Below are 58,451 nucleotides of genomic sequence, written 5' to 3'. Positions count from 1 at the left end.
CTTAACCAGCACAACTGACCACACAAGCGAGTTCATCGCAGCAGCACCCAGAAACGTAAAAGCACGGAATCTCCGCCCACCGCGCACGCGATTACACAGGCCTGACTTTACCACCTCATAAACATCAGGGAAAAGCGCGAACGCAGTCCCCCACCATCACAAATTTTGCCTGCTGAAGCCCGAGCACCTTTTGGGAACTGTAACGGCCTTCAATGCGCAGAATAGAGAACATTTAGGAGTCCAGGGGAAAGCGGTTCCTTTCAAATCCAGTTGTCTTTGTGATGTACTATTGTGTGTACGTCTAGTAAAACGCATTAACCATTATGAATGGCCGTGAACTCTATTCCATTCTTGAAAGTTCAATTTCGTTCATCGGAAATTTCATTCATTTTATTCCCCGTCTTCAGGTGTTGTTTTGACTCTGTCCTTGAACAGATTTTAACAGCTATCTGCTACCCTCTGACTTCGGAGTCAAATACCTTCTTTAATACATGTTCATTTGTTAATTATTTTAGATCTCAGTAAAAAGAGAGTCTTTCATTTTGAAATGTCACTTTTCCATATATTATTGTTTTTCATGTGTGCAGAGAGCATGGCCTAGGGGTCATTAACTTACTGAGCTCACTGGGCAGGATGTGGCTCTCATGCCAGGATTATTTTATTGTTCTGGGGCATATCTCATGCTCTGTTGCATGGTTTTGTTGCTAAGCAGGCCTGCTTGGTTTTGTGGTTGAGCAAACCCGCTTTCTTGAGTGATCATTAACTTTCGGGGGTCTCCCATAGTTTTTTCTTTACCTACAAACCCCTGGTGGGATTAACTATTTAATTACCTACTTTGTCCCTTTACTCTGTCCCTATCACTGTCATATAAATTAGTTTCAAGTTACCAAAATTTGGAGAGACTATTTAATAGCCTTTCTTTTTTAAAAAATTTTTATTTATTTTCCGCTGCGTTGGGTCTTTGTTGTTGTATGCGGTCTTTCTCTAGCTGTGGACAGCGTGGGCTACTCTTCATTGCAGTGCGCGGACTTCTGATTATGGTGGCAAGGGCTCTCGGTTTGCGGGCTTCAGTAGTTGCAGCACTGGGCTCCGTAGTTGTGGCGCATGGGCTCTGTAATTGTGGTGCGCGGGCTCCAGAACGTGTGGGCTCTGTAGTTTGTGGCACATGAGCTCTTTCACTGAGGCGCACGAGCTCGGTAGTTGTCGTGTGCACACTTAGTTGCCCCATGGCACGTGGGATCCCCTACCAGGCATCAAACCCACATGCCCTGCATTGGAAGGAGGATTATTTACCACTGGACCACCAGGAAAGTCCCAGATCTGTATTTATTTTTGAAATCTTTTTTTTTAACCTTAGGTCAAGGAATAATTGTATCATAGCAACCTACGATTGATTCTATCTGACCAGGTGTTTTAAAACTTTTTGAGATTTTTGACAGACTTCCCAAGTATCAAATTCTAACTAAAGTTCTTTTGACCTCCAGCTAACTTTGGGGTGCTTCAAAGGGCACCTGGAACATCCCAAAGAGAGATCCTAAACATACTGGGTTCATTTGATATGTTAAATTACATGGGAAACATTGTCCAAACTTGCTGTTGCCTGTGTCAGCTGGAATCATCAGGCTCTCCCCAATCTTATTGCAGCCGCCAAACAGATAGGAGAAAGGGTTTTGGGTTCTTTTGCTGTCTAGTCTCTCACCTTACTGTATGTCCAAAAAATCCCCTGTGGGAATACTCCCACCTCTAGGCCTTCGGGTCCTGACCCCTCCGTGACATTTTCCATTGCACCCAACTCCAATTCCTGTAGGAGTTCCTTTTTGTACCTCTAGGATCCTCTTCACTCCAGGCCTTGGCAGCCCATACCTTTACAGACTACCTATTGGGCTCGCCACTTCCAAGCAGCCCACATCCTAGGCTTTATAAATGCTCAATCTCAAGGAATACACCCCAACATAGGGAAACTTGTTATAGGACATAAGCTTTATAGCCAACAGATCCTCCTCAAGGAGAGTCCTGGCAATGCACTGGCACTGGTTCAAACGTCCCCTATCGGGGACCCCTCGCGCAAGGGACTGGGTCGACCTGAGACTTCTGGTTAGGAATTGATGGGAGAGTAGACGACGCTCAAAACCCCATTAGGTAAGAAGTGTATTCAGAGGACACTCCGACCCGCTTTCAACAGAAGCCTCCTGGTAAAATGTCTCTGGGACGCCAGACTTCATTTCTAGGAGTGCTCTCAGTTGCAGGTTTCTCAGCATGGGAGGGTCCTCTTCTAAGCCAGAAGAAATACCTCTGGAATGTATCCTTAGAAACTGGAAAATTTTTTAAATAGATGGGCTGAAAAGGAAAAAACTTAAACTCTACCGTAACATGGCCTGGACTTTATATAAGTTGGGGGTAGGGGTGGGGATGGAGTTAAATGGCCTGAAAATTGGTCTCTAAATTACAATACCATCTTGCAATTGGATCTTTACTGTCACAAGATGGGAAAATGGACTGAGATTCCATATATCCAAGCCTTCATGGTCCTTTACCAAAAGCCTGCTCTATGTGGCTCCTGTAATCAAAAGCCTGGGGAATCAGAAAGCACTCCTGACATTTTAGATGATCCCCTTCTAAGCTTCCCCAGCTCTCTGGGGTGGGGGTGGGGCGCAGGGAGCCAAGTTTCCCCTGCTTCTCCGGAGGCACCTACTTCTCCAGATCCTCTGACCAATCCCAAACTCCACCTTCCTATGTCCCTTTATACCCACTGTTACCCCAGGAGGGAGAGACTAGTCACTCCGGAGTAACTCATAGTGGAACTTCCTATCACCCAGGATCGGGAAAAGGATGCCCTCTTAGGGAAGTGGCAAATGGCAAAGGGACAATCGGAGTACATGTGCCCTTCTCTTTAACCGATTTAGCCCAATGCAAACAGAGAACGGGCCGATTTTCTGAACACCCTAGTAAGTTTGTTGAAGGGTTTCAGGCCCTAACTGTGGCCTTCGATTTAACTTGGAAGGATGTCCAAACAGTCCTATCAACTTTCTGTGTCCGTGAGGAAAAACAGAATTGGGCAGCAGCACAGGGGCACACTGACCAGCTTGCCAGGGACCAGCCTGAACATTTTGTTATGGGTGGAGACACAGTCCCAAATCAGAAGCCTTGTTGGAGTTATAATTCCCGGGAGGGAACAGAAGCCAGGAAACCCATGATACAGTGTGTATTAGAAGGGATGAGAAAGTGTATCAAAAAGCCAGTTAAGGGCTTCCCTGGTAGCGCAGTTGTTGAGAGTCCACCTGCCGATGCAGGGGACACAGGTTCGTGCCCCAGTCCGGGAAGATCCCACATGCCGCGGAGCGCCTGGGCCCGTGAGCCGTGGCCGCTGAGCCTGCGCATCCGGAGCTTGTGCTCCGCAACGGGAGAGGCCATAACAGTGAGAGGCCCGCATACCGCAAAAAAAGAGAAAAAAAAGCCAGTTAACTATGAAAAGGTTAAAGGAACGACCCAAGAAGAAAAAAGAAAATCCAGCGTTCTTTCAGGGATGGCTTGTGGAGGCTTTTAGAAAGTTTACTAACGCTAATCCATCCACTCCTGAGGGTCAACCCCTGCTGGGACAACATCTTATCAGCCAGTCTGCCCCAGACATTAGGTGGAAACTCCAAAAATTACAATTAGGCCCACAAATCCCGATTCCCCAACTCCTAGGGGTGGCCTTTGGGGTCTTTAATAGTCGAGATCAAGCTGAGGAAGAAGAGAGAACCTGATGTGAAAACAGGCAGGCCAGGGCTCAAGCTAAACTGATGGCCATAGCTGTGAGCCATGCCTCGCAACCTCAGGACAACCCAAGGGGGCCAAGGAAGTTTAACCATCCACCTGGAGGTAAAACTAGCAAGGGGGAATGCTTCAAATGTAAGTCAACTGGCCCCTGGGCCCAAAACTGTCAAAAAGAACCCACCGGTCCGTGCCCAGTCTGCAAACAAACAGGTCATTGGAAGTGGGACTGTCCCCAGTTCCAAAGGGGAAGTGGGGCTCCTGCTCCTGAGATGGCCATGCCAGACGACTGAGGTGGCCCAGGGATTCTGGCGGCTCCCCCCAGCAAGATGTCTATCTCCATTGAGGAGCCCCAGGTGGTCCTTGACATGGCAGGTAAGAAAATCAGTTTTTTTAATTGATACAGGAACCACTTACTCTGTCCTGATCTCTCACACTGAGCCTCTTTCCTCCAAAAGCTGTACCATGACTGGTGTTGACAGAAAGCCTTGCACCCATTTCTTCACTGGGTCTCACTTGCCAGTTTGAACAGCATTTGATCTCTCATGGCTTTTTAGTTGTGCCTGAGTGTCCTACCCCACTACTGGGGAGAGACCTTCTGGGCTCCCTTGGAGCCATATTACGGTTAGGAGGCCCCTAGCAGCCCCTTTTCTTGTCTCTGACTAAGACAAATCAGCTGGAAGAACAACGGCCTATTCCCAGCTATATTCGACACGCAGTAAACCCTGCAGTTTGGGACAAGGGAATCCCTGGGAAGGCTATAAACATCCAACCTGTAAAAATTAGCCTTAAGCCAGAAGTTGCTTATCCTAACAAGAGACAGTAAGTACCCCATAAAGTTGGAAGCAAAAAAAGGTTTGCAACCCCTCATAGATAAATTCTTAAAACATGACCTCTTACTGCCCTGTCAGTCTCCATGCAATACCCCTATTCTGCCAATTATTAAGCCAAATGGGGAATATCGAATGGTACAAGACCTTAGAGCAGTAAATGATGCAATGGTCCCTCTACACCCCTTTGTGGCCAATCCTTATTAGTCCAGGTTCCTGGAGATGCCAAATGGTTTACTGTGCTTGAGCTCAGGATGCCTTCTTTTCATCCCAGTTCATCTCTCATCTCAGTATCTTTTTGCCTTCAAGTGGACTAACCCCCACTCGGGCCAAATGCAGCAATATACCTGCACAGTATTGCTTCAGGGGTTTTGGGACAGCCCACACTTGTTCACCCAGGCCCTAGGAAAAGAACTAAGGGAAATACATCTAAAAGAAGGGGCCACTCTACAGTATGTAGATGACATATTTATATGTAGTCCCACCATGGAAGCCTCAGATCAGAATACTAATGAAGTCCTTAATATCCTTGGGTCCCGGGGCTACAGGATCTCCCAGAAAAAAGCACGAATCTCAAAGCAACAAATTAAATATCTGGGATATATTATAAACCCTGGAAGTAGACAGTTATCTCCAGATAGAAAACAAGCTATATTAGGCTTAATTGCCCCCAAGACATAAAAACATCTTCGTACTTTCTTGGGCATGGCAAGATTTTGCAGAATTTGGATTTCAGGATTCAGACTAATGGCTAAGCCTCTATATGAAGTCACTAAAGGCCCAGGTACAGAACCATTACTTTGGACTGGGGAAAAAGAAAAGGCTTTTAATAATATCAAACAGGCCCTCACCAGAGCTCCTGCTCTGGGTCTCCCCAATTTTAAAAAAAACCATTTGTCTTGTACGTAGCTGAAAAACAGGGGGCAGCTCTGGGGGTCCTTGTGCAAAAGCTAGGAGAAGTTCCTCAGCCTACAGGCTATTTTCCAAACAACTAGATTCCGTGGCCCAAGGTTGGCCTGGCTGCCTCTGGGTGGTAGCTGCCACTGCTTTATTAGTGGAAGAAGCTAACAAGCTTACCTTTGGACAGCCACTGGAAGTCCAGACCCCCATCAAGTACAAGGGATTCTGGAGATTAAAGGCCATCACTGGCTAACTGGAGGCTGCCTTTCTAAGTAGGCAGCCTCCTTAACTCCTCAGAGCTAACCCTCAAAACTTGCCATACCCTCAACCCGGCTACACTGGTGCCTGCTGAAAGCCCAGAACTAACACATTCCTGCCTTGAAACCATTGACCAGGTTTATGCCTGTAGCACTGATCTAACAGACCAGGCCGTAGACAACCCTGAGGAAGAATGGTTTACTGATGGCAGTAGTTTTGTTAAACATGGAGTCAGTAGGACAGGGTATGCTATTGTGAGCACTCATAGTGTTATAGAAACAAAACCTTTGCCACCTAACATGTCAGTCCAGAGTGCTGAGCTAATAGCCCGAACTTGAGCCTTAACCTTAGGGGAAGGAAAAATTATAAATACATGCACAGACTCAAAATATGCCTTCCTTGCTTTACCTGCCCATGCAGCTATCTGGAAAGAAAGAGGACTTTTAAATGCAAAAAATTCCCCTGTAAGGTATGGGGCTGAGATTTTACATCTTATAGCAACAGTCCAAAACCCAAAACAAGTCTAGGTTCCCTGGCCAAGATGGTATTTGCCAACCGATTGACCCTTGATTATCTATTGGCAGAACAAGGAGAGGTATGTGCAATTGCCAATACTTCTTGTTGCACATATGTCAACACCCCTTTCCAGGTAGAAACAAACATTGAGAAAATTCGACAACAGTTTCAGCAGGCGATTAACCATTATTCCTCGCTATTCAAGATGGGTGGGGAGGGACTTCCCTGGTGGCACAGTGGTTGGGAATCCACCTGCAGGGGACACAGGTTCAAGCCCTGGCCCCGGAAGAGCCCACATGCTGTGGAGCAACTGGGCCCGTGTGCCACAACTACCGAAACCCGCACACCCTAGGGCCCGCGTGCCACAACTACTGAGCCCGGGTTCTGCAACTACTGAAGCCTGCGAGCCTAGACCCTGTGATCCGTAACAACAGAAGCCACCACAATGAGAACCCCGTGCACCACAACGAAGAGTAGCCCCCACTCACCGCAACAAAGACCCAATGCAGCCAAAAATAAATAAAATTAATTAAAAAAAAATTCTTAAAAGGTGCACTCCCTGCATCTGGTGGTAGAAGGACAGACACTCTTATTATCAGAGATAGGGAATTCAAGCTGAGAAGCTTATATAAACAAACGATGCTACTTCTTTAATTTACTATCCCAAGCCCAAACTCCACTTAGATTGTTTACTAGTTGAGTGCCCAAAACCTAAGTTCCTTTGTCCCGTCAATTACTCACAAACTTAGAGTTTCTCTGTCTAAAAAATACAAAAGCTACCTGCTTTGGCAACTTCTTAGGTTCCATTTCTATGAAATTGATCTCGTGTGGCCTTCGCTGGCAGTGGCTTCAAGCAGGATCTCAGTGTCCGGACCAGAGGTTGAAGCCAGGCTTTGACAGTGAGAGCACTGAATCCTAAGCACTAGACTACGAGGGCCAGTGGCTAGTGACAAGGCTCTAGCTTGTCTGCTTTGTAGAAATGAATTTCAACAAAGATACAGAAAGTACAGAAACAAGTGAAGTGTTTTATTAGGAGGAAAAAAAAGTACATGTGAATAGACACACAGGAGCGGGCTCAGAAAGAGAGAAGCACCTTCGTGGTAGTTGAAATCATTTATATGGGGCATTTCTTCCAGGTTTCCTCTGGCCAATCATCCTGCTTTGCTTGGCTCTGAGTCCGTATTTGGTATAACTCGGGGTCCTCCCCTGTGTGCGCGCACATCCCTTAGCCAAGATGGATTCCAGCGCAGAGGCCTCCGGGAAGGTTGACACCACTTATTATGGGGTGGCGCCCCGCCTCCCTTTTTGGTCCCCCGAGGAGCCTTTCTGCACATGTGTAGTCGGGAAGGTCTCCTTGACCTCAAGAATGAGAAATACGTGTGTCTTTATCTTTTACCTGGCAGGACTCAGCTCCGCTCTGCCCCTGCCTTTGTCTGTATTTTGGAACATCTGTCCACAGCGGACAGACTCCTGCTGCTCAGCTGCTGAAGCAAGTTTGTGTACCCGACACAAACTGAAACATCGGAGTTTGGAGCAGAGAAAGGTTTATTGCAAGGTCATGCAAGGAGATGAGGTGGCTCATGCCCTAAAAAGCCCTGAGCGCCCCAAAGGGTTTCAGCAAAGCAGTTTTAAAAGCCAGGTGAAGGAGGGGGTGTTGCAGGTTGTGTGATCAGCTTGTGCACAGTTCTCTGATTGGCTGATGGTGAGGTAGCAGGGCGGTGTCACAGGGGTTAACATTATCAGTCCTTAGGCTCCTGGAGGCCTGGGGCTATGTGCTCATGGTTGTCAAGTAGTTAACATCTTCCATTTGTTGGAGAGGTGGGGTTTTCCACATATGCAAAACAACTCAGGAAATGTGCATCAAACACTATTATTTAGGTATTTCAGAGAGGAGCTAAAAGCAGAGAATATGGGGAAAGGCCTGTCCTCCCCTCACAAAGGCCCCAAGGGGTCCTGCTCGGTTACACAGCCAGGGGACCATTTATCTCCTGCCTCAAGATCTCCCAGTACATGAATTAAAATTTGTTTATTTTTCTCCTGTTAACCTGCCTTGTGTCAATTTTATTATTAATCTAGCCTAAAGAACTCAAGAGGGATAGAAGGGGAAAATCCCCCTCTTTAACCCCCCCTCCCAGCACTATCCCATCCTGAGAACCCCACCCTCGTGATCTATCTCCAATACTGTCACATTGAGGGTTAGGGCCTCAATATATGAATTTAGGGGGATACAGTTCAGTCCATAGCAATAGGAAGACAAAGGAGTAGTTATGAGACCCAGTGTAATGTTGGGGAGGATCACTGCACAGGACTGTCGTCTTTGTAGTGACTCCAAACTGAGGCTTGGCAGGGAAGTTGATGGAGACTTTAAAAATACTCTGACTTCTGTCAACTGAAAAAAAAAAAAAGAAAAGCACAATCTAAAAGTTGAGAGTTATGTTTTATTCAGCGGACTTTCTGAGTACTCCAAGCCTTGGAGGCAGCCTCTCAGACAGCTCTGAGGGACTGCTCCAAAGAGGTGAGGGACGAGCAGGATATATAGGAGTTTTGCAACAATAACCAGGTTGTGGGAACATCAAAAGATTACTATTAATTAAAGAAAACCAGACATCTCAAGTTAATGAATTTAGTACTTTTCTACGTTTGGGAAGATGCAAAGGAAATCAGTCCTTTGCTATGCACCACAGCTGCCTGGGTCCAGTATCCGGTTCTTTCCCATCCTGAGCCCCCTCAGGGTGCACCGTTGGGGGTGGCTGCATTGGCTGACGGCTTGACAGCGGGCAGCCGGTCTGTCTCCTTCCTGAGTTCCCTCAGGACTCACTGTCAGGGGGTAGTGGCTGAGGCTTGATGGCCCAGCATCCTTTGTTTGCTGATCAGGCAGGCAAACTTTTTCTTTCACATCTCTCTCCTCTCCTTTCTGATCTCCTTCCTTTGGCTGTACCCACCTGGATCCCGAAGGCAGGAAAGAGCAGGAAATGCTGGTTGTGGGGGTCAGCCTCAGGCACACAGATCAGGGGAGAAAGGTATAGAGGGAATGTGGAAGGGCAGAGAATTTTCAGCACAAATGTAATGTGAAAGAGAAAACTTCCAAAAATGTGCAACTCATAACGCACGGAACATATGCAAGGAGAAGTGTTAAAAAATAATTTACAGGGCTTCGGCTCAGTGGTTGGGAGTCCGCCTGCCGATGCAGGGGATACGGGCTCGTGCCCCGGTCAGGGAAGATCCCACATGCCGCGGAGCGGCTGGGCCCGTGAGCCATGGCCGCTGAGCCTGCGCGTCCGGAGCCTGTGCTCCGCAACGGGAGAGGCCACAACAGTGAGAGGCCCGCGTACCGCAAAAAAAAAAAATAATAATAATTAATAAAAATAATTTACAGAGAAAGGTAAAATCATGACTCGCGTAGTGATAACAAATGAACATGTGTCAAAGAAGGTATTTGACTCCGAAGTCAGAGGGTAGCAGATAGGTGTTAAAATCTGTTCAAGGACAGAGTCAAAACAACACCTGAAGACGGGGAATAAAATGAATGAAATTTCCGATGAACGAAATTGAACTTTCAAGAATGGAATAGAGTTCACGGCCATTCATAATGGTTAATGCGTTTTACTAGACGTACACACAATAGTACATCACAAAGACAACTGGATTTGAAAGGAACCGCTTTCCCCTGGACTCCTAAATGTTCTCTATTCTGCGCATTGAAGGCCGTTACAGTTCCCAAAAGGTGCTCGGGCTTCAGCAGGCCGCCAGACAGGTGCTCGGCAGGACAGAGATTAAGCAGCCAGCCACGCGCGCACGGCCCCAACGGGTGGGGGCGGGTGGGGGCGGGTGGGAGGAAAAGAGCGAGCGGTCGACGTCACTTCCCCCAGAGGACGCCCGCCCTCTGGTAGGCTTGGCTGGACGGCGTGGGAGGAGGGAGGCGCGGAGTAGGGCGGGGCGTGGGCTGGATGGGAGCGGTAATTCCCGTTGGCTTGACGGATGGGGCGTGTCGTATGTAGATATCTCAGCGCAGCGCCTGCTGGTTCGTGATCTGGTGGTGAAAGACGACATAATCTCCCGTAGTGTGGAAGTGAATCGAGGGCTGTTGGTTGCAAGTGCATGGATCAGCTGTCTGGAAGAGGCAGGAAGGCTCGGGGCTGCGGGGAGGAAAGTGACCGTGTGTGTACAGTATAAGGCGTCTGAGGGTGTGTCAGGGCCGAGGAGGCATAGCTCATACTTACCTGGCAGAGAAGTTACCATGATCACGAAGGTGGTTTTTTCCAGGGTGAGGCTTATCTATTGCACTTCGGATTTGCTGACCCCTGCGATTTCTCCAAATGTGGGAAACTCGACTGCAAATATTTGTGATAGTGGGGGACTGCGTTCGCGCTTTTCCCTGATGTTTATGAGGTGGTAAAGTCAGGCCTGTGTAATAGCGTGCGAGGTGGGCGGAGATTCCGTGCCTTTACGTTTCTGGGTGCTTCTGCGATGAACTCGCTTGTGTGGTCAGTTGTGCTGGTTAAGTACTGAAAACGTGAGTTTCACCCGGCTGGAGACAGCATTGCTTAACTGTGTTAGCAGTCCATTATACTATACAAGGTGCTAGCAGCTGAGTTACGGAAGACGCGTTTTGCCCGCGTAGGGGTTTCGGCTGTTATCGCCGGAATGCGTTCCCAGCGTTGGTGTGCTAGAAATGGCGGCGCCCGCGCAACTCCCCCGAATGTGAAGTACTGAGCGTTCACATCGCTGAGGAGCAGGGATTCGGGCCGTTGTAAGAAACCACGGCTGCGCTGCGCACTGTTATGCTTCGCGGTACGCGGAACGGTTTCCGTGTGTAAACGACGTAAAACGTAACTGTGGTTAAACTGTAGGGTCTCACTGGGACGTCAGCGTTCGCTACGCCACCGGACCCGAAGTAAATAACCGGATACCGCGTAACTGGTTTTTTTTTTTACTGGTTTGTGTGGTGAAAAGCCGTAGAGCAGGTAGATGCGTTTACTTACCGGTTATTCGGAACTAATATTCTGAAGTGGTCAGCTGCTTCGTTTGTAATCATGGCGGGGGTTTTCGGTAGGTAACCCGCAAACTCATCCCTTTCTTCCATCTCAGGCAGTCTCTTCGTCTTTCTCGGTCCTGTTCCTTTTCCTGCCTTCAGCCTTTCTTTTTCAGCCCTTCTATTACTACTTACTTGCATAGACAAAAAATAGTTCTCTTTCAGTCTCCAGTTTGCACGAGACCTGCTTCAGTGGCCTGGCAAGTTAAGAAATTATCTTCACATCCGTTTTCGATAAGTAGCCGCAGGAGTTGTACGTAACATGTTTTCATTTAGTAAGGAGTAGTTTTAGTTTTTTTCCTATTGAACTACAGTTTAGGAGAAAACGCCAGGCCCAGCGTTGGCAGTTGTGGGCTTTTCACAAACTCCTTTCCCAGGCTGTGGTATTCCCCTGCTTCACCGTCACTGCTGATCCACGAAGTCCTGGCAAACAAACTGCTGGGCCGAACAGTCAAGGTAGGACCATGGACGAAAAGACTGTCGCCCCCTCGTGGCTACCTCGGGGACGGCACTCCTAGATCCGCTCAGCTCCGGAAGCCTCTGCGACCCGTGGGGGTGCTGGCAGGGAGAGGGGGAGTGAAGATGGGCGAGTGGAGATGGAGATGGAGATGGGGAAGGAGTGATACATAAGGGTAGGTCTAAAGAAAACTAGGTCCAAAGAAAACTAAAACGCACAGGACCCAGGTCGAGTATGTAGATCATTGGAAGTGAAAGTAAAAAACAAAAGTGCTCTTCTCCCCAGCAGCGGGCGTTTTCCCTGCTCAAATATAAAATAGCTGAACCAAGACGAAAGTTAACTTTCAATGCCCTACTGATGAGAGAACGGGTTTTTAGAGTTTTTAACAGATTTCCTTAGTCTCAAGGTTGTCCGCGGTATTATGCTCTGGATCCCTGATCGAGGAGTTTCTGACCAAAAGAAGCCGAGCAATAAATACCGTGACTAGGAACTGCTTGGATATTGGTTTCCAGGCCTATCAGACATGGCGAGGTTATTACGAAGACATTGGGTTGCCTCTGGGGTTAGGAGCCCAACCTCGCGGGGGCGGGGGTGGGGGTGGGGGCTCCGGGGGAGGGCTCCTTTTCAGTCCTGGTGCCTTCTGTTTGAGCTTGGGCCAACTCCGATTTGCTAGGCCGATTTTGCAAGCGTCATATGAAAATAATATTACGTACTTCGTGAACTTGTGTAGATTAAATGAGATAATCTAATAACACACCTAGCATAGTGTGTGGCTTATATTAAGTATGTCCTGATAGGAAACAATCAAAGATAAGCTTGTACTTCAGGTTTTTGTAACATTTGAATACATTTTGTATTTGCGAATGTAACATCCACTCACAAAATAAATTCGTATTAAAGAAGAAAAGATTTTATATGGAATTTATGAAACATATGCCCACAAACGGGACTTGTTTATAGCAGCTTTGTTCATCAATGCAAATGTCCAGCACGAGGTGAACGGATATAATTGTGATATATTCATTCAAAGGAATACTAACTACTCTTTTTTTTTTTTTTACTAACTACTCTTTGATAAAATGAAACAAATTCCTGATACAGGGCCCCAATATGCATTACTCCCGAAAACATCATGCTGAGTGATGAAAAGAGTACATAGTCTGTGGTTCCATTTATGTGAATTTCTAGAACAGGCAAAACTAATCCATAGTGACAGGAACTAGATCACTGATTTCCTGGGACAGGAAGTGGTAGGGGGATCGACGGCAGAGGACATTTTGGAGTACTGGAAATGTTCTTCCTTCTTGAACAGGGTAGTGGTTACGTGGGTACATTCATCTGTCGAAAGTCATCAAACTTGAAATGGATGCATTGTATTATTTTCAAATTACAACTCAAGAAATTTGATTTTAAAAAGTAATAAGAAGAATCATTCCAAATTTTAATGTCTTAATTATTATCATTATTATTATTATTATTAGCCTTAGAGGGTTCTTTTAGAAAAGTCTCTCTCTTGTGGTAAACAATTTGATTGAAATTTCAGCAATTTCCTCATTTTTGTATCTTTTTCTTCCATTAACTTTATGCACTATTAAATTGCATACTTTAAAATAAACCTAGAATCTATAAGAGCTCAATTTTATAAAAACAAATATATATATAGATATACCAAAATGACTCCATCAATATTTACCTACCTTAACAGAAGTTATTTTTGAATTTCAGATGTTTCAAATTTTTACATATTTGCATTTTCTGCATCATTTGAATTTTACATAATAAGCATATATAATTTTTGCAAAAATTAGAGTAACTTAAAAATAGAATCGAAGAAAAATACGTAAAGATGTTACCAGTAGTTAATTCCAGGAGGTGGGACTATGGATGGCTGCTTATTTACTTCTTTATATATATATTTAACATTTTTAAATTTAAAGAAAATGAATGACCTGGAAGTGAAGGAACAGAATAGCTATGGAAGAAGTATGGCGTAGGTGAGAGGAAAAGATAAAGGGAAGGAAAAACCTAGTTCTGGCAGGAATTGTGTTTAAGTTGGAGATGTGCGGGGAGCAGCTGTTGGGATAAGAAGGATGTTTGGGAGGCAGGTGGGTCATGAGGATATTTAGGACAGTTTTATGCCCGTTACGTGACTCCTCCTTGGTGTTTTTTTCAAAAGAAATATACAGACTTAAATTTCTTGTCAAGCATCTTTACCATTTTTGTTCCTCTTTGATTGGGAGCATATCTTGTGGAGCCAGGCGGGCTTCCGTTCAAATTCCTGCTTTCAAATCCCGCTCACTGACTGAGCGATGAGACAAGTTACTTAACCTTTTCACGCCTCAGTTTTCTCATGTGGGAAGTGAGGACGAAGATATGATATAGGCCTGTTGAAAGGATTAAATGAGTAAACCCATGTAAAACTTGTAGACTATGCCTGGGCACACGGCACTAACATGTAATCATTGAGTGTAAGCTCTTGTGTTTTGGGCACAGCACTGCATAAAGACTCGGTGGGATTTTATTTAAGTTACTGATACTTTTGAGTGGCTGTGGACCCTCCTAGAGAGAGTAAAGCAATCCTCTCTGACCAGCAGTAACCTCCTGGGCTGGGAGGATCTGCAAGTATATTAGCTCATGTGATCAGCTCATCAAAAGGGGAATGATGGTCCAATTCCTTGCTTCAAGAATGCCCCAATGTAAAAAAAATAAAAATCATGATTTTACAGTAGAAAACATTTCTACACATGACACAAGACCCAGAATTTTAAAAGAGTGATACATATGACTACGTAAAATTTTATATTCAAAATACAAGCAATGAACTTTAAAAATATCATACATGTGGTACAAAGTTACATATGCCCCAAAACTTGTTATGGGAAGCAGTAGTCCCCTGATCCCATCCCACATTTCTTTTTTTCCAGGGGTAACCACTTTCAACTCACATAACCTACTGTTTGGCTATTTATCTCCTTATCTCTAAAGAAATATTGAGACTCTGATTTTCCAGTTTCCCACCCCAGGCCCTGCAGACCGGCCTGCAAAGGGAAGAGTGGAGTTTGTGTGTTTCCCTACCCGCCAGTCGTCTCCAAGGCAGCCGCCAGGACTTCCACCGGCTTGCAAACCAACACAGCCCACCTCACCCCTCCAAACCCAACGGCAAAGGAAACTTTGCAAGAACAAATGCCAGGCAAGCAGCTTGGCGATTTGGGGTGGAAGCGGGTTCTCGGGCAGGTCGGTAAAGGGTGGGAGCGCTCCAGAATGAGGAGCTGTGGTCGCCCAAACCCAGCGACTGCCCCCGCTGCAGTGCCCGCCCAGCTCCTCTCCCTTCCAGCCCCTTTCTCCCTTCTGTGTCATTCTCTCCTCTTTCCTGCTCTTTCCCTTCCTCGGATATTTTCGCCGGCCTCACGCCTTTCTCGTCAAGTCCTCCAAAGACAGCTGTGTCGTTCGGTCCTTCGTAACCTCTGAAAGTTCCAGAATCTCAAACTCAGAGAGATGCTCCTTAGCACCTGGAAGAGAACATTTTAATTAGCTATTCAAGTCCATCACAAGCCTCATCCATACGTTTCTACCGAGCAGTAGAGGACAAAAGTGTTTCCATCCGGTCACGTCCTGGGGCGTCTTCTCGGTGGAGCAGAGTCGCGGCAGGACGAAGGGGCGCCCGCCGGTCCCGGACTCGGAGCGGCCCCGGCTCGTCTCACCTTCGGCCCCGGAGGAGCCGGGCCGGGCGGCCGTGGGTCAGGGACTTGGGGTCTCCTCAGACGCCGGAATCCGCGGCCGGGGCTCCCCTTTCTGGCTGAGCTTGGAAAGAAAGGAAGAGGTTTCCTGGAGTGAAGGTTCAAATCTTAGCCTAACAGCGGCTTTTCGTGTCCAACGGAGACTTAGGAGCGAGCAGTTCTGAATAAAATGGGTGTAAACTGGGATAGGATCCATTAATATTCGGAATAATAAATAGGGCACCTGAATACATTACAGTACTTCCCATCCAGGCCTGGAACCCTCGACCCGAAAGCTAAGACGCTGTCACCCTGGCTGCTCAGCGACGTCACAGCCCCGCACCGCGACCCTTTACTCACAGGGACAAGCGCGCAGTTAGTTACAAGACGTGCGGTGCGAACCCCCCTTGCGGGGCAGGAGTCAGTGGGCGCAGCCTCTGCCTTTTGCCCCCGAGACCCAGGGTGACCCGACGAGGGGGTGCCACCGGCTCGGTCGCTGCGCCCCTGGGCGGCGGGGCCGGGGCCTCCGGTGGCCAACGACGGGCAGAGTCGCCAGGGTCCAGCGGGGACGCCGCGGGCTCGTCCCCTCACCTGCCCTCCACGTCCGCGTGGACCGCGCGGACCGCGCCTCTCCGGGACGCGGGAGCGGGAAAGCACGTCCCATCTGAGGAGTAAAAAATCCTTCTTTCTAACTAAACAGAAAGGTCCCACCGAGATTTGAACTCGGATCGCTGGATTCAGAGTCCAGAGTGCTCACCATTACACCATGGAACCGGCTTGAAACGTGCTCGCTCTATGCCGCCAGAGATGGGGAAGTAAGTACTTATTTAGCCTCCACGCGTCCCAGCGATAATCCCAGGGCATTTCTTCTACGGTCCCGACAAGACTTGAATACGGTTGACCCGCGTGGGTGGTCCTCCGTCTTGCTTTCTCTCTGCTCCTCTCCTTTGATTGACTTCTCTCAGTTCACTTGCACCTCAGAAAATGAGGTAAAATCCGCTTTGGGCTTCGGGCCAGGGAAGAGCCCCTGAAAGTCTCCATCATAAACCACATATTCTGCCTCAGTTTGCCAGAGTGTCCCATCCTGAGGTAAAATTTCTGCAGATAATAGTGTTACTTTTCTTCGCCTTCACACTTTTCCCATTGCCCAGAGAGGGCAGACGATTGTCAGGGCAGGACTTGGGACTTCCTGGGTCCCTTGGCTACACAGCACCGATGACACTCCAAAGCTGCCACCACCTCCTACGTGTAATATATAAAGTGTGTCAGCAGTGGGATGGGCATGGGAGGCAGGAGACCTCTCCTTTTCTTCTTCATACACTTCTGATGAAGGGGGGCTAAGTTTTTCTTACAACCACTGTAGATTTGTTAGATTTACCGTGCAAGTAACAATTAACGTTTACACCAAACACTGAGACAAACCAGGCCATACTCACCTGGGGTGACTCAAAATCAACGACGTGCTGTGGAGGCCACAAGGCAGCGCTATGACACTTCGGCAGTCACAGACTCTTTCCTCACAGCTTGGGCAAGTCAGTTTCATTCCAATTTCTTAATATATCATGACCCAGAAGTTGGCTTAAAAGAAGTGTACACATACCCAGGTACCCAAGAGCACTCATTGCTGGGTCATAGAGCATGTGCATCCGAGTTGTCTGACAGTGTATACAGTATTTATGTACACAAAATACCACCACACTAAATATTTACATGTGTAATAGGTATAAATCCACACTATGTCTCAAAATAATAATCTGCGTTATTTCATTTCCCCTTTACTTCTTCATTTTCTCCCAAAGCCATTTCTCCCCTTATCCAATACACAGAACAGAAAAATTCGCATTAAAAGAAAAGAGCTGTCGGCCAAAAAACAGAGTCAGTAAGATGCCCAGTGTTGCTGGGAGACGTCCCAGGGACTGGACAAGAGTTGACTCAAGGAGGAAGGAGGCCCTTGTTACCAGGAGGAAGTTCACAGCACCGGGCTGAGGAGAAGATGAAACTTCCTTCTGGAAAATCAAGAAGCTGAGCGGCAACAAACAACACGAAGCGCTCCTCCAGGAGAACTTCAAGGTCAGTCAAGGTTTATGAGTGCAAGGACCACAAGGGGTCTCTGGCTGATACAGGAAGAAAAGAAATCCGTGGAAAGGACGTTGAGGGATCACAGAATGGCCGGGAAACCCGGAGCGTCCTGCTGAGTGCCAGACCCTGTTCTGGGCGTGGGGACGCAGGGGCGACCATCACGGCGACTGCTGCCGTTGTGGAAATCGCGTGACGGACACAGGAAACCAAAACACCACACCGGCCCCCGGAGGCCTCTCGGAAGGGTGGGCAAAGTCTCATTCATTGGGTGTCGGCGAGGAAACAGGAAGAGCCGTCATGGATGCCCACCGGGAGTTCAGCTATCCTTGGACCCCATTCGGTTCAGGCCCGGAGGGTCCCGGCCCGGGCTCCGGGTGTCTCCGGGGGCGCTGGCATCTGAGACGAGTGAGGGGCAAGGCGGGGTCAGGCCATTCTGCTGCCCTTTTAGTTTCGGATAAGGCACCTAAGGCACCAGTTTCAAACAGGATAAAGAACATCATTCATCGCTCTAAACTTTCCGTTTCTCCGAGGCTTTCGAACTGGCACCGTTCTCCTGCGGGACAGGCGGCACATGCTGAGAATTAGTAAGTGTCTACTGCAAAGAGAGTCCAGAAAAGGCACGTGCTGTAGTCTCTGTGGCGCAATCGGTTAGCGCGTTCGGCTGTTAACCGAAAGGTTGGTGGTTCGAGCCCACCCAGGGACGGTGGGAGAGTTTTCTCTTCTTTTTTTTTTTCCCCCAGAACCCATCCAGGGTTTTCGGTGCTGAATACCATTCCAGGCGTTCCATGCTGATTATTACCTGTACATCTGCTCCCACAAAGTTTACCGAACTGTGTTCGGGGTCCTGTCCACCTCACCTGGTTTTCGGTGCTGAATACCATTCCAGGCGTTCCATGCTGATTATTACCTGTACATCTGCTCCCACAAAGTTTAGCGAACTGTGTTCGGGGTCCTGTCCACCTCACCACTATTCTTGTCTTTCCACTATTTGGGAAAAACCGCGTGGGTCAAGGCAATCCTTGTCAATAACGGCAAAAGTGTAGTAGGTACAATAAGGATGATCTTAACATGCAATGGTTCCCTCATAAGGAGCTTCACAGGAATAAGGGGATTAATACAGGAAGAATATTGAATTTTTAGCATGGAATACGCAGATTTCTTTTCATTGGTATACTCAAGTTTCTAAATAACTGAAAAAATTCAAACAAATGTCCTTTAGGGATTGCTTACATCAGACTACAGGAAGCAGAGGAAAGACATTTATATCATTACAAACAAGCAACCAAGTCAGCAACATGAGCACTTGTGGCAACCCTACAAGTCAAGATTTAAACCTTCCAGAACTGTAAGCCAGTTCAGTCCTTAATACAGATGGATGAGGAGCAATGACGTCATGCACAGATACATACCCTGGAAACTCAAAAGCATATCACAGAAGTACTCCGATTTTCATGAATGAGCTTCCTTCAATGACCTAATTTGGCTCACTTATTTCATTTTGTTTCCCTCACTGTTAGTTGCTGTTAATACACATCGTTGCCTCTGCTTTCACCTTAAATAATGCGCACTAGTTTGATGAATTTTTTTCCCTTTAAATATATTTTCTCAGAAACAAAACAATATACTTTCTCTTCCTTGGGATAGAATAGACAAATTTGGCCTCTAAAACTTTAAATTAATTAAAAATTAATTTCCCAATTAATTTCAGAAAAGTAATAATCACTTATGTAAATATAAAATAAGAAAATTAAGAATTTCTGGGAAAAACGCATTACTACTTATGCTTTCAATGTGGTATTTATATGAGGAAAAATTTTGTTGAATTGGTGACAAGGAACTATAACAGATTTAGCTGTAGATTAAATTAATGGTCTTGATTACTTGGAAGAACAGTGAGAAATGAAATGAAATTGATTACAAAGACAACCGTTAATACTTTTAAGCAATTTAAATAATTTATATGTTTTATTTATAATGACATTTAAAATGTTTATGTCATGTGGTGTGTTTTTATCGAGGTTACTCAGAAAACTTAGATTGGTTTAATAATTTTGGTCTACAAATGACTATATATATTTTTTCAGATTATCTTAAAATGTAGAAAATAATGGTGGTATAATATTCTGGTGTGTAAGTCTTGGCTTTATTTTGGCTTCAACATCTGAGTTAAGTTGGACTTCTTAAATTTCTTATACTGGTTGTACCAGTTAAATAAGGAAACATATTCAGGAAGATTTCAATGTCATTAAAAAAATCATTTAAATTTATGTGTTGAAGTATATTAAATATACTAGTCAAGTACATTAAATATACTAATATCTTTAAAGAGGAACGACTACTTGTAATTCTAGAAACCAGACGACTCAATTATGCCACTTACAATTTCTGGTAAATATTTTTAGGTGTCATCTAATATGTGATTCCATATATACGAATATATGATTCCAACATTCTCACGTTCCATCATGTGTCAGCTTAAATTACAAATTCAACATCTAGAGTTAAATTTAAATCTTTGACTAACTAACTTGATTTGATTAATGAATCATCTTTGGTTGCCTGAAAATTCTCTCTGTCTTTGTCCTTCCCGTTTGCCCTGATTTCCTGATAGGTTGGCTGACAACAGCGCTTTCGTTGGGGAATGCTGTTGTTTTCTGGGTTCACATATATTTCTATATTTTGTAGGTTTGCGGCTGGTGCTGTGGCTATTCTTATGTGTTCCCTTGACAAAAGTTCAGTAGAGTGGCTTGTGTTTTCACTGCTCTGACACGGCAGAATCATAACCTTAATGCACACTGCACAGCTTCTGAAACCTTCTCAAAGCGCCTCCTTGCTTCTCGTTACACATTCATTTTTTGCATGGCCCTTGCTTTTTATCACAGCAAGCACCAAAATCCAGCTTTGCACAGAAATGATATCATTGAAAAGCATGTAGACTAATCTAATGTTGGCAGATTTTACTATGTAAATTACACCTCAATAAAGCTTACTTTTAACATAAAAGGACAAACAAAACCAAATGTTGACAGGATGGAGAGCACTGGAAATTCTTATTCATTTCTGGAAAGGGTATAAAAAAGTTCAACAGGTTGGAAAAAAATTTGGCAGCATCAACTGAGGGTCATACATACACAGTTATATGCTGTGTCCCAGAAATCGTACTGGTAGCTGTGCTACACCTTTGACCTGTGCTCTCCAATATGATAGGTACAGGCCACATAGGGCTATTGAACACTTGAAAGTTGCTAGGGCCACAGGTTGTAGTGATAATAGTTTGATGTAGTAAGTCTCCTAAAGCATTAAAATAGATTAAACTAGAAAATTCAAAATTCCTTGTGACAGGTTTGAAAACTAATAAAGGGAAACGTCACTAAAATGAAGTCGGGAGACCAGAAGTGGGAGCTCTCACGGGGTACCACTCAAGTTCAAAGACAGAAAGTATCGTCAGTATTGAGCCCTGGGCTTCTAGGAAATCTCCGTTCCTGCTCTCCGGGTCTCTGAAGTGTACTCTTTACTTTTACAATTTTCATTTGGAGATTCTAAGTCAGAGGTCCTCAGTGGTTCCCTGGTGGTCTAGTGGCTAGGATTCGGCGCTTTCACCGCTGCGGCCCGGGTTCGATTCCCGGTCAGGGAAGCTTCCCCACCCTTTTTTTTCCCCCTTCAGCATCTCCACTGGGAGGAATCTTCCTCTTCCTGCCCCGACCAGAGATGTGTTTTACTTCAAGGTTCAGATGCAGAAGAGCTTCTGCACTGAGTCCCCAAATGCCGGTGAGTCCTCTGTCCTTCGTCCTATAAAAAGGGGAATAAGTGTTTCTATGTTATTCCTTGTCAGTTTTTTGGCTGTGACTGTAAAAGTTAGCCCACCTAAGACACATCGTGGGAGCCAACAGAATCCTGCCCCCCTACAGGTTCCTGTTTCAGTCCTGGACCCTTAGAGTTATTAGCTCACGTTTGCTCTGTTCTGTTAAATCTCATGTGCAGAAATTGAGTATTTTGGCTTCTTCATACTGTGTGCTTTCTGGACAAGGATTTTCTCTCTCTCTCTCTCATTTGTGCATCACTAATTTCTCCTCTCAGTGCGGGATTCTGGTTTTAATTTTAGGAAGTGAACTTCTGGGGATAATCCCTGTTGGGTGGTGGTTGACAGGGATCTATTCCCTGTTAGGTAGAAGATGACAGCTAATCTGGACCATGAGTCTTTCTTATCTGATACTTGTCCTGAGGATTCTGGTATTTCCTGGTATGTGACACCGCAGCAGTGAGAAGCTGTCCACCTCTTGTCTTTCCTCTATTTGGTAAAAACCGCATGGGCCAAGGCAATCCTTGTCAATAACTGCAAAAGTGTAGGAGCTACAATAAGGATGATCTTAATATGCAATGGTTCCCTCATATGGAGCTCCACATTAATAAAGGGGAGTAATACAGGAAGAATATTGAATTTTTAGCATGGAATACGCAGCTTTCTTTCATTGGTATACTCAAGTCTCTGAATAACTGAAAAAATTCAAACAAATGTCCTTTAGGGATTACTGAAATCAGACTACAGGAAGCAGAGGAAAGACATTTATATCATTACAAACAAGCAACAAAGTCAGCAACACGAGCACGTGTGACAACCCTGCAAGTCAAGATTTAAACCTTCCAGAACTGTAAGCCAGTTCAGTCCTTAGTACAGATGGATGTCGAGCAATGACGTCATGCACGGATACATACCCTGGAGACTCAAAAGCATATCACAGAAGTACTCCGATTTTCATTAATGAGCTTCCTTCAGGGACCTAATGTGGCTGAATTATTTCATTTTGTTTCCCTCACTGTCAGTTGCTGTTAATACATATCGTTGCCTCTGCTTTCACGTTGAATAATGCCCACTAGTTTGATGAAATTTTTTCCCTTTAAATATATTTTCTCAGAAATAAAACAATATACTTTCTCTTCCTTGGGAGAGAATAGACAAATCAGTTGTCCAAAAGTTTAAATTAATTAAAAGTTAATTCCCCAATTAATTTCAGAATAGTAACAATCACTTACATAAATATAAATTAAGAAAATTAAGAATTACAGGGGAAAATACATTAGTACTTATGCTTTCAATGTGGTATTTATAAAAGGAAAAATTTTGTTGTTGAATTGGTGACAAGGAACAATAACAGATTTAGCTGTAGATTAAATTAGTGGTCTTGATTACTTGGAAGAACAGTGAGAAATGAAGTGAAATTGATTACAAAGGTGACCCTTAATACTTTTTAGCAATTTAAATAATTTATACATTTTATATATAATGGCATTTAAAATGTTTATGTCATGTGGTGTGTTTTTATCGAGGTTATTCACAAAACTTAGATTGGTTTAATAATTTTGCTCTAAAAACAACTATATATATTTTTTCAGATTATCTTATAATGTAGAAAATAATGGTGGTATAACATTCTGGTATGTAAGTCTTGGCTTTATTTTGTCTTGAACATCTAAGCTAAGTTGGACTTCCTCAATTTCTTATACTGGTTGTACCGGTTAAATAAGCAAACATATTCACTAAGATTTCAACGTCTAATCATTTAAATTTATCTGTTGAAGTATATTAAATATACTAGTCAAGTACATTAAATATACTAATATCTTTAAAGAGGAATGACTACTTGTAATTCTAGAAACCAGACGACTCAATTATTCCGCTTACAATTTCTGGTAAATATTTTTAGGTGTCATCTAATATGTGATTCCATATATACAAACATATGATTCCAACATTCTCATGTTCCAACATGTGTCAGCTTAAATTACAAGTTCAAGAGTTAACTTTAATCCCTTGACTAACATTAAATTTATTTAATTAACGAATCATCTTTGTTTGCCTGGAAATTCTCTCTGTCTTTGTCTTCCCTTTTGCCCTAATTTCCTGATAGGTTGGCTGACAACAGCGCTTTCGTTGGGGAATGCTGTTGTTTTCTGGGTTCACATATATTTCTATATTTTGTAGGTTTGCGGCTGGTGCTGTGGCTATTCTTATGTGTTCCCTTGACAAAAGTTCAGTAGAGTGGCTTCTGTTTTCACTGCTCTGACACGGCAGAATCATAACCTTAATGCTGCACACTGCACAGCTTCTGAAACCTTCTCAAAGCGCCTCCTTGCTTCTCGTTACACATTCACTTTTTGCATGGCCCTTGCTTTTTATCACAGCAAGCACCAAAATCCAGCTTTGCAAAGAAATGATATCATTTAATAGAATGGAGAATACTCTAATGTTGGCAGATTTTACTATGGAAATTACACCTCAATAAAGCTTACTTTTAACAAAAGAGGACAAACAAAACCAAACGTTGACAGGATGGAGAGCGCTGGAAATTCTTATTCATTTCTGGAAAGGGTATAAAAAAGTTCAACAGGTTGGAAAAAAGTTTGGCAGCATCAACTGAGGGTCATACATACACAGTTATATGCTGTGTCCCAGAAATCGTACATTTAGCTGTGCTACACCTTTGACCTGTGCTCTCCAATATGATAGGTACCAGCCACATGTAGCTACTGAACACTTGAAAGTTGCTAGGGACGCAGTTTGTAATGATAATAGTTTGATGCAGTAAGTCTCCTAAAGTATTAAAATAGATTAAACTTGAAAATTCAAAATTCCTTGTGACAGGTTTGAAAACTAATAAAGGGAAACGTCACTCAAATGAAGTCAGGAGACCAGAAGTGGGAGCTCTCATGGGGTACCACTCAAGTCCAAAGACAGGAAGTATCGTCAATTACAGACCCAAACAGAAGGAACATCAATAGGAAAGAATCATCGATTACAGTCCCCAACAGATAAACTTGTACGAAGCATCTCCTGCAAGAAATCAGCAGCTTGGCAATGAAAAACCTTCATCACCCTGAACTTTCACTTTTCTCCAATGGGCTTGGGTTCACAACAACCTCCCTCAGCTTCGTCCTCTTTCTCTGTAAAGTAAGGTTCCTTCCTGTCCTTTGTTTGTGGGACTTGCCTATGGCTTTTGCTATAGCTTGCTTGTCCTGAATTGCAATTCTTCCGCTATTCCTGAATAAACACTTTTTGCTGGAAAAAAAACCCCCAACTTTTATATATTTATAAAATTTTTACATTTATTTTGCTTCTTTGTTTTTGGCTGCGTTGGGTCTCCGTTACTGGGCGAGGGCTTTCTCTAGTTGCAGTGATTGGGGCCTACTCTTCGTCATGGTGTCTTCTCTTGTTGTGGAGCCTGTGCTCTCGGCACGCAGGTGTCAGTAGTTGTGGCATGAGGGCTCAGTAGTTGTGGCTCACGGGCTCTAGAGCGTAGGCCCAGTATCTGGGCTGCACGGGCTTAGCTGCTTCTCAACACGTGGGATCTTCCCGGACCAGGGCTCGACCCAGTGTCCCCTGCCTTCGCAGGCGGACTCTTAACCAATGCGCAACCAGGGAAGCCCCCAAAAGTACTATTTTTAAAGTCAACACTGGCATTATTCTGCTGGAATGAGGTGCCCTAGAAAAATGTGTATGTTCACCAAAAGTCAAAAAAAAATGTTCATACCTTTTCAGAATATCCTCAACTGGAAACAACTGAAATGTCCAACAGTAGAAATCTATGGAGAGTTATATTCTTACAAGGAATACACACAGAGACAAAGAACTACGTGAAAAATAGGGTTAAATTTCATAGACATAATGTGGAGTGAAAGAAGTCAGACCCATGCCTCTCCAGGCCCCCAAACCCAGTGCATGCCCTGTGATCCAATTTATGTGAAAGTAACAGGCAGAGAGGTTGGGAGGGGTATGTGCATGATTACTCTGAGCTCTTGCATGGGAAGAGTCATGAGGAAGCCTTTGTGCTCTGGTAATTTTCCACACCTTAGTTATTCAGGTTGCTCCATCAGTTATTCACGTTGGTGTACACTGGTAATGGTGTGGGAACTGTACACTCTTTGTACTTTATGCATATTATGCCTCAGTTTTTAAAAGTTTAATGCCACTTGGTTATTGTTAAAGTGACGTTGATACTTTTTCTTCGGCTTTGTCCTGCTCTAAGAGGAAACGTAAGTTCAAAGTACTTACTGGGATATTTTTGTTGTCCTCAGATTTTTGGCTTCCCTTCAGTATCGGATGTCTGAGTACTTACTTATATGTTGCTCACAGCCATGACCCTACGCTGACATTCCACTGTTCATACTGCGGCAAAGAGAGAAGCAAGTGTTCATGATCAAATCTTGCTCTGTTAAGAATCAATATGTCAAGGAAGGGGGAGGGTATATGAAATTGAGAAATTCTGATGAGGAAAGTAGTTCAATTAGGCTGAAGTAACTCACAGGTGCCAAAGGTAGGACACTGTCAGATCGTACACAAAGAAAAGCCGCCACATTCACGTCACCACTAAACGCTGAAGAATATTTGGAGCATCCACACATACCCAAAAGCGTTTACCTGATTAGTTCGGAACGTCACTAGATTAACCCGTCCAGACTAGGTGTTTGATGACTTTCCGCTATCTGTTCCTCAAGGAAAGGGAAAACTCCCCTTTCTCAGGCTTTGTGTGTGTGTGTGTGTGTGTGTGAGTGTGCATCTGTGTGTGTGTGTGTGTGTTTGTGTGTTCCCTCTCTTTTCACTTCTGGCTCTTTTATAAATCCTGTCTTTTTTAATGACAACATCCTAATAATTGTCTCCCATTTTTATTAGGAACCATGTGAGCTAACTCATTCAAAGTCTCTTTACTGCTTGAAGTAAGCCAGAAAGAGGAAAAGAAATATCGTATATTAACGCATATATGTGGAACCTCGAAAAATGGTTCATATGAACCGGTTTGCAGGGCAGAAAGAGAGACGCAGCTGTAGAGAACAAACATACGGACATCAACGCGGGGAAAGTGGCACAGGGGTTCGTGGTGGTGGGGTGAATTGGGAGATTGGGATTGACATATATACATTAATATGTATAAAATTACTAATAAGAACCTGGTGTATAAAAAATAAACAAAATTCAACACTAATCTTTTTACTACTAATGTTGAAGTATGATTTTCATATTCACATCTGTATACACTATATTGGGAGCTTTGAAATGTATTCTTGGGTGGAGACTGCCATGGAAAGGGAAAGTTTAGGCCTTCAATTGTTGGAAGATAGGTCCTTCTTAGTCTTTAAATACTTTCCAGTTAGTATGTGTTTAACAAGCTCATCGTCATTCTCTCTGCTTCTAACGTCGTGGCTTCTCCAAAGGTCCTGTTTCCACTTCCTCCTCTTCTTCATTTCATTAATTAGTTTGGGGAGTTTTGTAGGCCTACCTTTCAATCTTCTTTTCCTTTTGAAATCTTGGAGGTTGAACAAGGAAGGGATGCAAATCTCAGTGAAGTTTTCTCAGTTACCTGTGAGCGTGGTGGCCAAGGGGAAGGGCTCTGGAGGCAAAGTGCCTGGGTCTGACTGCTGGCTCTCACTGTCACGGGGGTGAGACCCCGAAAAGGTTAGCTCAGCTTTTCAGTGCCTCGGTGGTCTCATCTGCAATAAGGGGTGGTAAAGTCCTACACTATCTTCCAGGGTTTTTATGTGGACTTAGTAAGTTATTCCACAGTAAAGCACTGAGGAATAGTGCTGGTCACTCAGTAAAGCTCGAGAAAGCTGCTATTATCCTTATTGTGAAGTCTTTTATTTCTTTCCCCTTCTAACTGTACCACTGCTGACCTTCAACATTCCCCAGAGTAAATTACGATTGTTTAAATGTTTAGCTGACCTCTTCTCCCTCATATTAGTGACCTGCATCTGGAAAACTGGTTGGTTTGGATGGTCATCTAACTGGTGATCTAAAGGCAGTGGGGCACTGGATCCAGCTTCATCAGATTCTTGGACCCTGGGGAGGTATGACGATTGTTTAGCTCATGGTAGACAATCTCTTGCACATGTTTCTATAGCAAGAGTTTTTCGTAGATAGTCAGACATACCCTTAAGTATTATAAGAAAAGTGCAAGTATGTCCCAGTGACATGTCTCTTTGGTTGTTGTTGTTTGAAGAAATCAAAGGAAGAAAATAGAATTTACCTGGAAGTTGTACATTTCCTCCTTCAGTTATGACGGGGTGTTTGTAGCAAGCTATAGCATTCACCCTGAAAACGACTAAGTCAAGTGTGGATTAAAGGAATTCTGTTTGAAGCCTTTGGAGAAATGCAGCTGGGGCCCACAGGATCAGCTCCAGAGAGAGAGAAGCTCACTGGAATGAACCTAATTCTCTACCTTTTCCCCTTAGACCCAAAGGGCACTTGCGCGAACCCCCGGCTCCCGCGGCTTCTGGGAGCTGAGGAGTCAGCGGGGGCGACCCCTGCACTCGCGGGCATAGCTGTGGATCCGAGCACTGTGCGATCGGTGCGGGAGTCCAGAGGCCGACTATGGGAGGCTCGGGGGGTCCTCCCTTCGGGGCAGGCTCGGAACCCTAAAAGCAGGGCCTCTTGGAAGCCGCGGACTCCTTGCCTGAGAGATCTTGGGGCTTCAAGGTTCATTCTTCAGTTTAAAAAGTTGGCGACTAGGATAGTGGTGGCAGGAACTACGGATTTCAGGGGTGTGTCACTAGGTTGTAGCACGTGCCGTGTTTCCGTAGTGTAGTGGTTATCACGTTCGCCTCACACGCGAAAGGTCCCCGGTTCGAAACCGGGCGGAAACAAACGTTCTTCCTTTCTGAAACTTTTACCTTCCCTTTCAAAAAAGCAAAACGGGCGAAAGGCAGGGGCTGAGGCAGCGGGCGCAGCTGCATTTTCCATCCCCAAGGTACAGGCCAGGAGTTCCGTTGCTGCCTGAGAGCCTGCTCAGCGCTAGGAGCCAGCCCTCCTTTCTCCGCTCTGAGTCACTGCGGAGTCCAGGCCACAGCCAGGTGACCCAAGTGCGCAAAGGACAAGGCTGACTTCGGGTCATTTTTACATCCGGAAATCCCCTCACCTCCTAGCAGGCGCCTAAATCTCATGCACATGTACACGCGAGTTATGTCTCTGGAAACCAAAGAGTTCATCCCTGGCTTGGCTTCACACAAGTTCATCCCTTCACACTTGGCTTTCCCCCACCTCGGCACACTTAACGCAACAGTTTGATTTGCGTGACGGAACAAAAGAGACCGAACCCAGCTGTGCACTGGGGACTCGAGCCAAAGACACGGAAATGAACAATGTCAGGCTCCACGAACTGAGCTGGTCGCGGAGGGAAGGAGCCCGTACCGGTGCCGTTAACCAGGAGAGCCCCCAGAGCCAGGGCAGACATCAGGAAGTGGACGGATCCGCCCATCACCTGCTGACATCGCAGTTGGCACCTGACTCAAGAGAAAACCGAGGTTCAGAAAGAGAGCATGACCTTGGCTCGGCAGCACACAGCACTGAAGCTAGACCAGGACGGACCTTGTGTCCTGTCTCAGAGCCCACAGCGTCGCCCAGGACTGCAGATGTGAAGGGTGATGAGCAGCCGGGCAAGGGCTGGGAGCCTTGCACGGCAGCATTGAGCCCTGGGCTTCTAGGAAATCTCCGTTCCTGCTCTCCGGGTCTCTGAAGTATAATCTTTACTTTTACAATTTTCATTTGGAGATGCTAAGTCTAAGCTCCTCTGTGGTTCCCTGGTGGCCTAGTGGCTAGGATTCGGCGCTTTCACAGCTGCGGCCTATGCAGAAGAGCTTCTGCACCGAGTCCCCAAATGCCGGTGAGTCCCGGCCTCAGGGTCCTTGACATCGCGCAGGCTGGAGGAGGTGAGATGTAATGAATAGCCTGGGCTGGCCAGCTCTCGCCTCGGCTCTTTTCTCCCTGCATGTTACAAACCCGAAGACTTACTTACAGAGTTTTCATCCCAAGAGCATCGGGGACTCGAGTTCCAAAAGTTCATTGAAAATCAAAAGGAAAACGCTTTGAAGCATACAAAAAGTTGCAAGAGTAATAACATCGTATATTCTATACGTAAGTGCACAGTTAACACTTTCCCACGTTGGGTTTCTCACTCTCTCTCCGTATATAAGAATGGCGACACCACTTGAGAGTTCCTTGCAGACATCTCCACTCAAGATTGCTCCTTTCGTTTGGCGTGTCTCTCAAAGCCAGCTTCTGCGGGACTTGTCCTCCAAGACCAGGGGAAGCCTTTGTCCTCGCGGGGACGCCCCCTTGCCCTTTCAGGAACCTGAAATCTGTTCTCTTCAGGCTGTAGAGAAGCTTCAGGAGGAGTTTTATTCAGCTCCCCCCGAAGTGCAGGCAGGAGACGTTCTGTGCTAGTAGGAATCCCCCCGCACCGGCTGCCCTCCGGTCTCCTCCCCGTTGCCTTGGCGGGCAGTGGGGTCTTGGGTCAGCCTGCGCGCTGGAACCGCCTACCTCGGGAAAGGCCCTTCGGGGAAGTGCAGCTGCCCCTTGGCTGTTGCCTGGATCTCTGTGCCCTGCAGGGAGCATAAAGGGTTCTGACAGGACACAAAGGTGACGAATCCTTCCCTGTAGTGAGTGGGAGGATGAGAGGAGCAGATGGGAAATGAATGCGTCAAAGGCAGGGGGAGTATTCTCAAGTGCTTGTCACAGTTGTCTGCAAGGGTGGCTGTCCTATGATAATAGTGCTTACTGTTGTCTTTTCCTGACCTTGACCCAGTCTCAGGTCCAGTGTGATTAACTGCTCTAAACCGTCCGTTCTTCCGAGGCTTTGGAAGTGGTACCATTTTCCTGCGAGAAAGGTGGCACACCCTGGGAATTAGTAAGTGTCTACTCCATAGAGCGTCCAGAAGAGTCACGTGCTGCTGTCTCTGTGGCTCAGGGGGATAGCGTGTTAGGCTGTTAATCGGAAGGTTTTTGGTTCGAGCCCACACAGGGACGGTGGAAGAGGTTTTAGAACCCATTCAGCGTTTTCCGTGTGGATTACCATTCCCGGTGTTCCATGCTGATTATTACCTGTACATCTGCTCCCACGAAGTTTACCGAACTGCGTTCGGGGTCCTGTCCACCTCACGACTGCTGCCAGTCTTGGGCCACACTCCCTTTCCCAGCTCTATTGTCTGTCGTCTCTATTGGACTCTATACTTGCCTAACTTACGGCCTCCTGAAAGAGATCCAGGAATCCACGGTCTGGTGGGATAGTCTTTATTCGGCCAAGTCTATAGACTTGGACAAGAAAGTCATATATTATGTGTCTTAAACTTTTCATCTGTGAACGTTAGTACTTGTTCTATGAATGATGTCAGCAGTGAACCCATCATCATAATTCTCCTCTGCATTGTTTCTGATAAAGGCCTTTCTTCCATGGTTGTGTATTACTTGGTTTCATGGCTTCACGATGACGAATATGCTGCAACCATCATTATCGTACACACACCTCTGACCACTTGTGCAGGTGTTTCCATAGCGTAGGGAACTGGAAGTGCAAGTGCTACCTTTAATGTTTCTAATGTTGGTAAATCCTTCAGATTTTCCTCCCACAGCAGTGGGACTGAAGCATATTCCATTTTATTTTCCGGTCTTTCAATGTCCCTTTCTTCATTTACTTGCCAACACAGCAATCTTTGTATACATCTCTCTATGATAGTCTAACTAATAAAGGGAGAAGTGCCCTCCCGACATAAGTAAGGGGAAGGACAACAAGAGGGACATTGTGGGCATTGCACAGAGATATTCTATTGCATATGTTCGAAAGCTCAACATTCAATATTTTTAAAATCCTCCAAGAACTGGAATTGTTTTCTCTGCTGACCTAGTCAACAGGGTCCAGAGAAGACTGCCCAGAATTACCTCTTTGATAACGTCCTGCCAAGCAACTTATCCAAAGAGAAGAATCTCGCTGATCCCAGAGGTTTTTCCCTTCTCCCCTTTTCTCTTTTATTTATAAATTTTGCTTATACTTTTAATTTGATGAAAACAATCTAATGCCTGTCCTTCCTCGTATAAAAAGGGGAATAAGTGTTTCTATGTTATTCCTTGTCAGTTTTTTGTTTGTTTTTTTTTTTGGATGTGACTATAAAACTTAGCCCATCTAAGACACATCGTGGGAGCCAACAGAATCCTGGCTCCCCGCACAGGTTCTTGCTTCAGACCTGGATCCTTAGAGTTATTAGCTCATGTTTCCTCTGTTCTGTTAAATCTCATGCGCAGAAATTGAGTATTTTGGCTTTTTCGTACTGTGTGGTTACTGGACAAGGATTTTCTCTCTCTCTCTCTCTCTCTCTCTCTCATTTGTGCATCACTAATTTCTCCTCTCAGTGCGGGATTCTGGTTTTAATTTTAGGAAGTGAACTTCTGGGGATAATCCCTGTTGGGTGGTGTTTGACAGGGATCTATTCCCTGTTAGGTAGAAGATGACAGCTAATCTGGACCATGAGTCTTTTTTGTCTGATGCCTGTCCTGAGGATTCTGGTATTTCCTGGTATGTGACACCACAGTAGTGAGAAGCTGTCCACCTCTTGTCTTTCCTCTATTTGGTAAAAACCGCATGGGCCAAGGCAATCCTTGTCAATAACTGCAAAAGTGTAGGAGCTACAATAAGGATGATCTTAATATGAAATGGTTCCTTCATATGGAGCTCCACATTAATAAAGGGGAGTAATACAGGAAGAATATAGAAATTTTAGGATGGAATACGCAGCTTTCTTTCATTGGTATACTCAAGTCTCTGAATAACTGAAAAAATTCAAACAAATGTCCTTTAGGGATTACTGAAATCAGACTACAGAAAGCAGAGGGAAGACATTTATATCATTACAAACAAGCAACAAAGTCAGCAACATGAGCACTTGTGACAACCCTGCAAGTCAAGATTTAAACCTTCCAGAAATGTAAGCCAGTTCAGTCCTTAGTACAGATGGATGTCGAGCAATGACGTCATGCACGGATACATACCCTGGAGACTCAAAAGCATATCACAGAAGTACTCCGATTTTCATTAATGAGCTTCCTTCAAGGACCTAATGTGGCTGACTTATTTCATTTTGTTTCCCTCACTGTCAATTGCTCTTAATCCATATCGTTGCCTCTGCTTTCACGTTAAATAATGCCCACTAGTTTGATGAATTTTTTTCCCTTTAATTATATTTTCTCAGAAACAAAAAATATACTTTCTCTTCCTTGGGAGACAATAGACAAATCAGGCCTCTGAAAATTTAAATGAATTAAAAATTAATTCCCCAATTAATTTCAGAATAGTAATAATCACTTACATAAATTTAAAATAAGAAAATTAAGAATTACAGGGGAAAACGCTTTACTACGTATGCTTTCAATGTGGTACTTATATAAGGAAAAATTTTGTTGTTGAATTGGTGACAAGGAACAATAACAGATTTAGCTGTAGATTAAATTAATGGTCTTGATTACTTGGAACAACAGTGAGAAACGAAATGAAATTGATTACAAAGATGACCCTTTATACTTTTAAGCAATTTAAATAATTTATACATTTTATATATAATGACATTTAAAATGTTTATGTCATGTGGTGTGTTTTTATCGAGGTTACTCACAAAACTTAGATTGGTTTAATAATTTTGGTCTAAAAATGACTATAAATATATTTTCAGATTATCTTATAATGTAGAAAATAATGGTAGTATAATATTCTAGTATGTAAGTCTTGGCTTTATTTTGGTTTGAACATCTGAGTTAAGTTGGACTTCCTCAATTTCTTATACTGGTTGTACCGGTTAAATAAGCAAACATATTCACCAAGATTTCAACGTCTAATCATTTAAATTTATCTGTTGAAGTATATTAAATATACTAGTCAAGTACATTAAATATACTAATATCTTTAAAGAGGAACGACTACTTGTAATTCTAGAAACCAGACGACTCAATTATGCCACTTACAATTTCTGGTAAATATTTTTAGGTGTCATCTAATATGTGATTCCATATATACGAATATATGATTCCAACATTGTCATGTTCCATCATGTGTCAGCTTAAATTGCAAGTTCAAGAGTTAACTTTAATCCTTTGACTAACATTAAATTGATTTAATTAACGAATCATCTTTGGTTGCCTGAAAATTCTCTCTGTCTTTGTCCTTCCAGTTTGCCCTAATTTCCTTATAGGTTGGCTCACAACAGCACTTTCGTTGGGGAATACTGTTGTTTTTTGGGTTCACATATATTTCTATATTTTGTAGGTTTGCGGCTGGTGCTGTGGCTATTCTTATGTGTTCCCTTGACAAAAGTTCAGTAGAGTGGCTTCTGTTTTCACTGCTCTGACACGGCAGAATCATAACCTTAATGCACACTGCACAGCTTCTGAAACCTTCTCAAAGCGCCTCCTTGCTTCTCGTTACACATTCATTTTTTGCATGGCCCTTGCTTTTTATCACAGCAAGCACCAAAATCCAGCTTTGCACAGAAATGATATCATTGAAAAGCATGTAGACTAATCTAATGTTGGCAGATTTTACTATGTAAATTACACCTCAATAAAGCTTACTTTTAACATAAAAGGACAAACAAAACCAAATGTTGACAGGATGGAGAGCACTGGAAATTCTTATTCATTTCTGGAAAGGGTATAAAAAAGTTCAACAGGTTGGAAATAACTTTGGCACCATCAACTGAGAGTCATACATACACAGTTATATGCTGTGGCCCAGAAATCGTACTTTTAGCTGTGCTATACCATTGACCTGTGCTCTCCAATATGATAGGTACAGGCCACATGTAGCTACTGAACACTTGAAAGTTGCTAGGGCCGCAGGTTGTAATGATAATATTTTGATGTAGTAAGTCTCCTAAAACATTAAAATAGATTAAACTAGAAAATTCAAAATTCCTTGTGACAGGTTTGAAAACTAATAAAGGGAAACATCACTAAAATGAAGTCGGGAGACTAGAAGTGGGAGCTCTCATGGGGTACCACTCAAATCCAAAGACAGAAAGTATCATCAATTACAGACCCAGACAGAAGAAGCATCAATAGGAAAGAATCATCGATTACAGGCCCCAACAGAAAAACATGTACGTTGCATCTCCTGCAGGAAACCAGCAACTTGGCAATGAGAAACCGTCATCACCCTGAACTTTCACTTTTCTTCAAAGGGCTTGGTTTCAAAACAACCTCCCTCAGCTCCCTCCTCTTTCTCTGTAAGTAAGGTTCCTTCCTGTCCTTTGTTTGTGGGATTTGCCTATGGCTTTTGCTATAGTTTGCTTGTCCTGAATTGCAATTCTTCCGCTATTCCTGAATAAACCCTTTTTGCTGGAAAAAAACAAAAAACCCCCCAACTTTTATTTATTTTTATATTTATAAATTTTTTGCATTTATTTTGCTTCTTTGTTTTTGGCTGCGTTGGGTGTCCGTTGCTGGGCGAGGGCTTTCTCTAGTTGCAGTGACTGGGGCCTACTCTTCATCGTGGTGGCTTCTCTTGTTGCAGAGCATGGGCTCTCAGCACGCAGGTGTCAGTAGTTGTGGCATGAGGGCTCAGTAGTTGTGGCTCACGGGCTCTAGAGCCTAGGCTCAGTGGCTGGGGTGCATGGGCTTAGTTGCACCACAACACATGGAATCTTACCAGACCACGGCTCTACCCCATGTCCCCTGCATTGTCAGGCAGATTCTTTACCAATGCGCAACCAGGGAAGCCCCTAAAAGTATTAATTTTAAAGTCAACATTGGCATTATTCTGCTGGAATGGGGTGCCTTAGAAAAATGTGTATGTTCAACCAAAGTCACAAAAAAATGTTCGTACCATTTCAGAATGTCCTCAACTGGAAACAACTGAAATGTCCAACAGTAGAAAACCATGGAGAGTTATATTCTTACAAGGAATACACACAGAGACAAAGAACTGTGTGAAAAATAGGATTAAATTTCATAGACATAATGTTGAGTGAAAGAAGTCAGACCCATGCCCCTCCAGGCCCCCAGCCCCAGTGCATGCCCTGTGATCCAATTTATGTGAAAGTAACAGAGAGGTTGGGAGGGGTATGTGCGTGATTACTCTGAGCTCTTGCATGGGAAGAGTCATGAGGAAGCCTTTGTGCTCTGGTAATTTTCCACACCTTAGTTATTCAGGTTGCTCCATCAGTTATTCACGTTGGTGTACACTGGTAATGGTGTGGGAACTGTACACTCTTTGTACTTTATGCATATTATGCCTCAGTTTTTAAAAGTTTAATGCCACTTGGTTATTGTTGAAGTGATGTTGATACTTTTTCTTCGGCTTTGTCCTGGGCTAAGAGGAAAAGTAAGTTCAAAGTACTTACTGGGATATTTTTGTTGTCCTCAGATTTTTGGCTTCCCTTCAGTATCGGATGTCTGAGTACTTACTTATATGTTGCTCACAGCCATGACCCTAAGCTGACATTCCACTGTTCATACTGCGGCAAAGAGAGAAGCAAGTGTTCATGATCAAATCTTGCTCTGTTAAGAATCAATATGTCAAGGAAGGGGGAGGGTATATGAAATTGAGAAATTCTGATGAGGAAAGTAGTTCAATTAGGCTGAAGTAACTCACAGGTGCCAAAGGGAGGACACTGGCAGGTCGTACACAAAGAAAAGCCGCCACATTCACGTCACCACTAAACGCTGAAGAATTTTTTGAGCATCCACACATAGCCTAAAGCGTTTACCTTGTTAGTTCGGAATGTCACTAGATTAACCTGTGCAGACTAGGTGTTTGATGGCTTTCAGCTATCTGTTCCTCAAGGAAAGGGAAAACTCCCCTTTCTCAGGCTTTGTGTGTGTGAGTGTGTGTGTGTGTGTGTGTGTGTGTGTGTGTGTGTGTTTCCTCTCTTCTCACTTCTGGCTCTTTTATAAATCCTGTCTTTTTTAATGACAACTTCCTAATAACTGTTTCCCATTTTTATTAGGAACCATGTGAGCTAACTCATTCAAACTCTCTTTACTCCATGAAGTAAGTCAGAAAGAGAAAAACAACTATCGTATATTAACGCATATATGTGGAACCTAGAAAAATGGTTCTGGTGATCTTGTTTGCAGGGCAGAAAGATAGACACAGCTGTAGAGAACAAACACATGGACACCAACGTGGGGAAAGTGGCAGAGGGGTTGGTGGTGGTGGGATGAATTGGGAGATTGGTATTGACATATATACACTAATATGTATAAAATTACTAATAAGAACCTGCTGTATAAAAAATAAACCAAATTCAAAAATAATCTCTTTACTACTAGTGTTGAAGTATGATTTTCATATTCACATCTGTATACACTATATTGGGAGCTTTGAAATGTATTCTTGGGTGGAGACTGCCATGGAAAGGGAAAGTTTAGGCCTTCAATTGTTGGAAGATAGGTCCTTCTTAGTCTTTAAATAGACAGTTTCCAGTTAGTATGTGTTTAACAAGCTCATCGTCATTCTCTCTGCGTCTAACGTTGTGGCTTCTCCAAAGGTCCTGTGTCCTCTTTCTCCTCTTCTTCTTCTTCATTTCATTAACTAGTTTGGGGAGTTTTGTAGGCCTACCTTTCAATCTTCTTTTCCTTTTGAAATCTTGGAGGTTGAACAAGGAAGGGATGCAAATCTCAGTGAAGTTTTCTCAGTTACCTGTGAGCATGGTGGCCAAGGGGAAGGGCTCTGGAGACAAAGTGCCTGGGTCTGCGTGCTGGCTGTTGGAATGGGTGCCCTAGAGAAATGTGTATGTCCACCAAAATTCGTAAAAGAAGGTTAGTACCATTTCAGAATATCCTCAGCTGGAAACAACTGAAGTGTTCAATAGTAGAAAACTATGTAGGGTTATATTCTTACAAGGAATACATGCAGAGACAAAGAACTACATGAAAAATATGGTTAAATTTTATAGATATAATATCGAGTCGAAGTCAGACCCATGCCCCTCCCCCCCTCAAACCCCGTGTTTTCTTGTGATTCTATTTATGTGAAAGTAACAGGCAGAGAGGTTGGGAGGGGTATGTGTGTGATTACTCCGAGCTCTTGCACGGGAAGAATCATAAGGAAGCCTTTTGTGACCTGGTAATTTTCCGTAACTTAGTCTGGGTACTGCTTCGTTATTCAGGTTATTCAGGTTGGTGTACACTGGTAATGGTTTTGGAACTGTTACTCTTTGTACTTTATGCATATTATGCCTCAGTTTTTAAAAGTTTAATGCCACTTGGTTATTGTTAAAGTGATGTTGATACTTTTTCTTCTGCTTTGTCCTGGGTTAGGAGGAAAAGTAAGTTCAAAGTAGTTACTGGGATATTTTTGCTGTCCTCAGATTTTTGGCTTCCCTTCAGTATCGGATGGCTGAGTACTTACTTATATGTTGCTCACAACCATGACCCTAAGCTGACATTCCACTGTTCATACTGCGGCAAAGAGAGAAGCAAGTGTTCACAAACAAATCTTGCTCTGTTAAGGATCAATATGTCAAGGAAGGGGGAGGGTATATGAAATTGAGAAATTCTGATGAGGAAAGTAGTTCAATTAGGCTTAAGTAACTCACAGGTGCCAAAGGGAGGACACTGGCAGGTCGTACACAAAGAAAAGCCGAAGCCGCCACATTCATTTCACCATTAAACTCTGAAGAATTTTTGGAGCATCCACACATAGCCAAAAGCGTTTACCTGATTAATTAGTCATCTTCACCAAATTTACCTATCCGGACTAGCTGTTTGATTGCTTTCAGCTTATTTGTTTACCAAGGGTTCTTGGCCTTTCTTAATGAATAGAAATTGATAACAGGCCAGACAAGGAATTCAGGCAAGGCTTTACTGCGATCCCTGACGCAGGAAAACAAATAACAGGTTCCCTTGCTTGGAGGTGGGGGCCGGGGGCAGCGGCCAGCTGGTTCCTTATATGGGGCCAGGATAGGGGTGGGTTCCGGGGTTGGGCTGGGCAGTGGCTTAGGTTTGCCCATCCATTTGGTGGTGTTGTGTGCAGGGGGCATGTGCAGTTCCCTATTTTTGCTACCAGCTCTTCAGAGATGGCAGTTAGGTTTTTGGTCTTTTTGTATCTTGTTGTTCATAATTCTTCCCAATGGAGCATGCACGCAGTTATTTTTAGTCTCATATTGTTTCTTTGTATTTTGTTGAAGGAGGAGACGTTTTGATCTCGAGGAGATAGCAGCCAGTGGTGGCTTGAATTGAGATCTTTGTTTTCTGCTCAGGAGTTGAACGTGGCTGGCCTGGGTGAAAAGCAGGAATCCTAGCCACCAATCCACAAGGGGTTAGGGCTAGAAGCAAAGTTGCCCTGGTTCTTGCCCATATTGAAAAATGAATTTTTCAAGGAGGCAAAAACTGTAAAAACAGGTTCAAAGTTTATTTTTAGAGCCACAGCACAAGTGGGAGGGCACACAGAGAAACAGTTTAAGACGGAAGCAAGGCAGAGATACACACCCGAGATAAAGGGTGTGGCCATCCTCCCAAATGAGGAAGAGCGCACCAGAGAGGTGATTCAATTCACTTATATAGGGCATTTCTTCTGGGTCTTTGTTTACCTTTAGCCAATTATCTCGATTCTTTTTCACACCTAACCTGTCCTAGCGCCCTTCCCGACATGCGTGTGCATCTTTTTGCCAAGATAGATTCTGGCCCAGAGGCCTATGGGGAGGTTGACATCACCTATTATGGAGTGGCTCCCTCCCTCCCTTTTGACCCCAGAGGAACCTTTCTGAGCATGTATAATTTGGGAGGTCTCCTTGACCTCAAGAATAAGAAATATGTGGTCTCTTGATATTCTATCCAAGTAGGACTCAGCTCCACCTTGCTGCTGCTATTAGCTTTACCTTGGAGTATCTGTCCACAGGGGACGGATTCCAACTGCTCAGCCTGGGGCCCATCTATCTTCTGCCCCAGTTTGTCCAGGTGCAAACACTGCAGGAAAGGGTCCCAGGTGCCAGCCTGTCTCAGTAAGACAGAGGGTAGTAGATAGATGTTAAGATCTGTTCGAAGATATTATCAAAACAACACCTGAAAATGGAAATAAAATGAATGAAATTTCCGATGAATGAAATTGAACTTTCAAGATGGAATAGAGTTCACGGCCATTCATAATGGTTAATGCGTTTTACTAGACGTACACACAATAGTACATCACAAAGGCAACTGTATTTGAAAGGAACCGGTTTCCCCTGGACTCCTAAATGTTCTCTATTCTGCGCATTGAAAGCCGTTACAGTTCAAAAAGGTGCTCAGGCTTCAGCAGGCCGCCAGACAGATGCTCGGCAGGACAGAGGATATGCACCCAGTAATCCGTTACAGTTCCCAAAAGGTGCTCGGGCTTCAGCAGGCCGCCAGACAGGTGCTCGGCAGGACAGAGATTAAGCAGCCAGCCACGCGCGCACGGCCCCAACGGGTGGGGGCGGGTGGGGGCGGGTGGGAGGAAAAGAGCGAGCGGTCGACGTCACTTCCCCCAGAGGGCGCCCGCCCTCTGGTAGGCTTGGCTGGACGGCGTGGGAGGAGGGAGGCGCGGAGTAGGGCGGGGCGTGGGCTGGATGGGAGCGGTAATTCCCGTTGGCTTGACGGATGGGGCGTGTCGTATGTAGATATCTCAGCGCAGCGCCTGCTGGTTCGTGATCTGGTGGTGAAAGACGACATAATCTCCCGTAGTGTGGAAGTGAATCGAGGGCTGTTGGTTGCAAGTGCATGGATCAGCTGTCTGGAAGGGGCAGGAAGGCTCGGGGCTGCGGGGAGGAAAGTGACCGTGTGTGTACAGTATAAGGCGTCTGAGGGTGTGTCAGGGCCGAGGAAGCATAGTTCTTACTTACCTGGCAGAGAAAATATCGTGATCACGAAGGTGGTATTCCCAGGCTAAAGCTTATCCGTTGCACTTCGAATTTGTTGATTCCTCCGATTTCCCCAAATGTGAGGAACTCGACTGCAAAATTTGTGATAGTGGGGGACTGCGTTCGCGCCTTCCCCTGGTTATTTCGACATATTAAAAACAGCGTCAGTTTTAGTTTCGTTGGCAGTAGTTTGAGCTGTGATTGTGGTCTTTCTTACCAGACAGTGTCAGTGAGTGTTTCCTGAGGTTTAACTGTGTGTTTTAAGGTACAGCAACTGAAGTACGGTGGGTGGGGTATTATTGATTTTCCATAAGTACGTTTTCGTTTTATTTTGGAGGGGGTGTTATTTGTTTTTAGGTAATTGAATGAGCCAAGTCGGTGACTGTCAGTGAAAGGGGAAATAGCTGTAGATCGTTATAATACTACTAACACCCGTAAGTGGTAAGATTCAGTTTTTGCAGTTTTTTTTTGCAGTTCTCTGCTGTGTTTCTGGAAGGTAGTAGAGAGGGCCGATGTCTGATAATGAAACGTATCGGGGCGTGGAAAATGAAGAAGCGTTTTTGTTCTGGTATGTATGCTGAGTTCTTTTTTTTTCAGTTTCACTGTGCTTCCTTGTTACACCTTAAAATTTAGGAAATTTCAGTTGTTTTACGTTTGTGTCTGGAAATTTTTGTTTTTTACCACACAGACTTGCGTGAGATCAGAGGCAAGGAAAGTTTTGCAGGATCGTGAGCAGATGCTTCAGGAAACTCAATGAAGAAATGAAGTTATCAAGAAAAGAAAAATTGGAATTCTCGTCGGTCTGTTACTACTTCTAGTGTCCAAAGTCTAAAAATAGGAGTGTTCTGTTACTGCTGTTGGCCGAGAAGAGTGTTTTGTTACTGCTGTTTGCCAGAAGCTGAACACCTTGCTGGGTCAACGATCCAGAGCAGTAGGAAGAAATGTGAGAGGAGCTCTAGGTTGTTGCAAGCCTGCCTGTTATCAGCTGATAAATTGCATGTGCAAGTAGTAAAAAGCGCTGGTGACTTCTCTAACCTTTTCAGGATCCAAATGAATGTGGTAGCCACTTCCATTTCCGTTTTCAAAGTCTCGGCTGATGTCCTATGGTTGAAGTTAACCCAGAACTATGCGGAAAAGGGAGTTCTGGGAGATTTTTTTCTAGCCTAGTAATATTGACACGAATCTTGCACAAAAAACATCTTCTGCACTTGACATCCATATACAGGGAGATATCTATATTTATATATCTTTTCCTTTTCCTCCTTTGGTAGCCATTCTTAACTTTCAAACAAAGCCAATAACAAAATTATGCTTATCTCAAACAGTGAAAACATGCCAATCTTTCCACAGAAGAGGGTAAAGTTTGAATGTTTTTTGTTCTTCCAGCAGAGTCACATTCTTTTTACCTTAGGTATGCTGTAATAAATACTGCGATTAAAAGTTAACTCCTAGCAACAGATTTTGTTAGCTGGTAGTGAGATGAAAGAGGAAAAGAGAAAAATATTGGTTGATACATATAAAACTATTAGTAATATAATAAGGAAATATTTATACCTGTTATGGACCTCCTTTCTGCAACTGTCAGTGATATCTATAACTGTCTTCTTAGCTACTATCAACAAATAAAATTCAGCCAGATAAATGTGAACATCTAGTTGTCTTTATTCAACGATTTAGGGACTGCTGTCATTATCAGGGGCGGAGTTGTTCTCTGCTGTTGACTGTTTGGGCACCACTAGTGATTGTAGCTAGATTAGCCATGATGAGTGGAACCCACGTTGCTGAACCACACATAAAATGCAACCCTGCTTTAAAGTCTGCTAAATCCAACATCTGAGACATCTTGGAGTTGGTTTCTTTTACCTGCTTTGTTTTCGTTTTTAAGAATATGTATTGAACGGGTCACGTTTTTCTGTTTCTTTGCATGTTTAGTATTTTTTATAGTTTACTGGACACTTTGAATGATGCAATGTAGAGACTCTGGATTCTGATATCTTCCTCCGAAGAGTATCAACATGTGTTCTACTACGCACTTTGATTACTGGCCAGTGACCTTGAACATGTGTAGGACTGGATTAATGGTTTCTCAGTAGATCTGAGGAAAGTCCAGGGTGTTTCCCAAAGCCCTCTTTGGTGTGACTCAACGTCCAAACCCTGCTCATCTTGTCAGGTCTTGGTTTTATCCTGTTTTAGGGAGGATCAAGAGTAGGCTTCACACTAGGTTGTGGTCTTTACTCCTAGAGCAGCCTTTCTGGAGTATCAACTGGATGCTCAGGGTGGTAAAGAGTCGTTAACAAAGCCTGAATTCCAATGTTGCCAGCAGAGACTTCTAAGATCTCTGTTCTGTTTTCCATCCTGTAGCATCTGTTGTCCGGTAAGCCTTGGTAGTAGCTCTCCACACATGAGCAGCCCAGCACTCAGCAAATGACTGGCAGGAGACCCAGTATGGATTTCTGAAAACTAGCCTGTAAACTGTCTTCTCCTTTCTGGTTCTCTGCAGATTCCAGTTGCTTCAGCTGTCCTCTGATATCTACCTTAGCTCGGTGTGAACACCATGCTCTGCTGGGATTCCAGCTTGCTATATACCACAATCAGGTCATTTCCACAACCCTCTCTCAGGCAATCATAGTCTTGCACTGCCTCTGTCCAGTGTCTATAACAGGTGCTTCACATATTTTGTCCATTTTTATAGTTGTTTACAGCAAGAAGACTAAACTGGTGGCATTACTATACTATAGCTGTAGGTGGAAGTCCTGGATTCTTTTCAGTGCCTTAAAATTAAGTTTTAATCGCACGCATTACTGATGTCTAAATAATTTGAACACTGTTTTCCACATTTAAAATGACCTGGTCCAAGGATTTTGTTTTTACTTTATTAACAAGCACAACTAAACCAATCTAGGCTTGCTGGATTCACTTTCAGCATGGTGACCCTCCAGCACCACAAGGACATCTGGGCTGAGGATCCTGTTCTTTGGCTATATTCCAATGCTTTGACTATATGCCACTCCAAAGTATGCCAATTTGGCATAAGAATTATTTTGAGCTAAAAGCATTTGGAAAACAGCAAGTACAATCATTCTTGTCACCAGAGACAGGAAGTCAAGGCCGAGAGAAATCCACACAAACAGACTTTGTTTAAATAACTCGTATCTTCCTTTAGTCTTCCAATGTGTTTTACTTTTCCATAATCACTTCTCTTTGTTCAACCTAGTATATAAATACTTAGGCCTAGCCACTTCTTTGGGTTTTCATTTTCCTATTGGAGCTCCCATGTACATGTGAAAATCTGGATGTTTTCCTCCTCTTAATCTGTCTTATGTCAATCTAATTCTCAGGTCTAGCTGGAGACCCTAAGAGGGTTGAGGTGAAGTTTGCCTCCCCTACAGGCTGTCCTAAGACCACAAAAGAAAGGATTAGTAAAAGACTATCTGTAAGGGACCAGTACTGGTCCCGGTAGAGGGGACTTGGTGTAGGCTTCGTAGACCTAATAGGAAATGCTAGAATTCCCAGAATCATATGGGTGGAAGGGTGAGAGGCTACCTTAAAAGACAATGGTTGCCTGGGGAAGCCCAGAGAGACCAGCTGTCATATAACCAGAGACCAGTGAATACATTTCTCCTTTGAATCCATCTCTTTCCTCCCCTTTCCTCTTCCTCCTCCCAGTTCTGCCGTTCTTCCCTCTGAGTCTTCCTTCCCACTTCTACCCTGCCTGTGTTTAGGCTGCACCCGGGGCCTGGGTCTTCGTCCCACCAATGTCTCTCTCCATATGTTTGGGTTTTTAATCTTTCTTCTACCAAGAACTCATTTGGTGATCTGCTGAAACCTGCACACCCTTCTCAGAATAATGAATTTTTTTATTAAAAAAGATATTTATCGAACATCTCCTATTTATATCCACTATTCTAGGTCCTGGGGTGAGAATGATGAATTTTAATATGTTGAATCAAATACAGTTTTCTTTGTGAGGCTTCCCCAGTCTGATAGAATGAGCAGGAAGGCTGAGCTTACACAATCAACCTCCCGTGCCTCGACCCAAGATGACCCTAAAGTTGAGGTGGTGAAAAATAAGAGATCTTGGGTTCTGCCGGTCTCAGAGGAATTAGAACTACTGGACATCACTGTTCTATACTAACCAAACTGAGACAAAGTAGTGGTTCCTGGGACGGAGTTCCAAGGAGAAGGACCACGTGCCCTCTCGTGGCCACTGCGGGGAGCAGTACAGCCCTGCAACTGCGGATACTAATCCAAAGAAAACCAAATAAAACGCACTGGAAGCTGGGCTATGCTCAAGCCTTTGAAATTAGAAGTCGTGCACGCTACAAACTGAGCTAGCAGGAAGACGAAAAGCCGTGAGCTTCTCTTCTCCCTACCAGCTTGGTATCAGTTGCCCAAATGGAAAATGTCTGCGCCAAGACTGAAGGCAACCACGGCGAGTTGCTGATGAGGAAATAGGTTTGTAGAGAGTTTAACGGATTTCCTCCAGCCCAGGGCTCATCGGCAGTAGGTCACGGACCAGGCCTACGATCGTCCTACTTCCGACTTCAAGGAGGAACCGGGGTAGTGGGTAGAAACTGCTGCGCAGAGGTGGGGTCGGGTTAAGGGAGCGACTCCGCCCTCCTCTGGGACTTTTACAACGGCCTCTCCCTGTGCTCATTTCCGCTCAGATGGAACCCCAGACTTCAATGGAAAGGACGTCCAGGATAAAAGGGTCTTTTCCAATTCATCCCAAGAGGTCCCACCGAGGTTTACCGGATCCACCTCCTTAGTCCTGTTACTGGAATTTTCTAACTTTCCACGACAATCGTGAATGCTTTTCTCCAAGGTCTTCAGTCACAAGGGAGAATTCAGGCAGCGCCAAGTGCCCTTTCGGTGCTTCAGCCCTGCACATCCTCCACCTCTTCTGTGGGGCTGTTGGGGAAATAAGAAATCGAGACTCAAAGGAGCACTCATGTTGACCAACTGAGTATTAGCTAAGTTTATTACTGAGAAAAAAAAACTGAGTGCATGCTTGCAGGTAGCCCGCACATGACTACAAAGCTATTGTGGACTTCCAGCTCTATTTATGTGGGATTAAAGCTACAGTTGTCATCATCCTACCTTTAGTAAACAGTCAGCATTACTCAGTCTGCTCCAGGAATGAGATTAAGCTTACTCAGACGTTCTGTTCTTCAGAATTTTTATCAGTATCTCTCTACGGTTGCTTCTGACAGTGCCTCTACCCGACAGTACAAGTGGTTGGATAACATTCTTCAGCATTCCTCCGCAAGGCACAGGGCGCAGGGGAAGGGGGAGAGGAGGCGCGCAGCCGACTCCCGGCCTCGGAGGGCTGGGGCGGAGTCGGAGTCCTGTCTCACCCTCCAGCGGTGAGCAGGGGATTGTGCGCCCCCTACGGCGCGGGGCCGGGGGCGCCTCGCCACCTGCTCCGAGGTCTGGACTCCGGTGACATCTCACGGCGTTGCGGTCTTTAACCAAGCGTTTCAAAGAGGAACCTCAGTCATTCGGATTCGAGAGCATCCAACAGTACACAATCATGGTCAGCGCGGTGGCTGACAAAGAGGAGGCAGGGGGAGGGTAATCAAAGTTATTTAACGAAAATAGGCATTTTCCGTTTACTTTTCGCCTTTTCCTTCAGTGGCCAGAGCACTAGCTCGCTCTCTCCCCGTCCGTCACTGGGTTGCCTCCACTCCCACTCGCTTTCTTCTCCTCTTCTTCAGCTTTCCCTATTCAACCCCTCAGGACGGACGACCCCAGACCGAGGCTGAGTCGTAGTCCAGGGTGGGGAACTCCGCTCGGTCCCGGGGCGCACGTGTCCAAAGTCAAGACTTTTGCCTTGTTCTCAGTCAGCTGCGGGAATAAAAGCGCCTCCGGCTTTGAGAAACCTTTCCAGCCTTCCGTTTTCGGAGTTACTCGTAGGCCTAAAAGCTTAAAGCACACACTGTAATTCTTGGTTGCCTAAAACCCTGCGGCAGAATGCATCCTTCACCGGGCATTTATTGAGTGCCTACTGGGTGCGAGGCCCTGTCCTGGAGGGCGGGCTGCATCGCGAGCAGTTCTGAGGTCTTGCCGGTTGGAGTCCACATCTAGAGAGAGGCGCAGAACGTGGGCAGCGCAGTGGGGGCACAGCTGGTTCGTGTCCTTCGCACGCGCGCCCACAGGGTCAAGTGGGGACTCACGGCGAGCGAAGCTAAGAATGGTAACGTGGACTTCAGCCCGGGAGGCTGCGGTCGTCACCTGGAGCCGGGCGGCTGTTGAGGCGGGGAGCAGGTGGGAAGGCCATCGATCTGGCGTTCGGCGGTCAGAGTCCCCTAGCTGACTCCCAAACGTTCTATCGATGTCCAAACGTGCCCGATGACACCAACTCTTGGCTTCAATGTCTCCCGCGCGCACCCTCGGCTTCCGGAATATGAGAATCTAAGGATGTCCCCAGCCAGAGGTTGAAAAGCAATTTCTTGAATCAGGAAACGAGTTATGGGGACTACACCCTCACGTCTCTGTAGCGCAATCGGTTAGCGCGTTCGGCTGTTAACCGAAAGGTTGGTGGTTCAAACCCACCCAGGGACGTCACCTTTTGCTTCCTCGAAGTCCTTGCTAGCTACTTGCAACTTTAGGTTATCTATTCGCCACCTCTCACAGTCCTGGAGGCTGTAAAGTCCAAGATCAAGGTGCTGACAGAATTCAGTTCTTGTTGAGGGCCTCCTCCCCAGCTTGCAGAAGACCTTGTCACAACATCCTCACATGGCAGAGAAAGGAAACTCTGGTGTCTCTTCTGTTTTTATAAGTACTAATCCCAGCATGGGGGCTTCATCTTCATGAACTCATTTAAACCTAATTACCTCCCAAAGGCTCCACCTCCTAATACCATTACATTGGGGAGTTAGGGCTTCAACATAGGAATTTGGGACGGACAACATTCAGTGCAGAATAGGTGGTAACACAGAGAGACATTCCTCAAGTGTCTAAACTGCCTTTATGGTGACCAGATTGCACAGACTTAACAGTCACATGAAGGTGGGAGAGAACTTGTCCAGCAGTTCTTTTCTTTCTTCCTGGAGGCACTGTGTGTGTGTGTGAATAGAAAAATCAAGGGATTATAGAAAGGTACATACATTGAGAAAATTCTCACCTCCACTACTCAAGCTCCCAGTTCCCAAAGGCCAAATAATACCAACCTGGTGGTTTTTAATAAACAATTTTATTTTTAATAAAATAAAACAATTTTATTTTCAATAAAGTCAACAGGCATGACTTTATTATTTTTATAACAAAGTAGTCACCTACTTTATAAGTATATATTAAAAACCTCAGACAAACCCAGCTGTAACTCAGACTTGACTATAGGATGCTGAAGCCACAAGGCAGGCCATTAACCACACTCACAGCCTTTCCTCTGGGAGCTTGGGCAAGCAACAATCTCTGTGAACTTCTTAAAGCATCATGATCCAGAGGTTCCGAAGGATTTTCTTTTGCTTCTTTCTTCCATTGTCTGCTTGTCTGATCTGAGCTAGAAATTCACAGATATTAATCCAACAAATAAAAACGAAAAGAAAGAAACTAAAACCCCTGCATTTTGAAATTTCATTCACATTACCAGCATTTTTGTGGAAAAGAGACTCTAGCTATGGTATGAAAAACATATACCAGTTATAGAACTTTGCTTTAATGAAGTTGGAAAGCTCTGACAAGAAAATAAGGTTCTGACAAACAATGATTGGAAGAAAATTTAACCTAGGGTTTATAATGATCAGAGGGAAAAAAGATGGAATCAAATACATGCATACATATCTCCAGTCCAGATATCATACAGGTCTAAAGACAACAAACAGATGTCAAATAAATGAAAGAATTCAGGAAATACAAAACCTTTTTTGAAAAACCTATTTGACACTAAAACTCACCTCATAATGAGATGCTTTCACAATTAAAATCTCAGGAATAGAACTATGCAACACAAAGCATGAACCCTAATGGAAACTATGCACTTTAGTTAATAATAATGAATCAATATTGGTTCATCAATTGTAACAAATGTACCACACCAATGCAAGATGTTAATAACAGGGGAAGCAGTGTGGGCGGAGGAGAGGGAGTATATGGGATTTTTTTTTTTAATCACAAGAATGAAAATTGCTGAGTATTTTGCATTTGTCCCTCCAGATACATTCTCATCATTTTCCATCCTATTATATGCCCCAGAAAGTTAATCTTTTTGAGCTGTGCAAAAGGGCTCCTCTACCCACCGACTTCTTGCTGGCTACAGCCAATGGGATTCACTAACTGGGAATGGGAGTGTAGGAGGAATATGAGGTCAGGGTAATTATTTCCTGCAGGTTGGCAGTAGTTGTGTTCTCCACCACCCCCCAAGACCACAGTTATTGTTTAGTGGCACTCTACTACAGTTACAGCCTTACCTACAACTATCACTTTCCCAGGTTCCAGGAACAGCTCTCTCCCCTTGCCCAATCAGGTCTAGTAATTGCTCTCCACTCTTGCTAGGTCTGGGATGTCACACCATCTGTTTAGTGGCTACATCCCCCTCTTAGAGCCCAGGGTTCCTGAGTTGGGAGGTCCCAGGAAACCCTCTCAGTCCTCAGCAGGTCTGGGTTTCAGAGAGCCTCAGGGAATGTGCCACAAAGTTATCTGGGAGCTCATTGCATCTCTGTTCAGCTCATAAGCAGAAGAATAATTACACCTTTCTTCCTTCAAAAAATACCCCAAAATTTTTTCAAAAAATTTTTAGTCTTGTAGGGAAAATCCTTTCTAAGCATGACAAAACTCAAAATCCCTAAGGAAAAAGTTTAATACATTTAGCTACATAAAAAGTTTAAGAATTCGTTTAGCAAAAAATCAAGCAAGCACTCAACATCTGGCAAAGACAAGGCCTGAGTGATTCAGCTTGTAAAGCTATAACAAGTCACTTTTAGATTCAGAAAGTTTATTACTTACATAGACAGCAAAAGGAAGAGTAGTTGAAGGTATAGACTTCCTGGGCCTTCAACCCACACATCCAAAGGGATGACACTGAAACAAAAGGGGTCAGTGACTACAATGCAAGTTGTGGGATACCTGTTATTGAGAAGCCAATTCTAGACTGCAGCTAAGTAGTTTTACAGTCTGCAGCTGTCCCCAGGGAAGGGACGAGGAGGTGAGCAGAATGCCTCATATGTGATTAGAACCTGAAGGGCAATGAGAAACTGTCCCAGGGTAGACAGGGAGGGGAATGGAAGCTGTCTCCTGGCACTCTCCACAACCCTCCCATCCTCTCTTGCTTTGGGACAATCACAAGGTGCTCTGCCTTGTGGTAAGATTCAGAATAGTTTTAGTTCAAGCCTTGGCTGGTGTGGCCTGTGCAAATACATACAAGGTCACCTGGGTGCCACAGCTGAGCCATTCCCCTACAAAATTCAAAAGACAACAGTTTGGTAAAATACTTGAAAAACTACAACATAGAAAAAGCTTTTTTTATTTAGTATTTATTTTTATCAAGCTTATATATGCACATAGTTTAGAGAGTCAAACTCATAAACTCGGTAATGAAAACCAACAGGTCCCTGAAACTCTCCCCCATTTCCTACTCCCTAGAAGTAACTTCTTTAAATTCTTTTAATTAGTGATTTGTTATTCACCTCTGTCTCTGTAGACAAATATTGTTAATTCTCGGGCTTCCCTGGTGGCGCAGTGGTTGAGAGTCCGCCTGCCAATGAAGGGGACACGGGTTCATGCCCCTCACACACACACACACACACACACACACACACACACACATTTCCCACTCCTCCATCTTCCCAATTGTGATGGCTAATTTTATGTGTCAAACTGGCTAGGCCATGGTACCCAGATATTTGGTCAAACATCAGTCTAGATGTTTCTGGGAAGGTATTTTTTAGATGAGATTAACATTTAAATCAGTAGACTCCGAGTAAAGCAGATTACTCTCCATAATGTGAGTGGGCCTCATCTAATCCATTGAAGGCCTTAAGAGAAAAAGACTGAGGTCCCCAGAGGAAGGGGGAGTTCTGCCTCCAGACTCTGCTTTCGGATTAGAGTTACAATATCTGTTCTTCCCTGGCTATCCAGCCTGTTGACCTACCCTGAAGATTTTAGATTTACCAACCTCCACAATAACATGAGTCCATTCCTTAAACTAAATCTCTATATACATACGTGTGTATCTTCTATTGGTTCTGTTTTTCTGGGGAAGGAACCCTAATACATCAATATACTTATATCTTAATTTTGATGAGATCAATGATTATTATTTTTAATATATAAACTATTAACAGAGAAGCCACATAATTTAACATGATCACTTTTTGAATATAATCTTCCCTTGGCAGTAACAATTATGTTACTTTTCCATTTGCTTAGTTTTCCACGTATTTATTACTGAATTATAACCAATTTCTGTAAATCTCCCCTCAAGAGCTTCCTCATTCTTTTTTACAGCTAGCTGAACTATATTTCATTGTATGGTTGTACTGTCATTTATTTAGTCACCCCCAAAACTGATGGACATTTAGAGAGTTTACAATCTTTTGCATAATAAAAAGTGCTCCGTGAATAACTTTGTATACACTTAATTTCACATAAGTATAGGAATATTGTAGGATAAACTTCTAAATGTGGATTACTGAAGTTAAAAAAAAGTTTAAATTTTTGATAGATATTGTTCAAAACACCCTGTAGAACTTAAACCAATTTACCCTCTCTTTAACAATATTTATTAACTCTCCAACACATTAAACTTTAAAAAATTTACCATATTATAGTTGAAAATATTATCTCAACTTAGTTTTAAATTGCACTACTTTCATTAATAGTAATGTTGAATGTTAAGTATCTTTTCATATGGGCAATAGCCTTTTATATTTTCTATTCTTTATATGTTTGCTACTTTTTATTGGGTTATTGGCTTACTTCTTATTGGCTTATAGTTCTGTAAATATTAGGGAAATTAGCCTTTTGTACATGATGTATGTTCTAAGAATGTAGATGTCTAGCATGGTATGGTAAATTTGGTGCCTCCACAGGAAGGGAAGAGAACCAGAAGAGAAGTTTATTATACTCACAGGTCCCAGAGGGGGTCACCGCGGGCATGCGCAGGGCCACACAGGAGTCCAACTGGCAGTGTGTTCAATTGAACAGGTGGGGAGCAGTGAGAGCCAGGACCTGTGGGCCAAAGCCTTCACTGGGGTCCTGAGTGGGGTCTAAGGAAAGCAAACCAAGTTGGGGAAAGAGAGGAAGGAAAGAGGAGGAGGAAGGGGGGCGGGGCCGGGAGAAGAGGATGGAGGAGGGGAAAGTTAGAGTCCAGGGGTTGGGTTGCTTATCAGGGTGTTTCAGCTGTTTTTGAGTGTGCATTCACAATTAGGGCTGTGAGAAGGATGTTGATATGCCAAAGCATTAACTCAAAATGGAGGATTTTAAACACAATGTGAGTTGCAAATACTTCCCCAAATTGTCATTTGTCTTTGGACTTTGCTTATGCAGATTCCATTTGGTTTATATAGTCAAACTCATCAATATTTTCTCTCAGGACTTCTGAGTTTGTGTCATAGTTAGAACAGGCTTTCCCACACATACACACACCCCAAGATAATAAAATAATTGTTTCATGCGTCTACAAGAACTTTTATGTTCCTTTTCATTATTATTTAAATCTTTGATCAATTTGGAATTTACCCTTATGTAAAGGGTATGATATTCATTGACCATTATTTTTTCCCATTATTTTGTCACAGCCCTTCTGTTGACAGCTACCTAGTTATTAAAAAATTGGTCATTAGAATTATTGATTTGAGTCCCTCTTTCTAATGTATTACATTTCTTCATGTATTTTGGTCCATTTCTGGACTCTGTGCTGTCCCATTAATTGTTGTTTACCCATACACGATATTTTACTGCTTTAATCATTATAATTTATGGTATTTTAATATTTCATAAGGTTAACCCTTCCTTATTGTTCTTTTAAAAAAAGAATTTCCTGAGTATTACTGCTTATTTTTCCATTTAAACTTTAGAATTATATTGACCAGTTTGAATAAAAAAGAAAAATATTTTTGATATTTTAATGAAAACTATGTTAAATTCAGACACCAAGTTAAAGAGAGGTGTTATCTTTATGACGTTGAGTCTCCTACCCAAGAACATGGTACATCTTGGTTGATAGGAAAGGAAGTTGCCCTAATGCAGTGGTTCCTGAACTCGAGCATTTATCCAAATCACCTGGAGAGCTTAAGTCTCAGATTGTTGGGTCCACCTCCAGAGTTTCTGAATCTGTAGGTCTGAGGTAGGACTTGAGAATTTGCGTTTCTCAAAAGTTTCCAGATGATGCTGGTGATGTTTGTGCCGGCACAACACCTTGAGAATAATCGGCTAGTGTTTTGATGATTTTGGAGGTGGTTGGCGGGATATACAAAGGAGATTAAAGCACATTTACAAACTTAAAAAAAAAAAGTAGGACTGGTAAATGATCCTTAGGGAGATATGGGAAAGACCTGTATGAGGAGTTAAAAGCGAGTGTCCGCGTTGTGGTGGAGAAGCCTGATGACTGGGGACAAACTCTCCTTCCACTCACTTTGAAAACCCACTTTACTCACACCACTCATCCCAACACTGAATGAGAGATTTAGCAGAAACAAATATCAGACAACTTCAGGCCTTCGGGGTAGAACAGAGTTCTCCGGTCGATCAATAGCTAACTCGAAACGCTTGGGCGCAGCGCTCCAGAGAGTCCGCTTACATCCATCTGATGAGACCGCTGCAATCTCTCCACTTGCCAGCTCCGGGCCGTCGTCCTTGCTCCTCCCTCCCCTTCCTATCGTACTTCCCCCTTTCTTTGCTCTTCCGCGTCCCTCCTCCTCAGCTCCATTTCCAGCGCCCTCTCCTCTTTTTCGTTTCGAGATCTTCCTAAACTAGTTGTATTTTACAGCCCTTTGAGGCTGATGAACGTTTCAAAACCTAAAAAGCAAAGGCACGCTCCTTAGCACCTAATGGAGAACATTTTAACTACTTAAGAAGGCCCTTCAACACTTCATCCAAAATTTCCCGCAGACGAGAAGAGAACGAAAGTGTTTCCTTTTGGTCATGTCCTAAGATGTCTTCTCAGTGGAGCAGAGTCGAGGCAGGACGAAGCGGGAGCCCCGCGGGGAGGAGGAGGAGCCTCCTCGGAGGAGCCTCCTCGGAGGAGCCTCGGTTCGGGCAGCTGTAGATCTGTGACCCCTGGTCTCAACCTGAGATGCTGGAATCGGTAGCCCGGATTCCTCTTCTTTGCTAGATTTGGGGCGAGTAGAGGCGATTTCTGGAACAATTTACCGAAGTTTAAAACAACAGTGACCACAATGGCTATTTTGAAGCTGCTGGTTCAGTTGGTAGCTAACGAGAAGATTCAATAAAACAGAGGTAGGCGGGGAAAAACAAGTACCGCCCAACGTGGGGCTCGAACCCACGACCCTGAGATTAAGAGTCTCATGCTCTACCGACTGAGCTAGCCGGGCACTCCTTTATAAGTCTTCTTACAGGAATATAATTTCTGTCGAGGGACAGCTTGCATGGTCAAAGATACACACAGCTTAGTTTGAAAGAGTTCTCTGGCTCCAGGATTTTAAACGCAGCACTAGCTTTTGTCACCGAGAAACTCCAGGCTTCTAGAGTGATGGGACTGCACGGGGCTAGAAGAGCTTGCAGAGGGCGCGGGAATCACTAGTCCTGAAACCTCGACGTTTCTTCAAATTCCTTTTAGACAGGTTTTGAGACCTTTTGGACAGCAAATTCTTTTGGAGAACCCGGTTTCTAGGACCCGGAATCCAGAAGAGGAGGCGAAAAAGCGCGAGGGAATGGCGATGAGAGGCGCAAACTACCGCGAGAAGTAGGAGGGGCGCGGGGACTTGTGCTCCCGGGACCTTGGTGCTGCAGCCTCGTTCTTCCTTCTTCTCGGTCCGAAACCCTTTCCCCCCCCGAAACCGTGACCACCAGGGGATGGGGTGGGGGTGAGGCTGAAGGACGCGTCCGTCGGAAATTAGGTCCAATTGACTATTCATTTGGGGGCACGATTTTGTTTTTAAATACTAAAATTTTGTGGGACCTGAAGGTCCCACTGAGATTTAAAGTCGGATGGGATTTAGAACCTCAGGCGTGGGCGCTCGCGGGAGATTTCACTCCACTCTCCAAAACGTTCATTTCTCCAACCTCTGGAAGAGGCGCTGAGTTCCGGAGTCACCAGCGAAGGGCTCTATCCTCTGCTCAGGTGAAGGAAGGCCTTGCTTGCTGCTCCGAGGCGCTCCACACCGCCCTGAAGCAGCTTTGCCAGGGCTGGTTAGATTCGCTTAGGTGGGAGAGCCGCGGAGTGAGCTGAGTGGAGACGGTTATTTATCTAATTCGTAGAGTGCACTTCTGCGATACAGCCTTGAGCAAAGACGGATTACAAGCTTTTTTTAACCTTTAAAGGGTTCCAAAAAGGGAGGCCACCAAGGTGAGCTACAATCGCATGCCGTGGCTCGGATTCGAACCGAGGTTGCTGCGGCCACAACGCAGAGTACTAACCACTATACGATCACGGCGCGCCACCTCCAAGGCGGCGAACTGCGGTTGGATTTAATGTCTTTACAAACAGGATTGTCTAAGTGGTGCTGCAGCTTTCTTTGTTTAGTTCGCGTGATTCGCCTAGGTTAGAATCCCAAACGTTTCCACCCATAACCTCGAAGCCCTGACACCCGAATCTGGGTCTCAGAATCCCGCCGTGCCCGCGCCATCATCACCCCCTCCGCTGGACGGCGGCGCACCCAGTCCCGACGAGGTCTGAGAGCGTCGCCTGCAGCTCGGGGACCGCGTCCCCAGTCGCCCTCCTCAAGCCACTTCTCTCTTTCCCCTCCAAAATAATCAAGCCGCCCCCACTAGGCAACCCGAGGATTTTCCTATTTACATCTCCACCTTGTACCCTGGAGTTGAGGTTTCTGTCGCCCGAATGTTGGAACCGCCAGAGAAGCGAAGCTGGTGAGCTGCTAAACGGCGTGAGGTCCCCCATTATTATTTTTCTTGCTTCCCTCACTGCTCCTTGGCGCGCTCTCTCAGGAACTTCGGAGTCTTGGGCTGACTTCCTTATTCTGACTCTTTAGTAAATCTAAGTCGCCTCCGAGTATTCAGAAAAACATATCCGATCAGCCTCCATTTCTGACATTCCCTAAAGACCCCCAAAAGGAGAACTATCGTAAACTGGTGCGAAGCAAGAGGCCAAACGCAGCAGATGGGCTTGCCTTGGTAGCTGCATGAAGTCTGGAGGTTCGCTCACGGTAGAGTCTCCCAGAAGGTTCAGAGTTTGAGGACGGATGGGTGGTCAAAGGCTTTTTTTATCCCCCTATTTGCTCTACTCGAGCTTCCGGAGAAAAGAAGATATCAGTCGTGCGTTGGCCGGGAATCGAACCCGGGTCAACTGCTTGGAAGGCAGCTATGCTCACCACTATACCACCAACGCACATGAGGAAAGCTTCCGTTTGTATCCTTATGACTAGTTCGTCATGGTTTGCTCCGACCAAAGTCTCATATTTAGGGATTCGTGCTAAGAGAACTATTCAACACAAAGCCAAAGGACGAAGAGGAAAAAAAGATCTCTAGAATTTTACCTATGATTATATTGATAATGTTGTGGTAGTTTTTCTAGTCGTTTCAGAGGTTTAGGGAAGGAAAATCATCAATTCTAGTTTATTGTCTTTTGAAGGGAGCCTCTGAAATCAAGTGGACGAGTTAAGGCCTTAATGCGAGTGTTATCTCTGTACACATATCGTTACGCATTTGAGAGTACTTCCTCAGCACGAATGCATAAAGGTAAAGTTGCCATTGAAAAGATAACCCACATTTTAAAGCTTTGAATACATATTGCCAAATTGCTGTGTGGAGCGATATCACCAATTTTCACTTTTCAATGAGTATTACCAAATTACCTCAGGCAACTAGATATCATCACTCTTTTTATCTTTACGAAAGTGCAACATAAAAATTTGGAGTCTCATTTTAACTTGCATTTATTGTATTACTATTGAGGTTGATCATTTTTCATAAACTTACTAATTATTTGTATTAGTTTGGGACTTACTAAATCATACGCTTTGTCGATTTTTGCTATTGGGTAATTTATATTATATGTATATTACTTACATATTAGTTTGGCATTTGTCTTTTAATATTATTTATAGGATTTTCAGATGGGCAGTTTTCTGTTTTTATGTAGTCTAACCTATCAGTTTTATCCTTTATGATTTCTGTGTTTGCTTTTACCTTGAAAAAGTCTTCTCCAGCCCAATAAGATAATTATCCACCGATTTTAAAAAATTGTTTCAATTCTTACATTTAATTATTTAACCCATCTAATATATGATATGAAGTAGTAATTCCACTTCTATGAATTTATCCTAAAGCAATCCCTAAGGATATACAAAGATGTATTCACACAGATGTTCATCAGTGTTATTTGTAAAACCAAAATTTTAGGGGGGAAAAACCTAAAAGTCCAGAAATACGATTGATGAAATCCATTTTGATGAAAACCCACATTTTTTTTTTTTTATATTGTACATTGCTGGTGGGAGTATAAATTGGCAGGACCTCTAAGGAGGGCATATTGGCACTACCCATCCACAAATGCACATGTCTTTTGAACCAACATTTTAATTCTTGGACATTTATTCTAAACACGTACAAAATAACATATGTAGAAGATTATTTTTATGGCCGCAAAGGATTAGAATAACCGAAGTGTCATCAATAGGAAGCTGGTTTGATTAATTATGGAATATCAATATAATGGAATACTATGTGCCATAGAAAAGAATGAGGAAGCTCTTCATGTGTAATCTGCAACTATTTCTAAAATTAAGTGAAAAAGGCAAAGTTCAGAAAAGTGTGTATAGATTGCTATCATTTGTGCGAGGGAGGGGAACGTACTTAAATATATACGTATGTATGCATGTACTTGTATTTACAATCTATTTATATTTTATATTTACAACATACTTATATTACAATATAGTTATGAAACTTACTACTGGCTGCCTTATTAGAAGAAAACTAGATGGCCGAGGTGAAAAGTAGGTTTATCAGTTATGCCTTTTTGGATATTTGAATCCTAAACCATGTAAATATATTACCTTTACAAAAATTAAATAATTAAATTGAAAGAAAATATGTTGCTGAAGTGTATTTATTTCTACTGGAAAGTGTTAGAAATATATAAACTTTAAAAATAGCTGGTAAAAACGTAAAATAGGTAGCTAGTGGGAAGCAGCCGCATGGCACAAGGAGATCAGCTCGGTGCTTTGTGACCACCTAGAGGGGTGGGATAGGGAGGGTGGGAGGGAGGGAGACGCAAGAGGGAAGAGATATGGGGACATATGTATATGTATAACTGATTCACTTTGTTATAAAGCAGAAACTAACACACCATTGTAAGGCAATTATACTCTAATAAAGATGTTTTTTTAAAAAGCTGATAATTAAATAGTATGTACAGCATTATTCCATTTTCTGTTTCAAAAACTGGATAATAGCTACCGGTGGTTGGTAGAATGGTAAACGATTTTTTCTTTATGTTTTCCTGCATTTCCTGTATTTCAGCTAAGGTCACCCATGTGGCAACTGAGTAGAAGAAACAAAATTAATCATTAAAAGTGTTCTATAGGAACTGTCATTAAAAGTATTTTGTAGGAAGAAAAACGAACACAAAGTATTGTGTACGTAGAAAAAAATGCTCTTTCCCTGACCGGGAATCGAACCCGGGCCGCGGCGGTGAGAGCGCCGAATCCTAACCACTAGACCACCAGGGAACGTTGAAAGGTTATGCGACAGAGAATGTATGAGGCTAATCCAACGTGTGTCTCCACCCTTTTTGTGACACATTGTTTCAACCACCTAGATTTTGAGATTCTTGACTACTGGGCCTTCCCCACGTCAAAGCTACCTTTTCCTTGTATTTCTTTTTTGGAGTAGAAAACCCTTGAGAGAACTCCTCTGCATGGCTCCCAGAGCTGAGGGAGGATCGTGTACCCACGATCGCAGTTCCCAAGACCAGAGACAAATGTCTGGAGAAAAGATAGAAGGACAAATAGGAAACTCTCAGCTTCCTGTAGTTGCAGTGATTTCCTGAATTGGGATCAGCAGAAAAGTAGAGGTCTCCAACTGGGCTTTGCCAAATTGACTAGGAACTTTTCCTTAAGGAATATAAAGGTTGTCGTGTAAGTAACTCTAGGAGATCCTGGTCCTATAGCAGCTTTTTTTTTTTTTTTTTTTTTTTTTTCCCTTTT

The 58,451-nt window shown here is 44.0% G+C and overlaps 2 long non-coding RNA genes and 11 other non-coding genes across 13 annotated transcripts; 7 read left to right on the top strand and 6 right to left on the bottom strand.

The window, feature by feature from the left end:
- Window positions 1-10,469: 10,469 nt before the first annotated feature.
- Window positions 10,470-10,635, top strand: LOC112391364 (U1 spliceosomal RNA). Its single transcript, XR_003001478.1, has one exon. It is a non-coding gene; the product is annotated as a U1 spliceosomal RNA (small nuclear RNA).
- Window positions 10,636-16,164: 5,529 nt separating this feature from the next.
- TRNAQ-CUG (transfer RNA glutamine (anticodon CUG)) lies at window positions 16,165-16,236 on the bottom strand. The gene has a single exon. It is a non-coding gene; the product is annotated as a tRNA-Gln (tRNA).
- A 1,934-nt stretch (window positions 16,237-18,170) lies between these two features.
- TRNAN-GUU (transfer RNA asparagine (anticodon GUU)) lies at window positions 18,171-18,244 on the top strand. The gene has a single exon. It is a non-coding gene; the product is annotated as a tRNA-Asn (tRNA).
- A 2,859-nt stretch (window positions 18,245-21,103) lies between these two features.
- On the top strand, window positions 21,104-21,175 carry TRNAE-UUC (transfer RNA glutamic acid (anticodon UUC)). Its single transcript has one exon. It is a non-coding gene; the product is annotated as a tRNA-Glu (tRNA).
- Window positions 21,176-28,100: 6,925 nt separating this feature from the next.
- On the top strand, window positions 28,101-28,173 carry TRNAV-CAC (transfer RNA valine (anticodon CAC)). Its single transcript has one exon. It is a non-coding gene; the product is annotated as a tRNA-Val (tRNA).
- An 11,765-nt stretch (window positions 28,174-39,938) lies between these two features.
- Window positions 39,939-41,869, top strand: LOC112391337 (uncharacterized). Its single transcript, XR_003001473.1, has 3 exons — window positions 39,939-40,429; window positions 40,639-40,732; window positions 40,853-41,869. It is a non-coding gene; the product is annotated as an uncharacterized LOC112391337 (long non-coding RNA).
- Window positions 40,139-40,302, top strand: LOC112391365 (U1 spliceosomal RNA). Its single transcript, XR_003001479.1, has one exon. It is a non-coding gene; the product is annotated as a U1 spliceosomal RNA (small nuclear RNA).
- Window positions 41,870-46,654: 4,785 nt separating the features above from the next.
- On the top strand, window positions 46,655-46,728 carry TRNAN-GUU (transfer RNA asparagine (anticodon GUU)). Its single transcript has one exon. It is a non-coding gene; the product is annotated as a tRNA-Asn (tRNA).
- Window positions 46,729-47,497: 769 nt separating this feature from the next.
- LOC112391338 (uncharacterized) lies at window positions 47,498-49,890 on the bottom strand. The gene is made up of 3 exons (XR_003001474.1): window positions 49,791-49,890; window positions 49,111-49,185; window positions 47,498-47,668 (listed from the first exon to the last, which is right to left on the bottom strand). It is a non-coding gene; the product is annotated as an uncharacterized LOC112391338 (long non-coding RNA).
- Window positions 49,891-53,584: 3,694 nt separating this feature from the next.
- On the bottom strand, window positions 53,585-53,657 carry TRNAK-CUU (transfer RNA lysine (anticodon CUU)). The gene has a single exon. It is a non-coding gene; the product is annotated as a tRNA-Lys (tRNA).
- A 990-nt stretch (window positions 53,658-54,647) lies between these two features.
- Window positions 54,648-54,719, bottom strand: TRNAH-GUG (transfer RNA histidin (anticodon GUG)). Its single transcript has one exon. It is a non-coding gene; the product is annotated as a tRNA-His (tRNA).
- Window positions 54,720-55,558: 839 nt separating this feature from the next.
- TRNAG-UCC (transfer RNA glycine (anticodon UCC)) lies at window positions 55,559-55,630 on the bottom strand. The gene has a single exon. It is a non-coding gene; the product is annotated as a tRNA-Gly (tRNA).
- A 2,272-nt stretch (window positions 55,631-57,902) lies between these two features.
- On the bottom strand, window positions 57,903-57,974 carry TRNAE-CUC (transfer RNA glutamic acid (anticodon CUC)). Its single transcript has one exon. It is a non-coding gene; the product is annotated as a tRNA-Glu (tRNA).
- Window positions 57,975-58,451: the final 477 nt, after the last annotated feature.

This window comes from Neophocaena asiaeorientalis, unplaced genomic scaffold (genome assembly GCF_003031525.2).
Source record: "Neophocaena asiaeorientalis asiaeorientalis breed wild unplaced genomic scaffold, Neophocaena_asiaeorientalis_V1.1 scaffold128, whole genome shotgun sequence".
NCBI classification, from domain to species: Eukaryota; Metazoa; Chordata; class Mammalia; order Artiodactyla; family Phocoenidae; genus Neophocaena; species Neophocaena asiaeorientalis.
Note: the sequence above shows the minus strand (reverse complement) of the source record. Positions and strands in the feature narration are given on the sequence as shown.